Below are 71,005 nucleotides of genomic sequence, written 5' to 3'. Positions count from 1 at the left end.
TTCTGTTGAATTGTCCTACACCTCAAAACATTTATGAAAACCAGCCATTTTGTTGCACGTTTGCCATTCAACAGGATGAGCTCCGGCGTGGTCACGTGGAAAAGTGACGTCAATGCATACCCTCTATTGATTCATGCTGCGTCCGAAACCGCCTACTACATACTATATAGTACGCGAAAAGCAGTAGGCGAGGCGAGTAGTATGTCCGAATACATAGTATTCGAAAAACAGTATGCGAAAAGTACCCGGATGACCTACTACTTCCGGTTAGATTTTGCAGTGTGCATACGATGGACGCTTCACTATCCCATGATGCCCCGGACGAGGAGTTATCCAACGAAGAAGAAGAGGCACGCGGCTGTTTTCGCGCTGAAATGACATGACGTGATGACGACGTATGTCACGTGATGTAGCAACATGGCGGATGTAGTACGTCCGAATCTCATTCATACTACCCGGATTCATACTATACAGTACCTACTGTTTTAACGCCAAGTAAGTAGGTACTTCATCTAATTCAGTACCTACTATACAGTATGCGGTTTCGGACGCAGCCTCAGTTTTTTTCAGCGTTTGAAACATCAGCCATGCTGGCGACACCTGCTGGTCAAAATAGTGTAAAAGCAGTAAGATCAGTCCAAACATGTTACACTTTTTACAAAATAATAGCAAGGTTGTTCTAAAAATATGTTTTTAAGAAAAATAAATTATTTAATTTAATAAAGACATAATTAAAAGTGTATTCAGTGTTTAGTTTTATTTATTGCAAACAAATCATTAAAATGAACTCACCTTTTAATTATGCACATTTTTGTCATTAAATCTGTCTATAAACAAAAAGTAGACAAAATGGTAGTGTTATTAGTCAAAAGGATTAAATGTTTTATGAACTTTTATAATAAAACTAACCCGAGTTCACCTACACAGGTCATTTGTGATCAACTCCCCCTAGTGATGAATCATCGAATTTTCAAAACATTTCGAAACAGTTATGCCACAAAGAAGCCTCGTTTGCTTAAATCACTTGGCCAGTTTGAAACTACCTTCTGTTCAAATTTCATGCAAATATCTGATAAAATGAGAAAGCAAAAACATGTAAATACGTAGCTTTCGGTCACACACATTCCATAGACATCCATATATAAATTTTTCCTCCGATGTCAGCATTTCTGCTATAAGATAATACGTGTTTTGGTTAACATTTTGTTTATAGCTACATTTAAGCAGAGACAGTGAATGTTTTTTATGAACTGGATGACAGGGCCCACTCGCCAAGTTGCTTAGGGCCCCCAGAAGGCCAGGATCGGCTCTGACAATATGGCTAAACGTTTTGACTGTCTTGCTCAAAAAAAAACTTTCATATTTTTCCATCATTGACTTTTGAAGAACAAAAACACCATAGTAGCTCAATATTTATTAGAATTCACTAAGCTTTGCTCTTTGAAAATTTTTGCTCTACTTCTCTTTGTACCCCTATTTTTTACAGTACTGTACCCCGCATTTCACAAACTTGTCCTTTGTCTCTGTAATACTGTAATAATGTTCTTTCTTGATATGAAATAGGTGACATGTATAGGTGACATGTGCATTAGAGTACAGAATGTTTTCCTAAAAGTATCTTTGTTTTATTTAAGGGTGTCATGATTTCGAATTTAAATCAAAATTGACAAAAATCAAACTTTAAATAAAAAACTGGAATTTTAGATGCTGCCATGCCCCCATGTCACATCTGGTCGGTTTGCCAAGTGGGAAAAACACACATGTTGCGTGCTGGGAGTCAACCTCCTCTAACTTGGCTAGTTATTGCCGGTCAAAAGATAGCATGGCAGATGCAGGAGACACCACACAAGCTGCTCTTTACTCTTTACATGGGTAAAAAAAACAGCACACGCCTCCTGCCTTCAGCTGAACTCAAACAGAGCATGCACGCGTGCACAGCAGAACGGCGTCTGTGCCAGGACCGGTCGTTTATCTGAACAGAGATCTGTTTAAGTTTCACAACAACTTATTTCAGTTGCTTCAAAGTTATGAAACACTGACAGGAATGTTCATCTGACAGGAGGTTTCGTTTTATCAGGTATGTGGGTGTACCATATTTTTCCACTGGCAGCACGACTAACATGGCAGGGCATCTATGGGTTCAAGGTCAGATATATTTCATAAAAGTCTAGTCTAAAAATGGCATAGCATGTTTGGCGCTTAAAAAAATTTAAAAATCGAATCGTGACTTTACAATCGAAAATGTAATAGGATTTGGAGAATCTTGACACACTTGGTGTTATTTAAGCTTTATGCATAAAGATGTAAACCTAGAAGGATTTGTATGTTTAATGTATGTTTATTTTGTCATCCCCTTTTCCTAATATCAGTTTTAAATGTTTTTGTGGACCCCATAAACACCAGCGCTACTGTAATCTCTTTCTTTCATAGCTCTCTGTTCATTATCTGAATGCATTCAGCGCCGCTATCACCACATAAACATGAATAAGAACTGGACTGAAGCTCAGAGATACTGCAGAGAGAAATACACAGATCTGGCCACAGTCAACAACATGAACGACATGAATCAACTGATGAAGAGTGTGGATAACAGTCTGAATAACAGTGTGTATACTGGTGTCTGGATTGGACTTATGGATACAGGTGTTTATAAATGGAAGTGGTCTCTGGGTGATCCTGTGAAATATACAAACTGGGAAATTCAAGACTTGTTAAATGGTTATGGTAATTGTGTTTATATAATAAATGGATTATGGCGTGAGCAGTACTGTGGTCAGAAGTTAAACTTCATCTGCTACAATGGTGAGTGAAGCTTCATAAAATAACATCAAACCTTCACTTAACAAAACATCATCAGATGTAAACTTTATAATCATCCAAGAATTTAAAAGATCTGCACACATCCAAGACCGGTCTTTGAAGCTCTTGTAAATGTATTTTATAGAGAACTAATGTACACACAAGTGCAGCAATGCAGCAGAATGTTTTAAAATAACCAACAGAGCAAAATTTGTGGTAACCGTGGTATAAGAGGAATAATTGACTCCGGTCCTTTGAATTATACGAAAATAATGCACACTCAAGGTTGTAACCCGTTACACTGTGGGTGTCAGGGATGAGAGCGAGTCCAACGTGTAGGTGAAAATGTATTTCAATAACGCAGATTTAAAGACACAAATTCATGAAAGCACAGCAGGGCCAGACTTAGCGGGCAGCCAGGGAGCAGGATACAGACAGGGTGCCAGGTAGAGCTGCCGGAATATCAAACAACAGAGAGAAGTCTGGACTGGAGGGCAGAAGAGATGCTAAAGCAACAAACCTAGGATCTAACAGGGCAAGAAACGAAATAAAGCATAGCAAGGCTTTACGGGAGACAACTAAACTGAAAACTGAGAAATATCAAGACTATCACAAGCTAAGCTAGCAACAAGGTCTGGCACACAACAGAAAACATAAGGGCAATGTATAGAGGCGATGATGAGGGAAGGCAGCTGGGACATGGAATAATAATGAGGAAATGAAGAAGGAAATGACCGGGGCAGGGTCAAGACACCACCATGACAGCAGAATCAGGGGCATCAGACTGGGGGTAAAACCATTACTGATTACCAGGGCCCCAAGGGGAGAGAGGGTTGTCAATTATTCCTTACATAAAACATGCTTTACAAGACAACAATAAGAAAAATTACAGTTAAGAAACATAGTTCTAAGAACATTTTGCTAATATTCATGTTATGTTATGTTATGTTATGTAATTGTGTAATCTGTTTTAAATCGCATTAACATAACACAAAAAAGAATAGATGGATTTTATATAATGTATAATAATTGAATGTTTCAGCACACACACTGGAAACTCATTTTCTACTAGAAACATATTTAAAAGTGCATTTTCTAGGCTGGGGGGAGCTTTAAAAGCAGTTTTGAAACTATCATTCTGTTTCCTCAAACAGAGAGCACTAAAGAATACATCTTTGAAACTTCTTTTAAAACATGGAGAGCCGCTCAGATCTTCTGCAGACAGCATCATACTGATCTGACCAGTGTGAGGAATCAGACTGAGAATCAACAGATTCAGAAGATCATGAATGACACAAACATATCTGAAGTCTGGATTGGTCTGTTCAGTGACTCATGGGAGTGGTCAGATAAAAGTGAATCTGGATTCAGAAACTGGAGCTCTGGTGAACCTAATGGTGGTGTTAATGAACTGTGTACAGAGGTTATGATGAATCTTCAGGGTCAATGGAATGATGTGTCTTGCAGTAACTCTCTGACCTTTGTGTGTCATGAAGGTGAGTAATAAAAGTCAATGTGTGTTTGATGACAGAAGTTTCTTCATTATTAAAATGATCTCAGTATTTAAATCTTTAGAAGATGACTGTAACTTTACTCAGTATCATTTCTTACTAGTTTTTATTAAGTTACAGTTTATTTCTTTGAGTGATGCTAAGAGAAGAGGTCACATGATGGTTTATAAAAACAAATATTATTTTGTGATGTGTTAACATGCAAATACCTGAATGTGTCTTATCAATCTATCATACCATCATCATCACCATCATCACCACCACCAAGTCAGTAATACATCTAATTTATTCTCTATTATAGATAGATGTAGTTGTAATGATTGCTCTGAGGCACAAAGGGTTGAGGATCACAGTTTAATGATATTGATCAGAAAACAAATCAGAGTAAACAGAAAATAAAGCTCAGAATTGTAGTGTTACACTAACAAGACTTCACAACGAGTGTGTCTATGGACATGAGCTGCGTATGAAATCAAAGGTAGTTGACTTGTTGTCTCGCTGTCTCATGAGGCAATGACTTCAGAGGCATGAATGCAGCTCTGGGAAACACATTCAGACAAACTTCATAGTCAGCGTAATGAAATTCTGTTTGAAATATAAACAAACATCATCTTTGTGATAACATCAAATATTTGATTACTACAATACTAATTTCTCGATAGAAATGCAGTTAAAAGATGTAAAAAGTCAAAGTACAAATTTCAATCACATTCCCCACACACACATGCATAGAAATGTAGCACAATATGATGAAGGTATATCAGGAGACAGGAAGTAACACAAACATTGGATTCTGACATGCCTTCATGCCTTGGAATACTGCCTCTGAAGCCTGTAAAAATGATCTCAGTTCAGTGTTTGTTTTGATCTGATGTGTAGTTTGTGTTTGTTGTGTGTTCAGATAATCTGATATTGATCCAGATGAATCTGAGCTGGTCTGAAGCTCTGAGATACTGCAGAGAGAATCATGTGGATCTGGTTTCAGTTGATTCAGAGGAGATTCAGTTCATGGTGACTAAAGTGATTCGTCAGTCCTCTACTGACGCCGTGTGGATGGGGTTACACTATTACTGCCAAATGAACCTCTGGATCTGGATACGAGGAGAGGCCGTGTGCTATCAGAATTGGGCTCCAGGGAACGGGACAAAACTGATGGACTGCAACACTGAACACAGAGCTGGAGCAGTTCAGTCTGGAGGAGATCATCTCTGGATCAGCCGTCCTCAATCTGACAAACTCAACTTCATCTGCAGCAGAAAATAATAAAATATTTTGTGTTTATCACTTCTTCATTGTTTGTTTAGTAAAGGTGAATGGGTCTGATATATAACTTGTGTGCTCGTAACGTCACACACTATGTGAAAGTCTCTTACATTTACATTTACATTTAGTCATTTAGCAGACGCTTTTGTCCAAAGCGACTTACAAGTGAGGTAAACAATAGAAGCAATTATGGCAACATAAGAACAGCAATACATAAGTGCACTGGAAATAGTCTCATCAAGTCCAACACAATATACATAGCCAAGGGTATGTTAGTAGTTTTTTTTTTTTTTAGATAAAGAGGAAGGTAGATAGAGAAAGAGATAAAGAGAAGGGTAACTAAATAAAGATAGTAAATCTGTAATTAGGAAGTTAGGTAATGGTGGAAGAGATGGGTTTTTAGCCGAGTCTTAAAGACAGCTACAGTGTCAGCTGATCGTGTCACGACCGGCAGATCATTCCACAGTTGTGGGACAGTTCCTGAGAAGGTACGCGTTAGTGTTTTCTTCCCTTTTTGAGATGGTACCACAAGTCGTCGCTCGGTGGCAGAGCGCAGTGATCGAGAGGGTACATAAGGCTCTATAAGCAAGCGAAGATAAGGGGGTGCTGACCCAGTGGTGGTTTTAAAGGCCAGGAGCAGAGCCTTAAATTTGATGCGGGCTGCTATAGGAAGCCAGTGTAACTTGACAAAGAGAGGAGTGACGTGCGCCCTCTTTGGCTCATTGAAGACCACTCTTGCCGCTGCGTTCTGAATCATCTGTAAGGGTTTGGTCGTGCAGGCTGGAAGTCCTGCCAGTAGCGCATTGCAGTAGTCCAGCCTGGACAGGACAAGAGCTTGGACCAGGACCTGCGTAGCATGCTCATCTAGGAAAGGTCTAATTTTCCTAATATTGTAGAGGATGAATCTACAAGAGCGAGCGGTGCTGGCAACATGCTCCGTGAAGCTAAGCCGATCATCAATGACCACTCCCAGGTTTTTGGCCGTCTTGGAAGGCGTGATGGTCGAGGAACCTAGCTGAATGGAAAAGTTGTGCTGAATCTTTGGTTCGGATGATATGACAAGCAGTTCTGTCTTCGCAAGGTTAAGCTGGAGATGGTGATCCTTCATCCAGAGTGAGATGTCCCTCAGGCATGCCGAGATGCGGGCAGAAACCGTAGGATCATCAGGGTGGAACGACAAGTGGAGTTGAGTGTCGTCTGCATAGCAGTGGTAGGAAAAGCCATGTTTCCGAATGACAGAGCCCAGGGATGTCATGTATATCGAAAAGAGCAGCGGTCCAAGCACAGAGCCTTGAGGGACCCCGGTATCTAGACGTTGGGGTTCGGAGACGTCACCTCTCCAGGATACCCGAAATGACCTATCTGAGAGGTACGACTTGAACCATAAAAGCGCTGTGTCAGTGACACCCATAGACATGAGAGTCGACAGGAGGATGCGGTGATTGACGGTGTCAAAAGCTGCAGATAGATCCAGTAAGATCAGCACAGATGATTTGGAGGCTGCCCTTGCCTGCCTTAGGGCCTCAATGACTGATAGCAGCGCAGTCTCAGTGGAGTGACCACTTTTGAATCCAGACTGATTGCTATCCAGGAGGTTATTTTGTGTGAAGAAAGTGGAGAGCTGGTTGAACACAATGCGTTCAAGAGTCTTGGAAATGAAGGGAAGAAGAGAAACGGGTCTGTAGTTCTCTAGCATAGCAGGATTGAGAGTGGGTTTCTTCAGCAACGGGGTTATCCGGGCCTCTTTAAATGCTACAGGGAAGGTGCCAGTGGAAAGGGATGAATTGATAATGTGAGTGAGAGCAGGGATAACAGACGGAGAGATGGCCTGGAGGAGATGGGTGGGTATGGGATCTAGCGGGCAGGTAGTCGGATGATTAGAAGCCAAGACCTTGGAAACATCTGCTTCGGATAGGAGAGAGAAGGAGGGAAGGGAGCATGTCTCAGGGATTTGAGAATGCGCAGCCCAGTCTCACGAAATTTCGTTATATAGTCACGTATTTTTTTGATTCTTTTTTCGTGCTATTATCACGAAATTTCGTGTTTTTTCGTGATCGTATAACGAATTCCTGTTTTCGTGTGATTATCACGTATTGGTTACTCAACTGTTTTGTCCTATTTTCTTACCATTGTCGCTTCGGTTTAGGGTTAGATTTACATAAAATGACATCCCTAACCAAACCCAACTCTAACCCCAACGCCAGGCGACATATAAAAAAATAAATCAGAAAAAATAGTATAAACCAATATATAAAGTGACTTTCTATTGCAAGCACCAAATCTAACCCTAAACCGAAGCGACAATGGTTTAAAAATAGGAAAAAGCAGTTGAGTAACCAATACGTGATAATCACACGAAAACAGGAATTCGTTATACGATCACGAAAAAACACGAAATTTCGTGATAATAGCACGAAAAAAGAATCAAAAAAATACGTGACTATATCACGAAACTTTGTGAGACTGGGTAGGAATGCGCAAGAAGCGGCGGCTCGGAGAACTGACTGCTAATAGTTTTCGTTTTCTTCACAAAGAAGGAAGCAAAATCATCAGCCGTTAGGTCGGATGAGGGTGGAGGGGCAGGGGGACAAAGAAGGGTAGAGAAGGTCTTGAAGAGAGTGTGAGAGTCAGGTGAGTTGTTAATCTTTGATTAAATGTTAATCTCTTATTAAATGTTTGATACTTTAGGAGCATTGGTCTGCTGAATATATTAAATAATACTTCAATTCTATCACAAAAACTGACGTTAACTACAAACAATCACTTAAATCTCTTCTTTAGTTTATAGAAAAGACTGCAAGATGATTTTGAAAATGTATGAAATTTTATGAAATGATCGTTTATATGATAAAAACATCAAAGAGTCAGCACTGCTCATCATAATAAACTCTCATCTCATCATCATGATGTTATTAAAATATCAGCTCTTAATATTCATCATCAAAGTTAAAGTTTGTGTGTTTGTTAACTGGTTTTAGGTTTTGTACTTCTCATCTTTAGAAATGTCTGCTTCTTTAAAGTCTGAATATTCTGTATGTGTAATGAAATCTGTTGAGTTATGTTAACTAATGTAAAGTTATGACATCACTTCAAATAAACTCATCTACTACTCATTCTCCTGACATCTGTAATCATATCATCTTTAGATTTATTCTTTATTATTAAATAACACTGCTTCAGTGCTGATTTATAACACTGGATGATGTGGAGACATATAGACACACACAAGTCATCATTTAATATCATTTATATGTATTTATAGACAAACACTTTCACAAAAATATAACATTTCAGTTTTCTTACAAAGTCTCATCACATGATCACATAAACACATGAGGACACATAAAGGTAACAATCAAAACAATTTTGAATAGACGGACAAAAACAAGAAGTTTCTCATAATGATGTAGAAAAACTGACAAATAATAAAAACTTCATTATTCCTGTATTACAACTAATAAACTTTTCATAATTTACAAATGTAGGACTGCACGTCAGATATTTATTAGAAACAGCATAACCACAATGAAATAATATTACATTTAAAACATCGGAAAATACTCTTGTCCTGAAATCATGTTTCATGCTTTTGGTTTATATTTGTATTTTTTTAAAGGTGTTTATTTGTCTACTTGAACTCCAGGTTTGTTTTCCGTGTTGAAATTTGAGATCATCTTTCATTAAATGTTTTCTAAGTAAGAGGATTTTGACTCTGGTGTTTAAAACCATCTTACAAAACCCACTGCCTAAAACACAACACACATTTATATATTAGACTTTTGTTCAAACCTTATCCTCCACCTGAACAGCTCAATGATACAACAGTAAATGTGTAAGGGATAATCCACGGCCAGCCATGCATTAAAGAGTTTTAATGCACGACGTACTGTAGAGGCGAAGAACCACCCGATGCGTAGCGGAGGGTGGTTGCCTCTGCAAAGTGCATTAAAACCCTTTAATGCATGGCTAGCCGTGGATTATCCCGCTTATACCTTGGTTATTTGCCAAGTTAAAGCTGTAATTAATGTTTACAGTGTAATTTTAACCGACAGGTAAAAAATGACGGTCATCTTCTTAAGTTAAGGCTCGCACTCCGTCCGCTTTAAATAAAGTAGTGCCATTGTATTGCATTTATTTAAATGAATTATCATATTTATTTAAATTCATTAAATAATTTATGAATGACAGCCAACACTGACAGTGACAAGGCAATCTTTATTTGAACTAATCATTTATTTAAATGAATTATGTAAAGTGTGAAATAAAACCGACGTCTCTAACCACGATTACTATATAAGGACACATTACATTTATTGAAATGGATTAAATTAAATGAAAACAAAAATCAAACAGTTGGAAATCTCTCTCTCGCTCTCTCTGCAAGTGTAACTTTGTTACTATGGTTACCAATGTTTATAGTAGTGGATTAATTTCTAACTTTAATCAAACTGACTGGAACTACCTGTGCATTAAACGGTTTTAATGCACACCTTCCAGCCAATCAGAATCGAGTATTTAAACAGACCATGGTATAAATAAAAATATATAAAGATTATCTCTAGTTGTGTTAAATGTGTCAGGGAGGGCAGATATGAGACAGCAACATGGCCACCGAATTTTGGCCACTTGAGGACATAAAATGTTAACGGATGAAAAACTAGGTGGGCAAAAAATTTAAAGATGGCGACTACATGACGGCCACCGTGTATTTCATCAATGTCATTGCTGATATAATGAAGATCAGTGATTGGCATCTTATAAAATCTCAAAGGAACGCCATGTGGCCTCCAGAAAACAGTGCCAAAAACTTCAAGAATTAGCAAATAAATCTCATAACGATGACAATCAACAAATAAAGCTTCGTGCCTCAATACATGCTGGGTATCAACAAAACTCATTCATAATTCCCAGCATGCATTGCACTTGATCTGTTTCTAAAAAAGTTGTATGTTCAGCTTGACTGAGATGTTTTTCACCTGGGATGTCTCATTGTCTCTGTCTCTCATCCATGTTTTATGCAAACCAGCAAAGGAAAATTAAAGCTATCCTGGAAAGACTTTGTTCCTTTTGTTAGGCAAGAGCTTCAGGCGAACTTCATTTGAATGATGAATAGAGCTGAATGTGAGGACATTCATAAAAGACATCATGTAAATATAAATGTCATATTTGATGTTATCTCTTCTCATTTTTTTTTTTTTATAGAAACAGTGAGCATAAGAGAAACACAAAGGGTGGATTGACACAGTAATAGTGTCCTCAGATAATCCTCACTGGTGCCGTGTGCAGGGGCGGACTGGCCATCTGGCACACTGGGCAGTTTCCCGGTGGGCCGACGTACTTTTTGGGCTGATACATCTCATACTATCTTTGTCTGAGCAGCCCAGTTAGCGTCTTTTTTTCTAGACAGACCGGCCTACTGACATTTAAAGGGACACTTCACCCATTTGCATTAAGCTTTGTATAGTTAGAACCCCAGACATGTTTTTGAATGGTCATGCATAATTTTCTCAGTTGCCGCTGAGACAGGAGAAATACAGATTTCAGTCTTGCACTTCCTTCTTTCAATGATGTAAAAATCATCATTTTGCATCATTGAAACAAGGAAGTCCAATATCTTTGTAGAGGGGGTGAGACTAGAAACACCCCTTTTCTCTGTCAAATAGGCACCAAATTCTAAATGTATGTTAAATTTCACCTACAAATATAACACACTTTCAATAAAGATTCATGTTTCTACGGGTGAAAGGCTCCTTTAAGCAGCAGCCCAAAAAGTACTTTTTAGGTTATTTTTTTTGAATGACATTAAGCTGGCCCAATCACCGCTTTGGTCTCTATGTAAGCGAGCGTGCATCGTCGGTCAGTTCAGGTGTCAAAATAGAGAGAGAGAGAGATGGAGAAAAAACGCAAGGGAGGTGCAGAAAAACTGCGACAAAAAGAAGCATGCTCTTCAGGCAGATGCTGCAAAATGTGTTAAAATAACACAAATGTTTTCTGCGGCAGCAGGAACTTCAACTCGCCTTGCTGGTGATGATGATGGTGGCGGTGGTGGCATTGGCAGCACCAGCACGCATAGTGTCAGTGAGGAGAGGGAGAGAGAGAGAGAGACCCTGGTGTTGTATGGATAAAAATTCTTAAAATAAGATGCTTTTTCTTGATGAGCAGAATGACCCAAGAAAATACGTCATTTTGTTCATCAAGAAAAAGCATCTTAATTTTAGAATTTTTAGATATTTTTACTGAAAACAAGACAAAAATACTTTTTTCTTGAAAATCATTTTTTGCAGTGTATGTAGTGTGGGCCGGTTTGGGCCAAAATGCCAGGGCCGAATTTTTGTCCCAGTCCAGCCCTGGCCGTGTGTCTGACATCTACACACCTTCATCCATCCTGGATCTGTGAGGAGGACATCATTCAACATTTATAGAGAAGATGATCTTTAAACTTCAACACTTTCATTCCCTCATATCAGTCCCCACAGATCACCATAATATCTGTGATCAAATCTGACATCTTCTGAGTCCATACAACAGCGTCATGTGAAGAACAAGTTGATATTAAAAGCATTGAAACTGAAAATCTTCTCTGATCTGTTTCTTAGAGGTTTAAAGACTAAATTAAAGTCATGACAAGGTTTCGTTTAATATTGTATGCATAATAATAGTAATTAAAGGCATTTTGATATATTTGATTTGTTTGTAAGTATTCATTTATAAAGCGTACGCAGGTTCCCACACAAAGGTTGTGATTTATAAAGAAACACACTTGACAGGAGAATGGGCTTGAAGGGTGTGATCTGAGTATGATTCATGTATGCACACTTGCAGGTGATCTGTGATTTATAAAGGTGACATTGTTTTGTTGTTTTTTAAGTCTTAATATTTTTTGGCGTATGCCAATTTTGGCTTTTGTGCAAACGCAGACTTTTAGTAAGGATCTTATGCACAATTTTATAAATGAAATCCCTGCTCTCATGTGATCACGCTTCAATAATCCTGTGTACAGTTTTAATCTCCTCTTCATATAGTCTGTGTAACTTTAGCTTTATGTTTTAACATATAGATGTCACAAGGTGACGATCTTTTTAGGGCGGAACCAAAAGTTGAGGAAGTTTGGTTCCGCCCGGATGTTTCCGCCCAGACCGGAAGACGGAAACACCGGACATCCGGCAGCTTCGCGAAGGCTGTAATCAGCCGATTGAGCACAGCTGTGTATAGTTAAGGAGATCGCCGGGTGATTGGACAACTGGAGTACACAGAGGAGTACTTAAAGAGCAGTTAAATCACAGTTGGGGAGCTTTTTGTGTGTGCTGAGGAACGGAGCTGTGCTCATTGATAGACGTGGTGGCTGTCTATATTCTCTCTCTCTCTCTCATTGTAATCTGCGGTGGACCTGCTGGAGTGAAAGGAAAATCCTATGGGAAGAAGAAACCTTGGTTTAAACAGCATCTTTAAAGGAGTAAAGCAGGAAGAAAACCGACTTTGTTTTACAACGTAAACAAAGGCAAACCGCTGTGAGTATAAATTCTGGTGTGGAGCAACTTGCAAAAATTAGCCTGTGCAATCGTTGGATACCTCCAGGAGAAGGAGGGTGGCCCTACCCCTAAAACAGCGTGGTGGGTGAGCCGTTGGAAGTGTCCCTCCAAGCAGCCGCAGCAACGAAACGCTATTCAGGTCGTATTTTCCATCGCCTTTGTTTTCAGCCCAAGTGAAGTGGAGGACGCTGGGCGTTTTCCTTGTTGTGTACACGTATAGTGTGGTGAGTGAGACTTTGTAATTAATAAACTTTTCACGTTGGAGTGGTGCCGTGTATTTGCTGTGGGTTGCTGTGTGTCTTGTCAGACGAAGCCCCGCATCATCCATTCTTCTACTGGGCAGAGGACGGAGAGGCTAACGACCTCAGAATTTACAGCTATTATACGCAGTGTGCCATTTGGAGTTGAAGTGACGCGGATCAAGAGCTGACAGCGACTGTGAGTACAATATTGGAATCATTCGTAGTAACCACTTACCTGTGTCTGTCCTTGTCGCAGAGTTCGAGGCGAAAGAGTTCCGCCGCCCCGCGGTCCCTACAAAGGGGCGCCCCTGTCCAGGATTCGATCGCCCTACAGGCAGTGGGGATAGGGCAGCGCTCGACCCGGTGAGGCGGTGTGTTATCTTCGCCCCTCTGCTGGACCTAAAGAAAGTGATACCTACCCAGAGAGCTGTAAACAGCAGAGCCTGTGAGAAGTACTCCAAGTCCAAGTAACAGTGCTTTTGTGTCCTAGCGGCCACCTGTGGAGAGAAAGGAGAACGAGAGCGAATATACGGAGAACAGACTGTGTAAAGTGATACCTACCCAGAGAGCTGTAAACAGCAGAGCCGGTGAGAAGTACTCTAAGTCCAAGTAACAGTGCTTTGTGTCCTAGCGACCACCTGTGGAGAGAAAGGAGAACGAGAGTGAACATACGGAGAACAGACTTGTTAAAGTGATACCCACCCAGAGAGCTGTAAACAGCAGAGCCGGTGAGAAATACTCGAAGTCCAAGTAACAGTGTTTTTGTGTCCTAGTGGCCACCTGTGGAGAGAAAGGAGAACGAGAGTGAATATACGGAGAACAGACTGTGTAAAGTGATACCTACCCAGAGAGCTGTAAACAGCAGAGCCGGTGAGAAGTACTCTAAGTCCAAGTTACAGTGCTTTGTGTCCTAGCGGCCACCTGTGGAGAGAAAGGAGAACGAGAGTGAACATACGGAGAACAGACTTGTTAAAGTGATACCCACCCAGAGAGCTGTAAACAGCAGAGCCGGTGAGAAATACTCAAAGTCCAAGTAACAGTGTTTTTGTGTCCTAGTGGCCACCTGTGGAGAGAAAGGAGAACGAGAGTGAATATACGGAGAACAGACTTGTTAAAGTGATACCTACCCAGAGAGCTGTAAACAGCAGAGCCGGTGAGAAATACTCGAAGTCCAAGTAACGGTGTTTTTGTGTCCTAGTGGCCACCTGTGGAGAGAAAGGAGAACGAGAGTGAACATACGGAGAACAGACTGTGTGACGTGATACCTACCCAGAGAGCTGTAAACAGCAGAGCCGGGGAGAAGTACTCTAGGTCTAAGTAACAGTGCTTTTGTGTCCTAGTGGCCACCTGTGGAGAGAAAGGAGAACGAGGGTGAATGCACGACGGAGAGACGTGAAGGCACGCGGGGCGAGGACCCCCTGTCGAATAGAAGAAGGTACGCAGACAGCGGGAAAAATCTCCTTACCAGCCACACTGATTTTGTTCTGCCTCCAGGAAGGAAGACGGAGGGCGCCACGAATAGCAGGGACCAGGCCGGAGCCTGACGCTTCCCCTTCTTCCCGGCCTACGGTGGTTTGCACCCCTGTTGCCCTTGCCCCTGTCTGCCCGTGACTGCAGTCTCCCTGGAGGGAGGATTTAGAGGCCCATTAGTTTTAAATTTCCCTTTCCCCATTTCCCCAGTTCTTTTAAGTATTTAAACTCAATAAAGCTTGTTTTATATTTTACTTACCTGGTTCCGTGTTTGTCTGGTCATTGGGTTGGCTTTGGGGACCTCCTCGAGGTGGAAGTTGAGAAGGGGCGCGGCTTTAGTCTAACATAGCCAGCCCCTGGTGGTGACAGATTTTGGCGTAGTCGGCAGGATCCCACCTCGAGTTGAGTAACCAAGGTCACCCAATGACTGACAACGCGGGGCCCGCAGCCCCACCCCGTGCCACGTCCATCATCATGGGAAGCCCATGGATCCAGAAATATGGAGGAGCGGAGTCGGAGGTACGACTGGCTGAATGGAAGGCCCAATTGGAGTACTTGGCCGACTTACAGGGCCTTAGCGCCGCCCAGCGGCTCCAGTTTGTGTTAAACTCCCTAGAGGGAGAAGCACGGCGAGAGGTACAAGCCGCCCCCGAAGCAATCAGAGCCACCGCCCAGACTGTGTTCCAGTTCCTTACCGAGCAATATGGTGACCATACCCCCGTAGCTGTCCTCCGTTCACAATTTTTTAATTGTAAGCAAGGCCCCCGACAACCCATCAGAGCTTTTGCCCTCAGGCTGCGAGAACAGTTCACTCGGCTGCAGGCCCGACGAGACCATGGGCTAGGAGACGGGGAGACCTTGTTACGTGACCAGTTCCTCCTGGGGATGAAGGAGGGCCCCGTAAGACAGAGTCTGAGGGTCCAGTTTCGGAGGGACCCCGGGCTCACCTTTGAAGATCTAAAGAAAGAGGCGCTGGCCTTGGAGGGCGACGAGGTCGAAGTAAGTGAAGCCCCTGTATGTGCAGCCGTAAGTGAAAATGCAACAGCACAGCCTGAACGTGCAGATTGGAAGCAAACCCTGAAAGCAGAGTTGTTGAAGGACGTCCGAGAACAGATGTCGGAACTATCCAAGACCCTCCTGGGAGAACTTCGCCAAGGTAGGGCACGAGAGGAACCGAGGCCGGCACCCCGAGAGCGAGTCTACTCTGAGAGGGGCCGAGAGCCACCGGGACGCCCGAACCGTTTTAATCGGCCCCGCTTCGAATGGGATGACCAGGGGCGGCCAATCTGCAATCGTTGTGGAGAACCAGGGCATTATAGCCGTCAGTGTGGGCCTCGCAGGGCATCGGAAGGGGGTTTTTAGGACGACCGGCCACAGTGGGTCGTGTGGCCGGGACCCCTGGAGAAGACCCGGGAAGAAGTGACAATTCTAGAGACCAGGTGGTTGGGCATAGCCCAATGGCGGAGGTAAAGGTATGTGGCAAGACAGTACAGTGCCTGGTAGATACGGGCTCTCAAGTGACATTGTTTGCAGAAAGTCTCTCGCAGGAAGTATTCGGGAAACAGAGAGCACAAGGAGTAGAGGCCCCCTGGCTGACGTTGCGGGGCGCTAACGGCCTAGAGATCCCTTACATTGGCTACCGGCTGACGGACTTAGAAGTTCACGGGGTGTTAGTTCCCCAAAAAGGGGTGATCATTGTGGAAGACAGGTGTTTGGGTGCCCATCGAGCCCTATTAGGTATGAACGTTCTCTCCGAGTGTTGGGAGGAGTTATTTCGGGCTAGGCCCGGCCCTAGGATCTCACCTGTCGAGAGGCCCCTATGGGAGCGAGTAGTCGCCGACTGTCGTCGGGTCCAGATGACCCAGGTCCGCAGAGACCGGGAGGAGGTAGGAAGAGTGATGTGTCGCTTTGCTTTATCTATCCCTCCTAGGAGTGAGGCCATGGTGTGGGTGAGAGTGCCCCCCCGAGGAGTTGGCCCCGAGGAGTGGGTACTGGTGGAACCCCATGCCGATTGCCCCCAAGTGGAAGTAGCACGAGGCCTAGCGGCGGTCCACCGGGGGAGGGTCCCTGTAAAAGTTCGAAATGACCACCCATATCCAGTGCACTTACACCGACACCAGCGGCTGGCCCGACTAACGGGGGTCGCACCCCATCAGGTGAGGGAAGAGAGGGATGTTAGTTTCCGTCAGGTGTGCCCCACTGTCATCGAGGTGGCCCTGACACAGATGGAAGCCCCTTCGAACGACAGGGAGAGGGACGTGCCAAGGCACCTGGCAGGTGAGTCCCTACAAGGGGAAAATTTGGAACAGGCGCAGACACAAAAACTCCAAGCACTCCTTCAGAAATGGCAACATGTGTTTGCAAGACACGAGGAGGATTACGGATGCACTAAGGTGGTGGAACATCATATCCCGACTGGAGATGCAGGGCCAAGTAGGGAGAGGTACCGGCCGATCCCACCCACCTTGTATACAGAGGTACGCTCACTATTGCAGGGCATGCTGGGGCGGGGCATCATCCGGGAAAACAGCAGCCCATGGGCAGCCCCCATCGTGCTTGTACAAAAAAAGTCGGGAGCTTGGAGGTTTTGTGTGGACTATCGTAAGCTCAACCTGGTGACCAAAAAAAGACGCTTTTCCCCTACCACGGATTGAAGACTCCCTTGCCGGTCTCACGCGGTCTGCGTGGTACTCCACTCTGGATCTGGCCAGTGGGTATTGGCAGGTGCCGGTGGCCGAGGCCGATAGAGAGAAGACCGCCTTCACGACCCCGTTTGGATTATTCGAGTGGGAACGGATGCCCTTCGGGCTCTGTAACGCCCCAGCCACGTTCCAACACCTGATGCAGCGCTGTCTTGGAGGTCAGTTAATGGAGTCAGTCTTGGTATATTTAGATGATGTGATTGTGTACTCCCCAGATTTCGATTCCCACCTCCGACACCTCGAAGAGGTTTTCCAGGCGATGGAGAAATATGGGCTGAAGTTGCAACCCGATAAATGCCATCTGTTGAGGCGAGAAGTCCAGTTCCTGGGTCACGTGGTCAGTGCTGCTGGGGTGGCCGTAGACCCTGGGAAAGTCTCTGCGGTAAGGGATTGGAGTGCACCCAAGACTGTGAGGCAAGTGCGATCATTTCTAGGGTTTGTGGGATACTACAGACGGTTTATAAAAGATTTCTCAAAGATTGCTAAGCCACTTAACCAGTTGCTGGTCGGTACAGGGCGAAACCGGGGACGGGGGTCACCCCCTATTAACTGGGATGAGTCCTGTGAGGCGGCCTTTCAGAGATTGAAGCAGGAATTGTTACAGGCTCCTATCTTGGCCTATGCAGACTTTACTCAACCATTTATCTTGTATACAGACGCTAGCAACTTGGGGTTGGGAGCGGTCTTGGCCCAACGACAAGAAGGAGCAGAACGGGTGATTGCCTACGCAAGCCGAAGCCTCCACCCAGCTGAGAGGAACGATGCAAACTACAGCTCATTCAAACTGGAACTGCTGGCCCTGAAGTGGGCCCTGAGTGAGAAGTTTAAAGACTACCTCTGGGGTGCTAAGGTAACGGTGATTACGGACAATAATCCTCTAGTGCATTTACACACAGCAAAGTTGGGAGCTGTGGAGCAGCGCTGGGTGGCCCAGCTCGCAAATTTTGATTACCAACTGCAGTATCGGCCTGGGCGAGAGCACACGAACGCAGATGTCTTGTCCCGACTACCAGAGGTGGACAACCCCGGGTGCCGGGGGAGCCAGGAAGAAGATAGCCAGAGGGAAGGCTATCTGATAGGGGCCGTGGAAGCACCAGGAGGCCAGCAGGAGGCGGTGCTGGGAAACTGGGGCTGGGACACCTGTCGGTGGAAAGCGAGACAGGCCCAGGATCAGGATGTGTGTCAGGTGAAGATGTGGTTGGAGCAGGGCCGACGGCCAACGTCGTCTGAGAGACTGACCCAGACAGAGACGGGAAAAAGACTGCTGGGACAGTGGGACAAGCTGGAACTGCAAGAAGGGGTGCTTTGCCGAAAGGTTAGTGACCCGAAGCTGGGCGAGGAGGTACGCCAGATCGTGGTGCCCGCCGATCAAGCAACAGCCTTGGTGTCCGCCTACCATGATCAGCTGGGGCACCAGGGACAAGAACGAACAGTATCTCTGCTGCGCAGGTTCTTCTACTGGCCGGGGCTGGAAGCATCAGTACGTAGATTGATACAAGCTTGCCCCAGGTGTATGTTGTTCAAATCTCGACGAGAGGCTCGAGCGCCGATGGTGCCCATCCATGCCAAAGCCCCCCTCCACATCATGGCGATGGATTTCCTGACACTGGGCCGGCCACAGGACCGCTATCCGAACATCTTAGTGATCACTGACCTGTTCACAAAATACGCATGGGCAGTTCCCACCCTTGATCAGACGGCAAACACCACCGCAACGGCTCTATGGCGGCACGTCTTCCAAACGTTTGGATGTCCGGAGTTCTTGCATTCAGATCAAGGGGCCAATTTCGAATCGAAGGTGATCCGAGAATTATGCCAGCTGTATGGCTGCACTAAGACCCATACGACGTCGTATCACCCTCAAGGAAACAGCTGCTGTGAGAGGTTTAATCAGACCCTGTTGGGGCTCCTAGGGACCCTGGATCAACGGAAGCAGAGCGATTGGGTGAGTGCTCTACCGAACCTTTTACAAGCCTATAATAACAGCATCCATAGTACGACGGGGTATGCCCCCACTTATCTGATGTTCGGCAGACATGTGCGGATGCCCACGGACCTGGTCTTGGGAGTAGCAGCTGGTCAGGAGGAAGGGAGTGTGACGGAATGGGTGGGGCGCCACCACCAACGGCTGCACTTTGCCTACGAACAGGTATCCCAGAAGATACGGGCCACAGGGGAAAAGAACAAGCGGTTGTACGACCGGACGGCCCGGGACGCCCCCTTGTTGCCAGGAGAGAGAGTCTTGGTACGAGACAACCGGCGGCAAGGCAAAGGAAAGTTGAGTGACCGTTGGGAGACCACCCCGTACGTAGTCTGCAGGCAACAGAGACCGGGACAGCCGGTGTATACCATCCGGCCGGAAGGAAAGGCCGGCCCTGAACGTGTGGTACACCGAAACATGATTCGCCCTTGCCCAAATTATCCCGAGGCCACGAAAGAGGTAGTTATGGAGCCGGCACCGGCGGCCCCCTGGATGGAAGGATGGGCTGTGGTACCAGGCCTACCCGTGGTGGCACCACCCCCGGCTGCCCCAGGAGAGCCAGAGCTAGCACCCGAGCCAGCTGAACCCCCGGCCGCCCAGAGACAACCAGGGTCAGCACCAGAGTCAGCTGAACCCCCGGCTGCCCAGAGACAACCAGAGGTAGTGCTCGAGCCAGCTGAACCTGACTCCCCTGTGAGGCGCTCCCAACGGGAGAACCGAGGCCGACCCCCTTCCCGTTACAGTGAGTGTATGACTCGAAGGCATTCCAGGGACTAGAATGCATTGGCGGGGGAGGATGTCACAAGGTGACGATCTTTTTAGGGCAGAACCAAAAGTTGAGGAAGTTTGGTTCCGCCCGGATGTTTCCGCCCAGACCGGAAGACGGAAACACTGGACATCCGGCAGCTTCGCGAAGGCTGTAATCAGCCGATTGAGCACAGCTGTGTATAGTTAAGGAGATCGCCGGGTGATTGGACAACTGGAGTACACAGAGGAGTACTTAAAGAGCAGTTAAATCACAGTTGGGGAGCTTTTTGTGTGTGCTGAGGAACGGAGCTGTGCTCATTGATAGACGTGGTGGCTGTCTATATTCTCTCTCTCTCTCTCGTTGTAATCTGCGGTGGACCTGCTGGAGTGAAAGGAAAATCCTATGGGAAGAAGAAACCTTGGTTTAAACAGCATCTTTAAAGGAGTAAAGCAGGAAGAAAACCGACTTTGTTTTACAACGTAAACAAAGGCAAACCGCTGTGAGTATAAATTCTGGTGTGGAGCAACTTGCAAAAATTAGCCTGTGCAATCGTTGGATACCTCCAGGAGAAGGAGGGTGGCCCTACCCCTAAAACAGCGTGGTGGGTGAGCCGTTGGTATGGAAGAAAAATAATGACAAAAGTTTTTGAATTAAAATAGCCTGTTGAATTGTACTACCTGAAAAAAAATGCATTGTATTAACCGTACTTGAATTTTAATGCATTGTATTTTTATGTTTTTGAATTAAAACAGACTGTTGAATTGTACTACCTGAAAAAAAATGCATTGTATTAACCGTGCTTGAATTTTAATGCATTGTATTTTTAGGTTTTGCATTTTTAAGGGCTGAAATTCAACATGCGTGTATATTTTCTGTATTAAAAATTCAATAGTCCACATTCACCTTTTAGATTTCACTTTAAAATATTCGGTCTGTTTAAAAATACAACGTAAAATATTCAGCAGGCAAGTTTCAGTCCATTTAAATTCGCGTCCAAAAATTCAAGTCCAAAAATTCAGTCGTACAGATTTCAACATTTAACATCCGGGAACTGCAGGAAAAGCAGTAGAGTACCGAGTATAATTTCATCTGCTGTTAATCGATCTGGCCAGCAGGTGATGCACGTGTTCGCCAAAACTTTGTACATGTAAGATGATTTATCCACTGCAGTGATGAATGTTGGCTTTTATGTTCAGTTTTAGTAGAACAACTGTAATACACTCATACAGAGAGTGTATTGTTTGGTTATGTTATTGACAGGATACTAAACGGTTTTTAAATGCCATATAAATTAAATAGGGCCTTTCTGCCTGCTATTGGCTTCGTTTCTCAAAAGCTAAGTTGATTGTAGATTTTATTGGTGGCAATCTACCATCTTCTTATGCCTACGAGAAACGGACACGTTTTTGTAATTCGTCACCTCAGTTTATAAACCATACTCGGATTATTGAACTGTTCAAGTTACAAATTGTGCGCGCGGATTAATAAACCATACGCACAATTAAACAATCAGTGCTCTCAGATTTTCAATCCATATCCACAAATTCATAAACAATAAATAAACAGTGCACACGCTTTCGCAATGGTTTTGCAAACTGAGTCCACTACCACAGAGGTCCCCAACCACCGGGTCGTGGACAAGTTGCCACCGGTCGCAAGAACATCCTGAAAAAATGTGTATAATAGCTACGTTATAGTTTAATCAGGTGTTTTGTCCTTTACGAGCCGACTTCAAATAACATATCAATCCACTTCTATACAGGGCCGTGCTCACTCTTTTTCTTTGTCTCTCTCTCTCTCTCTCTCTCTCTCTCTCTCTCTCTCTCTCTCTCTCTCTCTCTCTCTCTCTCTACCAGCGCATCGGCGATCACATTGCTGTCATATTAAGGCCGTAGCCAGGATTTTTCAAATACCGAGGACAACCCCTACATTTTTTTTTATTATTTATATTTTTTCCATATTACAGAATAATAATAAACACGTCCAAACTACAATAGCACAAATGTAACTGTGTCTGTGAGAATTTTTGTTGGTGACTAAAAGCATCCAAAAAAATCAATGGTTACATTTCATCATCTGAAGTCACCCTTTCAGTGGCGGATGCAGAACGTGACATATGGGTGGGCATGGATTAAGTCCGGGTGGACCTGAATCTATGGGTGTCACATTGAATAAGAAACTATAACAAGTCTATAAAATTCGTCAAAACTTCAGGAATCACAAGCGTATTGGTGAGAACACCCGAACTGCACGTCACATTTTTGACATTATTGATATACTTTAAATTGTAATGCAACATGACATTAATTAAGCCTTTTTGGTTAAAAAAATTATTGGGCTGTCATATAGCCTACAAAAAAGAACCTGCACACAGTGACAAGAAATATAAATGAACACAAAAAACCTAATACTTTTTAAAATAGCCTATTAAAACTGTTTAAATAAGCTACTAAATGCTTAAAATGAAGCTTCACTCTGAGCGAACACATACCTTGACGAAGGCTATTTGCCGATACGTTGGTTATAATAAATAATTTTTGCAAGTGAGTGTGCAGTCACTATTTTGTGTTATAAAATAAAGCTTCTAACATCATATTCTTTTCATACAAATCACTAAAAATATATTTTCGTTCTCACATAGCCTATTTAAGTTAACTTACTAAATAAAGAAAGAAAAAGGGAATTGCTAGAATAATGTTTGACTCTGAGGTTAAACGAAATGACAAATAAATAAACATTTAATATACTTTTTGATGACCATAAGAAGCGGGTACTCGTAAAGAGCGGAGCCGAGGAGCGCGCATTTCAGACGTGAACACGAAAGGAATTATGGGTTTAGTTATGCTTTCACTTCATTTCCTGACAGTTTCACTTGTTAGTGGGGATAGTAATAACTAACAAGATGACACCGAATTACATACAATATAATTACCTAACTAAATCTGAGAGAATGCAAACCCATTACAATATTTTTTCCTCCGACGGGCAGGGCGCAGATACATCTTTGTAGCCCGACAGGAATTCGCCATAGCCCCGGGACAGTTAGACATGGATACAACTTCATATGGTGTATTTTACCTATTGCATGTTATGTTAAAAACAGTAAAATTATAAGTAAGCCTGATAACTATTTAAAAACTATTATAAAGAAGTTGAATGTTGCGTTATATGGTTCTAATGAAAAAAATATTCCCGAGCAGCTTTCAGCCATGATCACTTTGAGAACTTTTTTTGCAAGCAAGTGGAAAACGTATTTTGAATAACAATACGTTATAAATATGTGCTGCGCGCTTTCCTCTCAATAACATAAACACACAACAAATATGACAGCGGGGTAAAAAATAGAAAGGAAACATCTGATCACAGTGATGTTGTTTGATAGCCTACCAGCTCTCTAACTCAGCACTAAGTCACGCCATGTTTATTGCTACACTTTATACAATATAGTCTATTGCTTTAAGCAACAAATAGCCTATCATAACAACCTATAAGCCTACTGTGTAATTGAGACATTCATTTAAGAAATGCATTAAAAGCAGAAAGAATAGGCTGCGGAAATATACCCAGATAGCACACGTACGTCTCAGATACGTATCTGCGAGGTAATCACTCAGATTTCCATTCCGTCTGGAAAACGTATTAGAAAGGTCGTTTGCCCATATGAATTACGTATCTGAGACGTACGAGCCCAGCCGTTTTGAAGACGCTTTTAAGATCTTTTCAAGACGCTTGATATTTAGAATGATGGTTAGCAGATGTTTCTAAGATATTTCCAAGATGTTTCTTAGATCTTTAAAAGATCTTTATAAGAGCTTTAATCGAGCTCTTTCTAAGATGTTTCTGAGAGCTTTAAAAGACGATTAAAAGATCATTAAAAATAAATTGCTCTAAACTACATCTTCTACACAGTTATACACATTATTACAATATATCAACATTGACAACAATTAAAACAGTATTTTCAATAAAACAGGCAGTTGATTGCGTAAAATTTATTAAAATTAGACAAAGGAAAACATTCATAAGATGCATATTTACACGAGTGTATGCAAAAAAGCAACGTTTTTCTATAACATACAAAGAAACACAATATCTTTAAATTAATCAAATGCTTCCTCTGGCAAAGAACATCTTTTCCCGATTTTCCGCGTCTCCTTCAGTGGTAGACGGACGGATTCTTCATCTGCAGCAGCTGCATTCTAAAAGAAACCATTACAAAAATAAGGAAAAATGAATTTTACAAACTATGTCATATGTTTTCTTTGTTTCCTAAATATAACTCTGATTAGAATGTCAAACAAAGAGAAAATCATCCGTATTAATCGTCAATATCGTTTATATTGTTAATATGAGCGTCTTTGCGTTAAATTCGTGCTACACCACACCATGCACTTATATCGACGTCGCAATGCAAAAGAAGAAGGGCAAGAAAGAAACCTGTCCTGGTCTGGCGATTTAAGGGGACATTTGTTTAAGGTATGTAGTAATAATACATTTTAATAATGCTGGGTGTGGGATCAGTTAACTAGAAATTTCGTTGATAATAAGCAATGTACAGTATGTACAGTAACTAGCTAGTTGACGTTAGATATTTTATTCACGTGTCTGTGGTTATTTTAGGTTTTTGATAGTTAATTTCACTGATAGTTTGAGCCCGTGTAAATTTCTTAAAAAGCTGTAATTATTATTTTATTTAACATTATTATGTTTGCTGTCAAGACTGATATTTATTTATATATATTTATTGACGTTGATATGTAAACTTAACCTACTCAGTTGTACTTGACTAATGCAATAATGACAGGTCCACCTGTTTAAGTATATTGTAAAACATTTGAACATAACAACATTTGGACATAACATACACACATTGTTTCCGCCTGCATCACTTTAGTTGTATAGCTGCATTGCTGGTTAACACCTCTGGGCAGATTCTCCATGTTCTTCTTTTATGTGTAGCTGCTCACCTTAAACAGATACAGTACATTGAAGTAATGTTTAAAACAAATTAAGCCCTATAATATTGTTTATGTTTACAATAATTGGTAAAAAGTTTGACGGATAAAATGGTTCTTACCATTCTCTATATAAGCCCCTCTGTTAACTTTTGGTCAAGCCTGTCTCGATCTTTTATCAGTCTAGAAAGATGTTGGAGAAAAGACATCATCCTCTTCTATAATCTCCATCTGTAATTGGACTAACAACTGGACCAGTGAATGCAGGTGACTCCAAGATTGTCTCGCTTACAGCTGCAATATCAAAAAAATAATTGAATTGAGGCTTTTTATATACATTTAGTATTTTTTATTAAAATTCATAATGAGCATATGTATACATTGATTTAAAACAGTACTCAAGACTGTAGATTTACTGTGAGGTTTTGAATGTTGGACAGATTATCAGACCTGCATCTGCCTCAGACATGTTGATGTTTAGCTAATGACGATTTTAAATACATTTATTATAATTTTTTTTTTAGGCAACTTACTCTCCATTCGACCTTGCAGGTCACACCATGGTCTCAAGAGGGAAAATGAGTGGATTGAACAGAAAAAGGTAGTATTAAACAGTGTTATGTTGTATTTAAATGCCATGAACAATGCGTTTATGTTTTCTTCCTAATTATGTCAACAAATGCTCTCTTACCTTGCATGGTACTTTAGGTGAATCAAAACTCCAACCATCTGTATGAGGGTCTGGATGGATAAAGGATGCCCACTGGAGCTGGAAATGATGGATCAGGTCATTTTCATTTGTCACATTTACAAAGAAGCACACTCTAAGGATTGCGTTACCCTGTCTGTGGCAAATACACTAGACAAAAGTATTGGGAGGCCTCATTCTAATAAACATGTTTATTTATTCCAGTATGTCCAATCAAAACAAATAAAAATGCTATACCATATAATACCACTACAAAGAATTTTGATTTTTGTTGCAACAGTTTTGTAAGTGCCTTTTTCTGTTCCGAAATGACTACAGCTTCTTGTACAAGTCATTGATAGGTTTAGGTGATGAGTTTTTGGCTAAAAACATTTGAGTCATATCAAAGGTGTTAGCTGAGTTAAGGTCTATTCAGACCAGTCAAAGTTCTTCCACACCAGACTGAATCACTAATTTTCTGTTTGAACCTTACTTTGTTTGTAGGGTCATTCTTAAGTTGGTATTGAAAAGGGCCCTGCCAAAACTCTTGCTATAAATTTAGCATCAAACGGTTTTTCTAGAATATCATATGCTGTAGCATTAAGATTTGTGCTCATGGAAATAAGTAAAGTATTTAAACCTGTTTATTAGAAGGAGGTGTCGCAATTGTTATGTCTATATAGTTTATGTTTAACAAGCCAAAATAACTAGGGCTGCTTCTTTTTAAGAACTTTTGGGTATTTTTAAATCAGCCAGAGGAATAACAGTCCTTAAATGTGTAATGTACTGCCATAATTTTGTAATGATCAAACGTGAGGTCAGATTCTTGTTAACCTACTGTGTTCTTTCTTGATGGTTAGCCGAGTGTCCCAGGACAGAAAATCTGTTTCGTATGGATCAGAGTCAGACATTAACATCTAATATGTAATATCTAGTGATATGTTTTCTTAGATAATGCTGTGAACAAATGCTCTTTTACCTTGAATATTAGGTGGATCCACACTTGAACCATCTGTATGATGATCTGCACCCACTGGATCTGTAAATGGTGGTGCAGGTAAGTTTCACAAGTAAACAAACTCAAATCCTATTCAGACCATTCATGATTCCAGCAATAACCAAGTTTTTTCGTAACAATAAGACTGCATTTACAATGCAAATCTTAATGCACAGATCATATTTTTTTGACTATATTCATTTTTTGTTCTGATCTTTTTATATTTACATAAGACACTATTCATATCTGATATCGGTGTTACAATAATTTGCAAAACTACAGTTAATATGAGTGTCATGATTTGCACTTGAGTTTTGTATCGACTTAAGCCAGGGTCACTGCCAATTTAGGCATGTTTTAATTATGACACTTAAACAATTGTATATGTACTTCGATAAAGGTTTTTGCAATCATGGAAACATAAGTGAATCGCAGACAGCATTCTTCTTTTATGAATGTAAAATGGCTGGAGTAGTGATGTCACTAGCTAAATTAATTTTCATTTGACCTCCCCCACAGAAAGACACAGCACATCATTATATCGTTGGCTCCGCCCACTGGTGTTCAGTCTAAAGTAGTAGTTGTTGACAATCAAAAAGTTTTAATAACAGTAAGATTGTGATGTCAGACAAACATTGTGCTGTTGCTGGCTGTGGGAAATTAGTGTCTTTGTAAGGGTCGCAGATAATTTGAAAATATTTATGTTTCTAAATATGCCCCCCTACCATGAACTAAACTGGACTGTTGCAGAGACCAAGTGTAGTAGGGTACACTACTATGCAGGTGACATTCTTTTGTTTATTGAAGCTATGACAAATAATTTGTCTGTTTAGTTAATGTTTTATACAGTGTAACTGTACCTAAAAATTGTTCCTTGAGGTCCTCTGCTATTTACATTTTGTATGTCTTCCTTATTTGACACCTTATTCAAATCATCAGCTCATTAGTAGAGATCTTCATGAACTGAACTGAGGCTGTGTCCAAATGTTCACACTTGTTGTCTTTGCACTAGACTACTTACATTACGTTTTTTTTTTGTATTTGGCCTAAGTATTCTAGTGGGCGTGAAGATCCCAAGCGTGCATGTAGAATTATTCATCCGATGGGACACACTTAGCATGGGTAAAAATTTCAATCCAGGTAGTGCCAGCAATTTGCACCAAAACGTATTTGTGTTTTATTTACTACTTTTAATTTATATTTAACATTTTTTAAGTTTTTCTGTAAATAAAATGAACACTCTGAAATGAACATTTGCTTATATCAAACTTTTAGATGCAGAATTCTTTGCTCCTGTAAAAAAGCTCTTTGTTTTGAGTATGTAGCTTTATTAAAGTATATTATTTATTCAGTAGTCCCTAAATAAACGACACAATGTTGCAGATGTTTCACAAAATGCATAACAATAATGCAGTGAACACCATAGAAATGTTAACATACAATTAAAAGTCTCATGCTTTACATCCAGAACATGATGCACGATAGGATGCACAAAGTGATATTTGGACGCAGCCTCAGTCTGTCAAATCAAAGAGACATACAGAATGCACAGAGCAGTGGGACTCCATGAACAGAATTGAGAACCACTGCTGTAACTCATTATGCTTACCTGACTCATGCAGAATTCTGGCCTGGTGTTTGGTCCCCCCTTTCTCTGGCTTGTGTCTCCATCATCATTACACTCTTGTCAGTGTAATAGTATCGTCGTCTGCATACCAGGACTTTGTTACTCAGCTGTCCCTTCTCCTTCAAGCTACATTTTTGTCAAGCTGCAACAAGTTGGAATACATAATTATTAACGTTTAATGATTTTGATGTATGAAATATGTAACAAAAGCAAAAAATGTATAGACATTCTATTAAGAAATTACCTTTTTGTTGTTTGTTTACTGACCTTTCAACCATATTGCATTTATAATTGATCATCATACCTTTGGTCTACTGTTAACAGGCTACTGTAGAAAACAAAGTCAAACAAAAAAGAGAGAAAAAATTATAAATGCTGAATGTGTCTCATCTTAAATACATTGTTGTTGTTTTTGTTTCATTGAATTTGGATGTTTTGATGATTTAAGGAAAATTTACGTAGCATATATATTGATGTTTTAAATCAGAGTTTGTTAATGACACTTAATCATTAACAAACATTTAAAAAGCTTTATTACAATACTAATTGATAATATTCATGTAATAATCTTGTTTTGTAACACCCTAAATCACTGAGCGCACAAACGCTACCCCTGTTACAAGCATGAGTGATTGACTTCAGGCACACATGCGCAGACATTGAAGTACCGCGAGAGTGATTCAAAAGCCCACGAAACAGTGTAATCACGCGGTACTGTGATGTCATACTGGTTAAGGCTAAGCCACGTGAAGCCGGACACAAGGGCTACACTAATCTTTGGGCTGGAGTAGCCTGGGCTTCGTGTCTCATCGCGTTAAACGATCGCAGAACGATTTATTTCTCTTTTTCACCTCGATCTTTGGCCTCGTGTGATTTACCAAAACCAACATGTGAAGTTACAACGCTGACGAAGGAGTTTCATCAGTAGAGGTAAGTAACCAACATGTTATGCATGTAGTGGATCTAAAGATTGATTGTCGTATATGATCATTCTTTTTTTGGTTTGTTTGTTTGTTTGTAACGTTTATCAATGCAAGCCAAAATCGAGCTGCAAATCCTGAAGGCAAGGCACGTTGAACATGTAACCGTTTTCTCAGCGGTGGTGGGGTAAACATTTGCTAAGTTAGCCTAGACCAGCCCCTGTTTAACTTAAAGTTACTTGAGTTATAAAATGTATCAATCTTCCCGTCCGACTTGCTTGGAGTAAGTTAACGTTATGTAAACGACCGGTAAGTTATTCACAAGAAGCCTTAAAGTTTTATAGCGAAGTGGTTTGATAATTAAGTTAATATATTTTATCAGTTGTATTAGCTATAAAGTTATTTATATCTGTGAATTAATTCGTATTTTTATCAGTTTCTAACAACACATACATGACAAAAGGCTAGCGTAACGTTAATAACGTACGTTAAGTTACTTACCAACACGAACAAACTGAGTCTGACAGACAAATGAACTTAAAGCCAACAATAATAATAAAAAAAACATATTATAAATTAACATAAACGTTATCTTTACGAATTATATTATTTACATGTTAATAATGATGTTAAATGCGAAGAAAATGTTGAAGTGTGCCTGAGGAAAAACGGTCATATCATGAAAATGGCGCTCACGTGACGTACGAATGGCCTCGCGACCACTGTCTATGCTCGCGCTTGCGCGACAGAAGGGTTAACTTCCTGCTCCAACCTGCAACCATTTGAATGCAGGGATAATAACAAATAACCAAAGTTTAATCATATTGCTGGATTTTTTTATAATGCTTAATAAATGATGCGTGTAAATTTACACATATTTATTACGTCACTGACATTGTTTTTTATTGCGTTTATTTCTTTTATATTGATTGAAAATGAAAACCTTATTTAATTTACCTAAAATTTGTTTGTGTTTAACACTGATTTATGTTGTTTTTCTGTTTAATATTAGTGTGTCCTGGAAAACGTGTGCTCGGAAACATGCAGAATACAGTATTTACAGAGCCGACCTTGAGGCACCCACTGATGGATAATCTGTTTACCTAAAAACAGGTAATGTATAAACATTGCAAATATAATGTATTCACAAGTATATAATTTTACAAATATTAAATATTATTAACAATTATTATTAATAATGTACATATTAAATTATATTATACATCAGTTATTCTGTTAAGTTATTTGAAGGATATGCATGGTAGATCAATTAGATTATCTTTCTCACTAGCTATAAGCAGCATGCTATAGAAATGTTCCACTTAAAGGTGTAGCGGAGGATTTTCTCGAATTTTAGAAAAGAAACGCCGTCTCCGCTTTTTTAAAAAAATGCAATTGCCCAACACTCCAGATTGACAACTAGGAGGACCAATAGTCTTGATGATCCACCCGGAAAACCTAAATTCTCCGCAATACCTTTAATGTTTAATGCTCTTTTACCTTGATTGTTAGGGTGGTGTTAGCAACTTATTGCTCATCTGCTTGAGAGAAAGTTACTGCTGGGGCTCTCCTGCTAAGGTTGTCTTAATTCTAAAAAGAAATTAAGTCATTTAGGCTTAGGTCATAGCAAGTTTTGAATGAATGACTTCACAATCTGTTTTAATAATGTTTATTTACAATGTATTTTATTCCACTTACCTGAATCGTGCAGAGGCTTGATGTTTAGTCCACCGGTTGTCTTCTCCAACCTCTGAGTGAAGCCACCACGAGTGGTCGTGTTAACCAATTTTTTTAATTTTAGTGCACAGTGAGTGTGTCTACATAGTCTAAACGCTTAATAAACTGATAACGTGTAAGGTCATTTAAATGCATAAAATGGTTTTCTTTTATAGGGTAAAGCCCATAAATGGCAAAAACTGATTGGCACAGGTAGTTTTTTTGCTCTTAAACCAGATTTTAACGTCTTTTTTGCCGTTTCGTATGTGCGTATGTCTCCACCTGTGATAGATAAACTTCACAAATAAAAGTAAATTAAAACGCTTGAAACATGTTAATGTTATAAGCTGATTTTTATAATATCATAATAAGATAATTGTCCTCTTATTATGTGCATGTAAACATACTCAATGTCTTTGTTTATCCTTTGTCTCAAGTCACACTGAGTGTGAGAAGTCATTTGTCCAGTGCTGTCGGGAAATCTAATGATAACTGCAATTCCTTCAGTCTAACATGATGGTTGAATTACACACAGATAAACTCCCACTTTATAGACCACAAGATTTGAGTTCAGGCAGATTAAGATAGTTGATTGAGTTTAGTTGTTATTGTTTGGCTGTTGGCTCATATTATTATTGATTTTGACAATTTTCTTACAGCCCTTGTCTGTCAAAATAATGCAACCTCTGGTTGTAAAGCACATTTTAAACTGATCTTCTTCATTCTGTCACTAGCCCACCACAATCCATGTTTACCAGCTGTGGAAGTGCAGGCCAAAAATCTTCCTTCACCTGTGGGCCTCTACCCACATGTAGATAAGGTAATGAATTATTTGATTACTGTCGCTGTTTCTGTCACTGGGGCAAAATAACTGCCCTAGAGAACATGAAGAATAGACAAAACTGTGGTATTGCGCTAGCCCTAAAAATTTGAGAATCTTGATGTTTCTAACACATGGTACAACCGCTTAGTAGGCATGGGCCAGTATAAGATTCTGGCGGTATGATTACCTTTAGCAAAAATACCACGGTTTCACAGTGTTGCGGTATTCCCATTGCTACACTAATTTTTTTTTATTTTTAAATGGCAGGTAAAAATAAAGCCTTTAAATTATATTATATATAATATTTTCGAAATGTATATTACATGTAAACATCAAATCAATCACATGACTTAATGAATTTTGTATAAATACAGTTCATACCTTGGAGACGGTTTCACAGACCATTTTAGTGGTTTTGTAACCTTGACTGTTTAAAACCACGGTGTACCTTAAAACTGGTAACCAGCCCATGCCTACCGCGTAGTATCTATTATTAAGGTGGTTGACAGGTCTGTTTGCATGTTATTGCATTGGTAATAATTTATTGTTTATAGTCCAATATTGATTGTGAGAATTATTTAAATTTCCTTAAAAATGTTCTAACATCTTTTCCTTTCTTTTCTTAATGCAGCATTTCAGGAGAAACCTGCCTGTGATCTGCTAAGATGCACAGATTCAACTCTGGCCCATTGTCATCCCAACACCTCATCTGCCATCAGTTTCGTTTAGTGTCGGTCTATTGCAAAAGTTCTTATAAACTTTAAATGAGACTTTGTGTTAAGCAGGGGTTTCCAAACTTTTCATTCCACAACATATTAAGCCCAGGATACACAGCAGGATTTTTGCAATCCAATAAGACCTTATCACACTGTGTGACAAGGATTGTTTAAACTTCAGCAGTAGACTGTCGATGAAGACACCTATTGCATCTGAAGCTGCGACATCTGTCATCAACATGCGCTAGTGGTAAACAAATACAGGTATGCAGGTCGTAGAAGCAAACACATTGTTGATGTGCGTTGATCATGCTGAACTTCTTACACTGTCATAAAACTATCGTAGGTGTCTTTGGTCCCAGGACTGGGAAAACAGACGTCTTTAAACCTCTCACACTGTATGAGATAGGACCACCAATTAAGAGCCACGATCACAGAAATCTCCACAATTGTTTCACGATTGGTAATCTTTCATCTGGGACAGCCAAAAATCGTGCCGTGTATTATGGGCTTTAGACAGGTGTAATCTTATAGTATATCAAAACCATTGCTAATAATTAATTGGACAAACCATCACTACAATGCAACACTCACTATCTTACGGTGCGACCCACAAGTGGGTCTTCACCCACAGTTTAAAAACCCTGAGTATGAGAAAGAGTATGTTGTATTGTAATTAAAGTCACATCTAAGTGTTATGGAACAGTTTGTCATTATATTCAAAGTATTACATGGTTCTTTCAGCAGTTACTACGTTACAGTGCTCTTAAAGTGTCCTGATCAGCTTTGGGTCTTGTGAAGTAATATAATGAGAACGTGATCAATAGCTTTGCAGTATTTTGTTACACTGTGGCTGTAATCATATTAACACATAGGTTAAACATTTTATTCAAATTTGGTAAACAAACTAGTCAATATAATTCATGCTGTGATGCTGGATTAAACCTGGTCAAATGATTGTGTATTGTGTTTTCAATTTTTTATGAGGTTTCTTCATCTATATAAACATTCTCAATATCACCTTTGGTTTGCTCAGAGTTTGTTCAGATGATTTTTAAAACTAAATGTTGTGAAAATGCAAGGTGTGTTACACAATTTCAATGGATGGCGTGGGGTCAAAAACTATCAAAAGTTTCAACCTTAGATATATAACTGTTGACAAACACACTTAATGTGAGTCACACCCAGTAATTATAATAAGCAGGAATTGCAGTAAGCAGGGTCACCTTAAGATAATCAGCTTGTTGGCAATTGTTTTATTTAATTAAATGTATAACTTTTTTCATTTCAGACTGATAAAACAGTCAGAGGGGCAGTGGCTGTTGGCAATGATGTTCTTGTGTGTTTTGTATTTGTTAATATTTTGTAGTCAGAAAGAGTATGAGATCACCTTTTCTTGTGCATGGTGCTTTATCTACGGTAAGTGCCTTTTTAACGTTTTGGATTAAACGCAAAATGTCTACATTGTTTTTTATTATACGTGATATGGGATTTTATCAATTATATTTAATTATATTTTTGCTTCAAAATTAATGCCAACCCTTAAAAACATGTTGACTATATTTTTAAAACAATTAAACAAGACATTTATTTAAAAAATGAAATGAGTTGGAGGTCTTTGCTGATTCGTCTGCGTTTGATCGGATTCAAGACCAAACGGAGATGCATGCAGGCAGGTAGGATTTAGAATTTTTTAAGATCTTAAATACGTCTTGTAGAGATATGGAAGACGTATTATTCAAAGACGATCGTCAGCAGATGTAAAGATCTTTACAAGACGTATCTGAGACGTACGTGTGCTATCTGGGTAGTGGGTTCACTATAATCCACACCACAGACGTTCTTGGTTTGCTTCTTATTTATTAAATCGAGGCAATTGTTTGATTAAACATTGATTAATATTAAGATACAATTTATACAAAACGAAATTCACTTTAAAGAAAGTCTTTCTACAAAACAAACCTATGCAGGGCTCGCAAAATCGCTACCCCGACGTCCCGAGTATTATTTTTTTTTCATTTCTGATTGGGCGGGCCAGCTGTCAATCTCCGCGCCTGCCTGCAATTAGTTTCATTTGCGATATCAAATGAATGTCTTCATTTTATTCATAAAGTCATACCTTTGCAATTCTTTGATCGATTGTGTTTTAGAAGTAGGCTACTGTATGCTTGAACTCTAATGACAGCAATGTGATCGCCGATGCGCTGGTAGAGAGAGAGAGAGAGAGAGAGAGAGAGAGAGAGAGAGAGAGAGAGAGAGAGAGAGAGAGAGAGAAAGAAAGAAAAAGAGAGAGCGCGGCCCTGTATAGAAGTGGATTGATATGTTATTTGAAGTCGGCTCGTAAAGGACAAAACACCTGATTAAACTATAACGTAGCTATTATACACATTTTTTCAGGATGTTCTTGCGACCGGTGGCAACTTGTCCACGACCCGGTGGTTGGGGACCTCTGTGGTAGTGGACTCAGTTTGCAAAACCATTGCGAAAGCGTGTGCACTGTTTATTTATTGTTTATGAATTTGTGGATATGGATTGAAAATCTGAGAGCACTGATTGTTTAATTGTGCTTATGGTTTATTAATCCGCGCGCACAATTTGTAACTTGAACAGTTCAATAATCCGAGTATGGTTTATAAACTGAGGTGACGAATTACAAAAACGTGTCCGTTTCTCGTAGGCATAAGAAGATGGTAGATTGCCACCAATAAAATCTACAATCAACTTAGCTTTTGAGAAACGAAGCCAATAGCAGGCAGAAAGGCGCTATTTAATTTATATGGCATTTAAAAACCGTTTAGTATCCTGTCAATAACATAACCAAACAATACACTCTCTGTATGAGTGTATTACAGTTGTTCTACTAAAACTGAACATAAAAGCCAACATTCATCACTGCAGTGGATAAATCATCTTACATGTACAAAGTTTTGGCGAACACGTGCATCACCTGCTGGCCAGATCGATTAACAGCAGATGAAATTATACTCGGTACTCTACTGCTTTTCCTGCAGTTCCCGGATGTTAAATGTTGAAATCTGTACGACTGAATTTTTGGACTTGAATTTTTGGACGCGAATTTAAATGGACTGAAACTTGCCTGCTGAATATTTTACGTTGTATTTTTAAACAGACCGAATATTTTAAAGTGAAATCTAAAAGGTGAATGTGGACTATTGAATTTTTAATACAGAAAATATACACGCATGTTGAATTTCAGCCCTTAAAAATGCAAAACCTAAAAATACAATGCATTAAAATTCAAGCACGGTTAATACAATGCATTTTTTTTCAGGTAGTACAATTCAACAGTCTGTTTTAATTCAAAAACATAAAAATACAATGCATTAAAATTCAAGTACGGTTAATACAATGCATTTTTTTTCAGGTAGTACAATTCAACAGGCTATTTTAATTCAAAAACTTTTGTCATCATTTTTCTTCCATACGTTGGAAGTGTCCCTCCAAGCAGCCGCAGCAACGAAACGCTATTCAGGTCGTATTTTCCATCGCCTTTGTTTTCAGCCCAAGTGAAGTGGAGGACGCTGGGCGTTTTCCTTGTTGTGTACACGTATAGTGTGGTGAGTGAGACTTTGTAATTAATAAACTTTTCACGTTGGAGTGGTGCCGTGTATTTGCTGTGGGTTGCTGTGTGTCTTGTCAGACGAAGCCCCGCATCATCCATTCTTCTACTGGGCAGAGGACGGAGAGGCTAACGACCTCAGAATTTACAGCTATTATACGCAATGTGCCATTTGGAGTTGAAGTGACGCGGATCAAGAGCTGACAGCGACTGTGAGTACAATATTGGAATCATTCGTAGTAACCACTTACCTGTGTCTGTCCTTGTCGCAGAGTTCGAGGCGAAAGAGTTCCGCCGCCCTGCGGTCCCTACAAAGGGGCGCCCCTGTCCAGGATTCGATCGCCCTACAGGCAGTGGGGATAGGGCAGCGCTCGACCCGGTGAGGCGGTGTGTTATCTTCGCCCCTCTGCTGGACCTACGGAAAGAAAGTGATACCTACCCAGAGAGCTGTAAACAGCAGAGCCGGTGAGAAGTACTCTAAGTCCAAGTAACAGTGCTTTGTGTCCTAGCGGCCACCTGTGGAGAGAAAGGAGAACGAGAGTGAACATACGGAGAACAGACTTGTTAAAGTGATACCCACCCAGAGAGCTGTAAACAGCAGAGCCGGTGAGAAATACTCGAAGTCCAAGTAACAGTGTTTTTGTGTCCTAGTGGCCACCTGTGGAGAGAAAGGAGAACGAGAGTGAATATACGGAGAACAGACTGTGTAAAGTGATACCTACCCAGAGAGCTGTAAACAGCAGAGCCGGTGAGAAGTACTCTAAGTCCATGTAACAGTGCTTTGTGTCCTAGCGGCCACCTGTGGAGAGAAAGGAGAACGAGAGTGAACATACGGAGAACAGACTTGTTAAAGTGATACCTACCCAGAGAGCTGTAAACAGCAGAGCCGGTGAGAAATACTCGAAGTCCAAGTAACGGTGTTTTTGTGTCCTAGTGGCCACCTGTGGAGAGAAAGGAGAACGAGAGTGAACATACAGAGAACAGACTGTGTGACGTGATACCTACCCAGAGAGCTGTAAACAGCAGAGCCGGGGAGAAGTACTCTAGGTCTAAGTAACAGTGCTTTTGTGTCCTAGTGGCCACCTGTGGAGAGAAAGGAGAACGAGGGTGAATGCACGACGGAGAGACGTGAAGGCACGCGGGGCGAGGACCCCCTGTCGAATAGAAGAAGGTACGCAGACAGCGGGAAAAATCTCCTTACCAGCCACACTGATTTTGTTCTGCCTCCAGGAAGGAAGACGGAGGGCGCCACGAATAGCAGGGACCAGGCCGGAGCCTGACGCTTCCCCTTCTTCCCGGCCTACGGTGGTTTGCACCCCTGTTGCCCTTGCCCCTGTCTGCCCGTGACTGCAGTCTCCCTGGAGGGAGGATTTAGAGGCCCATTAGTTTTAAATTTCCCTTTCCCCATTTCCCCAGTTCTTTTAAGTATTTAAACTCAATAAAGCTTGTTTTATATTTTACTTACCTGGTTCCGTGTTTGTCTGGTCATTGGGTTGGCTTTGGGGACCTCCTCGAGGTGGAAGTTGAGAAGGGGCGCGGCTTTAGTCTAACATAGCCAGCCCCTGGTGGTGACATAAACATGATCACAACAATAATGAGACTGCATACAGTACTCGGATGAGGTAGATAAACTAAAGATATGGTGTCAGGACAATTGTCTCTCTCTGAATGTGAGCAAAACTAAAGAGTTGATTGATTGACTTTAGGAAGAGACAGCAGCAGCCCTACATGTATATATATTCCTCTTATGATCAGCGTGAGCTCCGTGGAGAGGGTGAGCAGCTTTAAGTACCTTGGTTTAAACATCTCTGAGGAACTGATTGGACTGCACACATTTAAACACAGGTTAATAAAGCCAGGCAAAGACTGTACCATCTGTGACAGCTGAGGAAATTCAGGGTCTCATCAGCTATCCTTAAACTTTATATTCTGGGGCCATAGAAAGTGTATTGACTCAGTGTATCTCAGTGTGGTATGGAAACAGCACCAGTCAAGACTGCAAAGCCCTACAGAGAGTTGTGCACTTAGCTGAGCTCATCTCAGGGTCTGCTCTCCCCTCTCTACAGGACATCTACCTCAAACACAAAACTGTAAAAATCATCAATGACTCCATCCACCCCAGTAACCATCTTTCACTTTGCTGCCATCTGGTAAACGCTTCTGGAACCTGATGACAAAGACTGATAGACAGGAGGAGTTTCTTCCTCCAGGCCATCAGGCTCTTTAACTCAAAACCAGCCTCTTAATATTCACTTGTCTAAACTTATATTCACTTAATCAGTAAGATATTCATCATTCTTTACCTCATATAGACAGGGATTACCTGTATGCACATTCTCCTTTTGTACAATTCTGTGTATCTTTATTTATAAGATTAGAGTTTACTTCCATGCACATTATGTCCTATTCTATATTTAATTCTACATAATACATCTTTTTTATATTTTATTTTATAATTTTATTGTTGACTCTTCATTCTTTTATACCTTTATTTATGTATATTTTAGCTAAACCAGCACATCAAACCTAAGGTAAACATCAGGATAATCTGCAAAATTCTGGTATGTTGAAGCACTTCATTTCACATAGTCTCTAAAAAGTCTACTATAGGATTTTCCGATAAGGATGAACTCTCATAAGGAAAATTATGGAATCAAATGATATGGATTTTGCATACTCACAATATGATTAACAGAACACTGAGATTGACATCGACCCTGAAAATAACTTCTTTATGAGATCTGTTAATGACTGTCAATATTATACAGAGGATCATTACAAAAGCAAATTAAAAAATGTTCATACATTTTCTATAATCCACTTCATTAGTAGAAGCTTTTATGCAAACGTTGACCATATTAAGAGCTATTTAAAACAGTTTTCAAATTCATTTAGTGTGATTTTAATAACAGAAACATGGATACATAATGATAGAGAAATGGATTTTAATATTGAAGGTTATGAGTTTATAAGACAGAACAGAAGAAATAAGCATGCTGGAGGCGTAGCTATGTTTGTAGACTTAAATTATGGTTATAAAATGATTGAAAATATGACGATGGTGGTGGATGATATACTTCAATGTCTTACTATTGAAATTGTACTATAATAATTGTACGTTGTATCCATACAACACCAGGGTCTAATATAGATCTTTTTAATAAGTGGATGTAAGAACACTTTTCACACTTAAATCACAAACTGATTTTTGTTGGGGGGATTTTAACATCCTTAACCCAACAGCTTAACCCAAATAAACATTAAAAACTGATGAGTTTATTAAAACTTTATTTAGTATAGGTTTGTTTTCTCGAGTAGAATTACAAACCATAAAGCTACTTTAATTGATAATATTTTCCCATTGAAAACGAAAGTAACACAGTCAGCGGACTAACGGTAAATGATATCACTGCACTGATCAACTTCCAGTTTTTGTATTAAATAAAAATGAATATCAAAAAAATGAAGAGGATACCATGTATTGGTTTAGAAGGGTAAAAACAGATAAAACTATTGAAGGATTTTAAAAAGAAATACTAATGCAAGATTGGAGTATTATACATATAGAGAGAGTGTGACACTGCCACAAAAGACTCATGATTTAACCACTCAATATATATCATTTATGATTTTATGTATATTTGAGTTTTAAACAGGTTTTACATGTAGTCTTAGCCATTTTATTCCATTTTATCTCTTACTTTTAATTTGTGTGTATGTCTTTTATTTTGATATGGTCTACCTGTCATGTGAGTGATCTGTACTTACCTTTCCAGAGTTTGGATTAACACTATCATTGGGTTGTATATTCATTGGGTTGTATATACACTGGAGAACACTTTACACATTTGGACTTTTAACACGCTTGAACTTTTAGATTGTTTAAGGTTTGGTTTTCTTGTATTGCTTTCTTTTAACAGTCTCAAGTTTTAATGTGTTGTTTTAAGTTTATCGTGATACTTGTAAATACACTTATTTAATTTAATTTCACTTGTTTGTCAACCTTTTAACATTGTTTTAACCTCACACAGTTAGATCTGACCCCTTTTAACTATTTGTAACTCAGCTGATAGGGCTGATCGTTACAAGAGAATGATACTAACAAGGCATATGATGAGTTTTTAGGCATATGCGAGTATTTAAAAATATATATGATAAAAATTGCCCATAAAAAACATTGTAAACAAAGAAAGTGCAAAGAAAATAAATGGATGTCTAAAGGATTGCTGAATGCTTGTAAGAAAAAAAAATCACTTTACAAAAAAATTATAAAAGAAAGAACAAAAGAAGCGGAAGATAAATATAAGAAAAATAAAAAAGTGATATTTACCCATCAGTTATGTATGTAAGCTTATGTGGTATTTCTGTGGACAATTTATGCTAACAGCTGTTTATAACTCTCTTACAGATCTGCATCCCTCTCATCAGTACAAAAATATGAGGTGGAAAAACATATTCACACTTTTTGGACATTAAGTTATATGGTAACATGAGCCACATGAGCTGCTCTGTTGTGTATCAGTGTCTTAGTTTTTACAAGTTAAGTTCCCTTTCAGCGGGACCAATCTACTTCGAGAACTACTAACACGCCAATGAACTTGGCATGCAGATATTTGCATCTGCCGGCGCCGCCCCACCGCTCGGGTATTTAAACGAGAGGCAGGTGCAATATCATTAGCACTTTCGCTTCGAAGGCTGGCAGTAATCTGCTCACAAGAAGCTACACTCTCTGCTCTTTGGAGAACTCTGCGTGTTCGAGTTGGTCAGGCAAAGGCACTTCAACGGAGGCTCGCGGGGGTTCCACCTCTCTTTTTAACTTTTTAGATTTTTTTCTCACTCTTAATTGAGTGTGTGCGTAGCCGTTTCCCTGTGTACAGTCTGCGTTTGTGGAAGGTTCATACTCCTAAGAGAGCGTGACCCTCTTGGATGGCAGAGAAGGGTTTCGTAACTCCGGGAACTTCACCCTCCCCTTTTCTGTAGCGGATCCCTGTTAATGGTGCGGTGGCAAAACTCCGGAAGTCTTATCTCTGTATAAAGGGTGCTGAATCCGTTAGCTGGTAACTCCAGTGACTCTCAGCACTCTCAACCAAAGCCAGAGGTGCCGTTAGAGAAGGGTGGCGCGTGTTCTCATCCTCTTTCGGTCCTCACGAGGATTCTATGTCTGTCACAGCATCGGAGAGGGGGAAGTCTTTTTGGTCGCCAACTCTGACCCACTCCCGCCTCCGGGTAGGGTAGGGGCTCCCGTGCTCGACCCCGAGTGGTGGCCATGTACCCTCAGGTCGCAGAGACGGTCTGTGTGCAGTGGAGAACTCCTCCCCCACCCGCACTGTCCCGCCTAGAGGATTGGTACTTTGGGACTGCAAGAACAGCCCCAACCTTCTGTGCCTTTCTTTCCCGAGGTGCATGTTGGTTGACGCGGTCGTGGAAAACTCGTTTTCCTCCCGGAACTGACGGTTCAGCCATCATCTCTCACTTCTCCTGATGGCGGGCCGCTAAGGGTTACGCTGGTCCAAGAGACCAGCCACCCTTTCCTCACAAGCCCACGGGCTTGTGGGAGATGGCCTCTGCCATGCGCACCATGGTGTTGCTGCAGGTCCGCCAGGCTAAGGCACTGAATGATCTGCACAGGCGAGGTCACGGTCCGGCAGCCAAAGAACCCTGTGTAGTTTGACCTGGCGCTACGAGCGACTTACCCACTTAACACAGGACGTCGGATAGACGTGCAGATCATGTCTATATTGGGTCCGTCGGTCCATGACCAATTCTGGACATCTATTCGACGTCCAAACTAGGTCCACTATTTGGACGTCCAACCATGTCCCTACTTGGACGTCATATTTACGGGCAACATTTGACGTTTGAACTGGGTAATTCTTTGGACGTCATTTGGACATCATATTTACGGGCAACATTTGACATTTGAACTGGGTAATTCTTTGGACGTCATTTGGACATCATATTTACGGGCAACATTTGACATTTGAACTGGGTAATTCTTTGGACGTCATTTGGACATCATATTTACGGGCAACATTTGACATTTGAACTGGGTAATTCTTTGGACGTCATTTGGACATCATATTTACGGGCAACATTTGACGTTTGAACTGGGTAATTCTTTGGACGTCATTTGGACATCATATTTACGGGCAACATTTGACGTTTGAACTGGGTAATTCTTTGGACGTCATTTGGACATCATATTTACGGGCAACATTTGACATTTGAACTGGGTAATTCTTTGGACGTCATTTGGACATCATATTTACGGGCAACATTTGACATTTGAACTGGGTAATTCTTTGGACGTCATTTGGACATCATATTTACGGGCAACATTTGACATTTGAACTGGGTAATTCTTTGGACGTCATTTGGACATCATATTTACGGGCAACATTTGACGTTTGAACTGGGTAATTCTTTGGACGTCATTTGGACATCATATTTACGGGAAACATTTGACGTTTGAACTGGTCTTTGGACGTCATTTGGACATCATATTTACGGGCAACATTTGACATTTGAACTGGGTAATTCTTTGGACGTCATTTGGACATCATATTTACGGGCAACATTTGACATTTGAACTGGGTAATTCTTTGGACGTCATTTGGACATCATATTTACGGGCAACATTTGGCATTTGAACTGGGTAATTCTTTGGACGTCATTTGGACATCATATTTACGGGCAACATTTGACGTTTGAACTGGGTAATTCTTTGGACGTCATTTGGACATCATATTTACGGGCAACATTTGACGTTTGAACTGGGTAATTCTTTGGACGTCATTTGGACATCATATTTACGGGCAACATTTGACGTTTGAACTGGGTAATTCTTTGGACGTCATTTGGACATCATATTTACGGGCAACATTTGACGTTTGAACTGGGTAATTCTTTGGACGTCATTTGGACATCATATTTACGGGAAACATTTGACGTTTGAACTGGGTAATTCTTTGGACGTCATTTGGACATCATATTTACGGGCAACATTTGACATTTGAACTGGGTAATTCTTTGGACGTCATTTGGACATCATATTTACGGGCAACATTTGACATTTGAACTGGGTAATTCTTTGGACGTCATTTGGACATCATATTTACGGGCAACATTTGACATTTGAACTGGGTAATTCTTTGGACGTCATTTGGACATCATATTTAAGGGAAACATTTGACATTTGAACTGGGTAATTCTTTGGACGTCATTTGGACATCATATTTACGGGAAACATTTGACATTTGAACTGGGTAATTCTTTGGACGTCATTTGGACGTCTATGACAGGCCTATGTCTATATTACATAATTAGGCCTATAAAAATGTGTTTATTTACAAATATCAGAATTATTGTACCAACATGATTAATACTTACGAATCGTCTATATTATTTATGCAGTACTGTTTTTTCTGCTTTCTTGAAGTACATATAAATTCATCTAAATGTACAATTAAAAATCTGTAATTTAATGTTTAGTTTGTTAGATTAAAAGTATATGACCTTACTAATAATTTAACATGGCCATGTGGCCGAGTGGTTAGCGAGACTCTGTAACCCAGAGGTCGATAGTTCGAATCCCACGGCCGACAGGAAATGTCTGAAGTGTTTCGTGTTGCGATGGGTGAAGTGCAGAGACAATCATCTCTTTTCGCTTTTTTCATGTCTCTTTTCCTTACACGGAGGTCCTACTGATGTCAACATTTTGACGTGCAGAAGACGTCGAAAAAAAGACGTCGCCTGGCGTTACAAAACAACCCCTTTTATGGACCGGATTCGGACATCCAAAAATTAGATGAAAAAGACGTCATTCCGACGTCACTTTGCGCAGTGGCTAGGTTCATCGCACTAGCTGTCGGATGTGCTATGCCAACCCCGGTGGTCCAGGAATGCCATCTCTGGTTGTGTCTTGCGGGCATTAAGTAGGTCGTCAAGAATCGTCTCCTAATGCTCCGTTTTAGACCAGCCATTTCGGCGACGCGGCTGAGAGCATCCAACAATTCTCGGCCTCCCTAGAGCAGACTGAGGCATTGTGCCACGTCGGAGCCTAGCTGCCCCCTCCGTTACGTCAGTATGTTGGTCTGCTTCTCGATAAGGGTGTTCTGCTACGGCTTTTTTGTTCCTCCATCCCGGCAACTCTGAGGAACCTGTCGTTAGCAGTTCACTTCCCCACTCAGCCCGCTACAGATGTGGAAAACAAAACCTAGTGGCCCTGAGTCGGGGGACCTGGAGATGGAGGGGATCGCCATTCAGGAGTTGGTGAAAGCACCACTCCTCCCCCCGGAGGAGGGCCGGTGGGGAATCCTTGGTTTCGTTTTGTTTGTTTTGTTCCGCTGGCTTCAGTCGGCACCCACTAAATTTCAAGAGCGAACTCCTCTTCCTTCTCCAGGTCTCCGGAGGCATGTAGGAGTTTCGGACGGGCTCAAAACCCTACGTTCTCTGCTTCCTTGTTCGCCAGCGGATGTGTCAAGCTTCCCGGGACATCTACAAAAGAGCCCCCTTTGCTCAGCCATCCATCAGCGGGGTTGGGTGAGTCTTTCATTACACACAACGTCTCACAATGCGGCCAAAGCACAACCGTTGATTTGCAGTCATCGACCTGAAGGACGCGTACTTTCATGTACTCCGCCGACACAGGAGGGCATATCAGTACAAAGTCTTACCATTCAGGTTCTCTCTCCCCTTGTATTCAGAAAAGTTGCGGAGGGCGCACTGAAGCCCCTGAGAGATAGCAGTGTTCGCGGTATCGCGTTTGGCTCTCAGCGAAGGCGGTCGCATTTTATCTCCTCCCCGTAACCTTCCCTGCTTTGCTCCTATCGTGTTGTATAGTCTTGTGTCTTAACTTGAGAGACTCTCTCCACACTGCTCTCGAAAGTAAAAATCATGGATTTGATCAACTGGTCTCTCAACACAATTGACACCATATTCTCGATGAAAAGCTTGGGTTCGGGGGAACCTGTCTGCCCTGCCGGAACGTTCGCAGCTGGCTACACGATGGATGTATGAGAAGCGCATTGTATTAGTTGCGCCGTTCTAGACAACCAGAAATTGGTTTCCAGAGCTCACTCTCCTCATGACAGCGCCTCCCTGGCGGATTCCCCTGATGAAAGACCTTCTTTCTCAAGGAGGGGGCATATTATGGCACCCACGTCCTGATCTTTTGAACCCGAACGTGTGGTCCTTGGATGGGACGAGGAGGTTCTAGGTGATTTACAGCAGCCGGTATCTAACATCATCTGCAGTAAGAGCGCTGCCCACGAGACAAGCGTACACGCTAAAATGGAACCTGTTCTTTGTTTGGTGTTCTTTTCAACAAGAAGATCCCCAAAAATGCCCAATCAGAGCTTATTTTCCAGCATCATTTGGATAAAGGCTGTCACCATCTACCATTTAAGTAGATATCGCAGCGATATCCGCACACCACAAACAGTGGGTAAGCGCTACCTGGTCATGAAGTTTTTAAGAGGCGCATGAAGGCTGAATCCTTCTCGTCCTCCCTCTGTCCTCCCTTTGGACCTGTCCGTGGTGCTGAAATCCTTACAGGACTCGCCCTTAAGCCTCTGCATGCTGTGAGTGTAAAGTTTTTAACCACGAAAACTTAACGCACCTTGCTTTTGCTTCAGTGAAGAGGATAGGGGACCCTCACGCATTTTTGATCAACGATTCGTGCCTTCAGTTCAGGCCTGCTGAATACAGCGTAACACTGAGACCCCGGCCAGGCTACGTGCCCAAAGTTCCCACTACTTCCTGTGTGTATGTAACTGGGACTCAAAGCTTTAGGACCTCAGAATAGCTCTTTGTCTGTTACGGTGGTCAGCAGGAAGGGAATGCTGTCACCAAGCAGAGGATGTCCCATTGGATTGTGGACACTATTACCCTTACGTACGAAAAGCAGGGTATTCCTTGCCCTTTAAATTGAGAACACACTCTACGACAGTGCAGCATCATCTTGGGCATTGGCTCGTGGTTCCTTGCTGACAGACATAGATATCTGTAGAGCTGCAGGTTGGGCGACACCTACACATTTACTAGGTTCTACAGTGTTCGTGTTGAGCCGGTGTCCTCTCTGGGGTGCCTTCTTCTAATCAGTACAGAACACCGGGGAACGGCTCGTGTCGGCTTGCAGCCTCTATTGTGGTGCTGCACGACCGCACCACTATTGAAGGCCGTTTAGCAAGAAAGTCACAAAATAGCGTTTTTTCATTCCTCCACTGCCTTCACTGCTGATGTTGCGGAGGTTCCGATGTCAGTCTCTCACGTGATGTTTCCATGTGAACCTGTGAGTGCTCTATGCATGTATTTCCCATGGAAGTCTCTTACCACATTCCCTTAGCGTTCCCCTAGTATGAGACATTACTAAGAGGGTTTCACGTTATGACCTTAAGTTCTCAAGATGTCACCCATGTGGTAGACCCTCCTAGAGGGTAGTTCCGCAGCGTTCTTAATCCCGCCTGACGAGTTCGCTTTCCAGTTTGCTAAGTCACTATTGTGGGTTAAGGAACAGGTAGTGAGTGGCCTTCTGCAGTAAGCCTTAGTATCCGCCCACTACGTAGAGGGCGGAGGGCTTTTGCAGGCACTGGAAGGGTTCAGCTTCTGTGGCACTTTGGTTTTCCCAATTCGTCGTTCACGGGAATGAGGGTTACATACGTAACCGAGACGTTCCCTTTCAGTCGGTCATTACGACGTCACGTCCCGTCGCCACAGTCTTTGTTCCATTGCTGACTTAGGCCATGCACTGTTGCCTGCTTTCTCGGCAAAAAGTAAGCTAATGATATTGCACCTGCCTCTAGTTTAAATACCCGAGCGGCAGGGTGGAGCCGGCAGATGCAAATATTTAGTAGTTCTCGAAGTAGATTGGTCCCGCGAGGCGCGTTCCCGATTCGGCGGTCACAACGTGACATCTCCGTTCCCTTCCTTCAGGGAACGAGGGTTACATACGTAACCAAGACGTTTTTGAAAAGGCTTTGTTTTCAAATAAACTGAAAATGTCTCACTGATTTCTATTTTGATTATATTGTTAACTTCTTAATAAACCACAAACAAACATGTACACATTTATTTTGTCCTCACTTTCTTTACTGTAGTTCCCTCACACATTCCTGCCTAAAGGCTCATTATGCAGCTCATTATGCAAGTCTTTTGTTTCCAAAGATGTCAATCAATGCTTCTCGCATACAGCCCCTCTAAACAAAGTGTCATACAATTTCTAAATCAATATATTTTTTTATGTGAATGAGAATGATTTTCACATCATTTTGAAGAAAAAACTCTAGACTACTAGATTCTGTTTAGAAAAGTCTTGGAAAAACATGTTTAGTATGTGTTTTATGGACTTATATCAGTGACTTAAAAATTTAGCTTTTTTTAAAAACCATGCATAAACATTTTTCTCTCAAAAATACTAACATGTACCAACATGTAGCTCATATAATATTGTAGCCCAGTTTTCTGTTGAATGCAGTGTTATGAGACACTTGCCATTTATTATGTTTTAAAGCAACTGAAAAAAGACTAAATGTAAGAGCATGTCACAACCACAAAAAATGAAGATAAAAGGGGCGGGGCTTAAATTAAGCACAGGTGAATGAAATCCTCACTAACGAATTCAGTCACCCTGCTACATAACCAAATACGTGAAATTGACATGGAAAATAAAGTCTGTGGTACGGGCATGGAAGAATCTGCAGAGATCCATGACAATGGCACGGATAAATGAGCCAAATATTTTGTGACTATAACATGGAACTTTTTGAGATCATGTTGCGTATTCACATATACTTGTATGATAATATGCAAATAAAGAGAATTAACTTTTCCACTGTGAATTCTGTTTATCATCACATGGACAATAACAAACAAGAAGGAAATGAAATATGAAAATGAGTCTTTATAATTAAATAAACAAATGATGGGAGGTGTTGAAGATGAGATATAATATTATAACATCTAAACAACACAGACAGAGAAACAGAAGATTCAGGAGAGAAACACACAAACTCAAAAGTAAGAACTTGATTTACTTTCTCATTCCTATTAAAATAATATTTATGATATCACTGTGTTTTATAAGGATTGAGTATTAATGTTCAATGACTATTAATGAAACTTTATAAAGAATTGATGAAGAGTTACTGAAGAGATGTTCACTTTTAGCTTCAGTGACATTTAACAGCTTTAATATCAGATTCTCATCTTTATTTACTACACATTAAAATAGTTTAGACATTTAAATTAATGAATTTATTGTGATGATCAGAATTATGAACAAACAGAATAAATCAACATCTGATGTTTTCAATTTGTTTGTTTTTCAGAAATGGCTCAAACTTTATATTTCAGCGTTCTTCTCATCGGTGAGTTTGTGTTTGTGGTTTTATGTTTGTTTTATAATCTCATGAGATTTGACTCAAACTCTTTCTTTCATAGCTCTCTGTTCATTATCTGAATGCATTCAGCGCCGCTATCACCACATAAACATGAAGAAGACCTGGACTGAAGCTCAGAGATACTGCAGAGAAAACTACAGAGATCTGGCCACAGTCAACAACATGAATGACATCAATCAGCTGATGATGAGTGTGAATGACAAACTGACTACATTTGGCTGGATTGGACTGAAGAGATCAAGTGTTTTTAAATGGAAGTGGTCTCTGGGTGATCCTGTTAAATATACAAACTGGTCTAATAGAGACACAAATGGTCCAGGTCATTGTGTTTATATGAGAGATGGATCATGGCGTCATCAGGACTGTATTGTGACCATGAGATTCATCTGCTACAATGGTGAGTGAAGCTTCATAAAATAACATCAAACCTTCACTTAACAAAACATCAGCAGATGTAAACTTTACAAGACAACAATAATAAACATCACAGAAACACAAATATCATCTGAGTTTTTGCTTGACACATTCACTGTTCTTTGAACTACAGCAAACTAAAAAACACTCAGATCAGTTTATTAACTCAACTTCATTATAAAACATTGATAGATGATGATAAACATGATCACCACATAGAGTTTGACTCCAACCAACAACAAGAAACTAAACCCTTTGTATAGCATGTGTGTTCAACTTTTCTGTAATGAAGGAAATACAAAAAGATAAAGAGAGAGAGAGAAAACACTGCAGTAACTGAAGAGTTTAATAAGTAAAGAGCTTCTGTAGATTGACATCTATACTGTAAATGTAGTAAGAGTCAAAGTAAATCATGACACAATCTTTATTTTCTTAAACAGAGAGCAGTAAAGGATTCATCATTGATGATTCTTCAGTATCATGGAGAGACGCTCAGAGTTTCTGTAGACAGCATCATACTGATCTGACCAGTGTGAGGAATCAGACTGAGAATCAACAGATTCAGAAGATCATGAATGACACAAACATATCTGAAGTCTGGATTGGTCTGTTCAGTGACTCATGGGAGTGGTCAGATAAAAGTGAATCTGGATTCAGAAACTGGAGGTTTGATGAACCAAATAATCCTTTTACTGAAAACTGTACAGAGATCAATCCAACACTGCAGGGTCAATGGAATAATTTGGCCTGCAGTGACTCTCGCACCTTTGTGTGTCATGAAGGTGAGTAATAAAAGTCAATGTGTGTTTGATGACAGAAGTTTCTTTATTATTAAAATGATCTCAGTTCAGTGTTTGTGGTGTATGTTTGTTTTGATCTGATGTGTAGTTTGTGTTTGTTGTGTGTTCAGATAATCTGATATTGATCCAGATGAATCTGAGCTGGTCTGAAGCTCTGTGATACTGCAGAGAGAATCATGTGGATCTGGTTTCAGTTGATTCAGAGGAGATTCAGTTCATGGTGACTAAAGTGATTCATCAGTCCTCTACTGACGCCGTGTGGATGGGGTTACACTATTACTGCCAAATGAACCTCTGGATCTGGATACGAGGAGAGGCCGTGTGCTATCAGAATTGGGCTCCTGGGAACCGAGCAGGACTGATGGACTGCAACACTGAACACAGAGCTGGAGCAGTTCAGTCTGGAGGAGATCATCTCTGGATCAGCCTTCCTCGATCTCAACAACTCAACTTCATCTGCATCAAAAAATAATCTAATAATTTGTGTCTATCACTTCTTCATTGATTGTTTAGTAAAGGTGAATGGGTCTGATATATAACTTGTGTGCTCGTAACGTCACACACTATGTGAAAGTCTCTTTTTAAATGATATTTTAGGAGCTTTGGTCTGCTGACTTTACATCTTTATCTTTTCTTTAGTAATAGACAGAGTTAATATATTAAATAATACTTCAACTCGATCACAGAAACTCTCATTAACTACAAACAATAACTTATATCTCTTCTTTAGTTTATAGAAAAGATTGCAAAATTATTTTGAAAATGTTTGAAATTTTATGAAATGATCGTTTATATGATAAAAACATCAAAGAGTCATCAGCGCTCATCATAATAAACTCTCATCTCATCATCATGATGTTATTAAAATATCAGCTCTTAAAGGAACAGTATGTAAGAAATTTATATCAATTAATCATAAAATGATTATGTCACTAGACATTAAGAAATCATTTTCATTTCAAATACTTATATCACTGACAACAGCGGTCCAGCCAGGATATTGTCATTTAAAAAGTAGAGTTGCAGCCCTGAACTGATGTTTATGTTGTCATGTTGTGTATTGGCCAACAGCTGTGTAATTGCAGTACCAGTTTTAGCCACAAGTTTTGTTATTGCAATACCAGTTTTGGCCACAATCCTACATACTGTTCCTTTAACTCTTTCACCGCCAGCGTTTTTAAAAAAAGTTGCCAGCCAGCGCCAGCGTTTTTCATGATTTTCACAAAAGTTTAATGTCTTCCAGAAAATGTTCTTCTTCAAATATATAAACATACAATATACCAAATGAAAGAACAGACCCTCTGTTTTCTTTCACAAAAAAAAAAAAAAAACGTTTCATCCTACCTTCAGTAGTAGCTTTTGTAATCAGCTTTTGAATATGGGTAGGTTTCTGCAAAAACACCACATTTTGAGCAAAAAGCAGAGATAATTCCATTTTTGTGACGGACTTTTCATAGAGTTCCCATTCAGAGCGATCTTTAAAACAGACACGGACATGCAGCAGCTTGCCATAGGGCAATACTTCCGGGTTTAAAAAGTTGCGGAAGGGCGCCACCTAGTGGATAATAGCGGTATTGCGGAAAGACGGAAATACTCGTCATTGGCGGGGAAGCGTTTTCTCTTGATTGACGAGATATCTCGTCAATGGCGGGGAAAGAGTTAATATTCATCATCAAAGTTAACGTTTGTGTGTTTGTTAACTGGTTTTAGGTTTTGTACTTCTTATCTTTAGAAATGTCTGCTTCTTTAAGGTCTGAATATTCTGTATGTGTAATGAAATCTGTTGAGTTATGTTGACTAATGTAAAGTTAAAGCAACACTATGTAGTTTCGATGTAAAAATGACTTACAGCTCCCCCATGTGGTTGAAAAGCGCAACAGTGCCTGGTATCAGACACTCTTCTGCAGGCAGGGGGAGGGGCGGGGCTGTGTTTCCTACCCTCCACCGCCACTTTCAGAGTGTGCTTGTAGCTGCTAGGAGGCTGCTCAGGTTGCAGCAACAGTACAATTTGTCCAGTTAAAAGTTGTTCTATCTCTGAAATAATTTTAGAGACATTATTTAAAGGTAAAAAAACTACATAGTGTTGCTTTAAGACATCACTTCAAATAAACTCATCTACTACTCATTCTCCTGACATCTGTAATCATATCATCTTTAGATTTATTCTTTATTATTAAATAACACTGCTTCAGTGCTGATTTATAACACTGGATGATGTGGAGACATACAGTATAGACACACACAAGTCATCATTTAATATCATTTATATGTATTTATAGACAAACACTTTCACAAAAATATAACATTTGAGTTTTTTTAAAAGTATCATCACAAATTTCATGCTTTTGGTTAATATTTGTATTTTTTTAAAGGTATTTATTTGTCTACTTGAACTCCAGGTTTGTTTTCCGTGTTGAAATTTAAGATCATCTTTCATTAAATGTTTTCTAAGTAAGAGGATTTTGACTCTGGTGTTTAAAACCATCTTACAAAACCCACTGCCTAAAACACAACACACATTTATATATTAGACTTTTGTTCAAACATTATCCTCCACCTGAACAGCTCAATGATACAACAGTAAATGTATAAAATGATATAAAGATGATCTCTAGTTGTGTTAAATGTGTCAGTGAGGGCAGATATGAGACAGCAACATGGCCACCTCATTAGCAATCACAACAGGACCTGAATGAATGTCTTCAGGTAGATAGTGACATGATGTCATCTGCCAGACATCAAGGTAGATCACTCCATCAATATGACTGAACATCTCTCTCATCACTGTGTTCAACTGCTTTACAAACCAGTCACTCTGAAAAATAGTCTGAAACGACAAAAAACAGAAACGAATAATAATCCAGAAGTCCACAAACCAAATATTAAAATGCTGTCATTCTTTACTTCAACATGATTTCTGGAGCTGATTTGTGTCATTTATTTGTGAAACATGTCGTCCAGAAAACAAGCAATCATTGAAACAGTGTTCTTAGTATATTACTGTAATAAAAGTCTGGTAAAGCCTAAGAGTTCATATTTCTATAAACAACTTTACCTTTAAGCCTCCCGTGTTCCCAGACTTAATAATGACGGTCGTCTCAGGTGAACGTCTCAGAAGTGCAACAACAGATTGACGATTTTTGGCCACTTGATGGACATAAAATGTTAACGGATGAAAAACTAGGTGGGCAAAAAATGTAAAGACGACGACTACATGACGGCCGCCGTGTATTTCATCAATGTCATTGCTGATATAATGAAGATCAGTGATTGGCATCTTATAAAATCTCAAAGGAACGCCGTGTGGCCTCCAGTAAACAATGATATTGTTTTTCACTTCTAACATCATCAGGGGTCCACCAAGGCGAGGGGTGTGGAGATTTACTCTTTTAATGCCTAAACAATTAAAAAAATAAACATTAGCATGCGTCTCAAGAAGCTTTAAATTACTTGTTAATGTAACTGCTTTAGAAATGCAAATACAAAGAAATACTCCAATCCAGGTGTGCAAACATGTTGCCGAAATATAAAGTCAAAAAGACCCCAGGCTGGAATTCTTGCCAAACCTGCTTCAACTATGTACTGAGTAAAGGGTCTGAATACTTATGCAAATGGCATTTGTAAACAGGTTTTTTTACTGTATGAATTTTTTTACTTTGTGAATATAAATAGTTTCTTAATAATTAGAATCTACTGTCATTCTGTCAAAGTAGACAAAAACATGAAGAAGCCTATATATTAAATGACATCTTAAAGCCAGTACCAAATCTAACCTCAAACCTAAGCAAAAATGGTTTAAAAACAGAAAATAAATGAGAAAACAATAAATAAATAAATACTTTAATTACTGGGTCTCTAGTGCCTCTATCAACCTAGAAAATGTGAAAAGATCAACCCAGTAACTTAGTTTTGGTAAACAATTCTCTGCAAGCATTTGAAAAATAGGTCATTGAAATTTGGTTTCTCTTGTGATGTCAGAAGGGGATCTTTATTTTAATAATACTGCCCCTTAATCTGCACTATCCGACCACGACACTGCCATTTAGTGCAGATATCAACTCATTTGGATTTTAAAGGACTCACACAAAAACAGCACACTTTTGCTCACACCTACAAAGTGTCAATTTTAACATGCTATAATAAATTAAATTTACCATTTACCATAATAAATTATCTATATGGTATTTTGATCTAAAACTTCACATGCGCACTCTGAGGACCCCAAAGATTTATTTGGCGTCTTAAAAAAATATTGTGAAATGTCCCCTTTAAGAATTTTTCGATATATATACAGGAAGAAGATAAAAATAAATATATATAAATAAAACTATTAAGAAAGAAAGAATGTTTCCCATGCAGTTTGTTGCTTGGTTCATTTCAATCCTAACCCGTTATTATTAAATAAAGTTGTCATAAGTGTGACTTACCAGGCACTTTTTTATCCAAATACTCAAACCACTGCCTTGTTGTAGAGTCTCCCATTATATAAACAATCTTATCCTTAAGACATTTTCCCATTTCAGAAGGAGTGAATACCTGCGTGTTACATACAAAAGACTTCCAGACGTCTTTAAAATAAAATCCTGCAGGAACTGGTGTTTCCATACCAGACGTGCATCTTTCTGTTTTAACTGAAGCAAAGGAAAGCAATGGCATATTTACTTCTAGTGTTTATATGATTTATTTACATGATGTTTGTCTCTTGACATATATGACCATACCAATGTCTGCAGTGTTGGGAAGAACAGTTATGAGTTTATTGTCTCCAGTAATACCAACATTTGTTAATCCGCTGTGGAGAATAAAATAATTTAAAAAAGTGAATCAACTTTTATAGATTTCATTGGGAATTCTTTCTTACCTACCTTGTAAAGAGTTGCTGTTCAAACTCATTTAATGGGCTTTCCAAAGAAGATGCTTTATGATGCACCCAGTGGTCACAGGAGAGTTTCTGCGGTCGCTCACACTGCCACACCGTTCCTGTTTTTACATCTTTATACTCACAACAACAGTTTGCTTTCCTCCAACTTCCATCAGAGCCCCATTTAAGATTGCATTCAACTTTTTCTTGAATCCTGACTCCTTTGGGTCCTGGTCCTTCATAGAAACCCTCATAGTGGCTGCGTGGGAAAGAGGTCTCCCTGTACTTTTTAAGAATCTGCACAACCTCACTGGAGTGGACTAGACGCACAGAAACTTGTGCCTGACCGTCCCAGGGCAGCAGAAGATCAACGGTGTAAGTCCCATTACGATGATCCACAACTTTCCCATAAACACTTGCCTTAAAAACACACAAAGAGAGGGGGGGGGCTTTTCTTTTCTCTGTAAGCAAGTGACTACATGATCACTGACAGTAGAAATGTGAACTATGAGACAATATATTTCAAAATAACTTTATAGTATTCAAACATACCTTTAAGTTTGAACTGAAAATCTTTGCTTGGAAAAATCCCCTCCATATGATTTAAAGTTGTTGTTGTGGTCTTTGGCTGTGATGATAACCTGGATCTTATCTCCCACTCTGTAAGTGTCATTGAGCGTCACAATAGTGAATGTTGTGTGAAGTGGACTTGTGCTCAGATTCAGCTGAAGGATTTCTTGATCTGGACCGGGCCAGTCAAGAGCCCTCTGTAGTCCATCCCATTCCTCTTGACTGATTCCCATGTCAAGCACTGATATTATGGATTTGTTATTTGGTGGAGCAGATTTAGGTGTGGGTGGCTGAAATTTCCTCTCATTTGACCATCTCAATAAAAGCTATGGAGAGATAGCAGAGATAGCAGATGTAAGGGTGGATTCACTACAGTGGTTCAGACTGTAACACCAAAATGACTGAGAAATGTTCACAGCAAGATGGTGTAAAACTGTATTTCTTGTCAATTACCACCCTTCTGCAACTAATACCAACAACTGAAATGAGCGCAGTCATGATGGCAAATGATAGCATTGCTAGAATACAAATATATTGTATTTCAATGTGTAGCGTTTAAGTATTAGCATTAAATCAAAACTAAACAACAGATTTGTAAATGAAAAGGTTTAATAACAGTACTGACTTAAAGTTACAATTGAAATGGTTAAACAATAAATGCATGAAATGGTAAATAATATATGTACAAATATGAGACATCACCTTATAGTATAAAGACAGAAAGTTCAGAAGAAAGAGAGTCTCCATTGAGAACTGATGGCCTGAACCCCAGAGCTCAGGTAAAGTAGGGTGACCGGACGCGTCCTGGCCAGGATTTCGGGTGCGTCTTCCGGAAGTCGTATTTGTCGACCGCATACGTCATAGAGGATTATTCTTATTATTACAGAAAAGCAAATTTTAAGGTCAGAATGAAACTACGATTGTATGTCTTATGTTTTTAAGTGAATGGCGTATGCGGTCAACAAATCCTGGCCAGGACGAGTCCGGGAAGAATGGCATGTATGGTCATCATAGGTAAAGAAGAAGAGCAAAGAGAGTCTAAGAGCAGAGCTCAAGAAGATTAGCCCAAAGAAGGATGAGCACAAGAACAAGAAGAAAGTGGAGACCCCTCTAAACAGTTTTTTATCCACTTTCCTTGACCATGTGACTCAACCCGTACATTCAAACTGACCAATCAGAAGACCACCTTTAAGCAAGCATGAAACCGATTGCTTTGATAAAAACAAGTAAAGTGAAATATAAGAATAGTATGTTGTACTAAGAAATTCTTATTTAGTGTACACTGTAAAAACACCAATTAATGAAATGTTGATTAAAATATATAAAAAATATATAAGTAAAACCAATATTCTTGTTTGGACTTAGTTGAGAAGACATATTATGTTAAGTCTGCATAAATCTATTTTTAAAACATTAAATGAATGGTTATTTTCAAATCCAGTCAACATTAGAATGTCTAGTGTTGACTGAACTAATTAAGACAAATCTGGTCCCCGTGTGAACTTATGACAGATGTTTCCCAACAGCAAAATGCTCATAATATTACAGTTACTTGGTCGCAAAATGTAATTGTAAGAGTTGTTAATTTGTATGTGCTTAAAGTTCAAATATGCGGTTGCTTAATAAAGATAGCGTCTATTTAAAAATGTGCTCGGACACTTTCGTAGATGAGCTCCAGAGGATCACCGGGTGCTCAAGCGCTCACACCCTGCCCAACGCAGCCTCAGCTCGGCAAGCCCATCAGAAATCAACCGCTGTCTCTGATATCTCTGTGGCGTTTAAATATGGGATTTAATTCATTTTCATTTCTTATACTTAATAATGAAAGGATTATGTTTTATATCATATTTTAGAATTGCACTTACATGATACATCACTCAACTGCGATATCGATTAAGTTACTCTGCTGTCCCATTTGTTATAACCAGACTAATGCGTCTTGCTCACAAGTTTAAACTCTGGAGCTAGGAGCGGGTGGAGAAATATTCCCAATACCATAACAATTTTAAATAAAACTTCTAAATATACCTGTGTGTGTGTCTGTCACCACCGGGGGCTGGCTGTTTAAAACTAAAGCCACGCCCCTTTGCAACTCCCACCTCGAGGAGGTCCCCAAAGCCAACCCAATGACCAGACAAACACGGGAACAGGTAAGTAAAATTTAAAACAAGCTTTATTTAGTTTAAATATTTAAAAGAATTGGGAATTTGGGGAAAGGGGAAATTAAAACTAATAGGCCTCTTCTTCTCCCTCCAGGGAGACTGCAGCCACGGCAGACAGGCCCAGGGCAGCAAGGGTGCCAACCACCATAAGCTGGGGGAGAACGGGAAACGTCAGGCTCCAGCCTGGACCCTACTAACCGTGGCGCCCTCCTTCTTCCGTCCTGGAGGCAGAATAATTTTGGTGTGACTGGTAAGGAAGATCTCCACTGTCGGTGTACCTTTCCTCGGGCCGGCAGGGGGTCCTCGCCCCACGTGCCTTTACGTTCCCTGTCGTACGTCCGTCCACGTTCTCCTTATGCCCCACAGATAGTCACTGCTACACAAAAGCACTGTTAGCTTGCACTTGAGGTGTCTCTCACCGGCTCTGCTGCTTGCAGCTCTCTGGGTGGGTATCACGTTACACAGTCTGTTCTCCAATTATTTCTCCCTGCTCTCCACAGGCGGCCACTAGGACACAAATGACACTGTTACTTGGACTTCGGGTATTGCTCACCGGTTCTGCTGCTTACAGCTCTCTGGGTAAGTATCACGTTCACAGTCTGTTCTTCAGTGATTCACTCTCGTTTCTGCTCTCTCTCCACAGGTGGCCGCTAGAACACAAAGACACTGTTACTGGGACTTCGAGTAATTCTCACCGGCTCTGCTGTTTACAGCTCTCTGGGTAGGTATGGTTCTCAGTTTGCTCTTCAATGATTCACTCTCGTTCTGCTCTCTCTCCACAGGTGGCCGCTAGAACACAAAGACACTGTTGCTGAGACTTCGAGTAATTCTCACCGGCTCTGCTGTTTACAGCTTTCTGGGTAGGTATCACGTTCACAGTTTGCTCTTCAATGATTCACTCTCGTTCTGCTCTCTCTCCACAGGTGGCCGCTAGAACACAAAGACACTGTTACTGAGACTTCGAGTATTTCTCACCGGCTCTGCTGTTTACAGCTTTCTGGGTAGGTATCACGTTCACAGTTTGCTCTTCAATGATTCACTCTCGTTCTGCTCTCTCTCTCCACAGGTGGCCGCTAGAACACAAAGACACTGTTACTGAGACTTCGAGTATTTCTCACCGGCTCTGCTGTTTACAGCTTTCTGGGTAGGTATCACGTTCACAGTTTGCTCTTCAATGATTCACTCTCGTTCTGCTCTCTCTCCACAGGTGGCCGCTAGAACACAAAGACACTGTTGCTGAGACTTCGAGTATTTCTCACCGGCTCTGCTGTTTACAGCTTTCTGGGTAGGTATCACGTTCACAGTTTGCTCTTCAATGATTCACTCTCGTTCTGCTCTTTCTCCACAGGTGGCCGCTAGAACACAAAGACACTGTTGCTGAGACTTCGAGTAATTCTCACCGGCTCTGCTGTTTACAGCTTTCTGGGTAGGTATGGTTCTCCTCCGTAGGTCAACAGAGGGGCGAAGGTCACACACCACCTCACCGGGTCGAGCGCTGCCCTATCTCCAATGCCCATAGGCCGATCGTTTCCTAGACGGGGGCGCCCTTTTCGTAGAGACCACGGGGCGGCGGACCCTTTCGCCTCTAACTCTGCGACGAAAACAGACACAGGTAAGTTCACACCACGAAATGTTTTCCAATGGTTTACTCACGGTCACGGACAGCTCTTAGTCTGCGTCCCTTCGCACTCCAACAGCACACTACTTATAGTAACAGTGATTTCTGTAGTCGTTGGCCTCTCCGTCCTCTGCCCAGTGGAAGAAAATGGATGATGCGGGGCTTCGTCTACAAGACACACAGCAACCCACAGCAATATACACAGCACCACTCCAAACGTGAAAAAGATTTAATACACAGTCTCACTCACCACACTATAAGTGCACCACAACAAGGGAAGCGCCCGGTGTCCTCCACTGCGCTTGGGCTACGATAAGGCGGTGGGAAATACGACCACAATAAGTCTCGTTGCGGTGGCTGTTTGAAGTTATACTTCTAACGGCTCGCCCACCACACTCTTATAGGGGTAGGGCCGCCCTCCTTCTCCTGGAGGTTTCCAATAGTTACACAAGTTAACTTTTGCCAGTTACTCCACACAAAAAGGGTATACTCACGGCGAATAGCCTTTGTTTACGTTGTACCAGAAGGTCAATTTTCTTCCTGCTTTACTCCTTCAATATTGATTAGAACAAGTTCCTTTTTACCCATAGAATTTTCCTGTTTACTCCAGCAGATCCACAATCAAGACTGCAACGAGAGAGAGAGAGAACCACAGACAGCCACCACGTCCAACAATGAGCACAGCTCCGTTTCCCAGCACACACTAACTCCTCTAACTGTGTTCTAACTGTGCTTTATATACTCCTCTCTGTACTATAATCATCCAATTGCCAGGCGATCTCTTCAACTAGGCACAGCTGTGCCCAATCGGCTGATTACAGCCTCCGTGAATCTGCCGGATGTCCGGTGTTTCCGTTTTCCGGTCTGGACGGAAACATCCGGGCGGAACCAAAACTTCCTCAACTTTTGGTTCCGCCCTGAAAGATCGTCACCCCGTGACATCCTCCCCCGCCAATGCATTCCAGTCCCTGGAATGTCCTTGAGTAGTCCACTCACCGTAACGGGAAGGGGGTCGGCCTCGATTCTCCCGTTGGGAGCGCCTCACAGGGGAGTCAGGTCCGGCGGGCTCGGGCACAACCTCAGGTTGTCTTTGGGCGGCCGGGGGTTCAGCTGGCGCTGGTACTGGCTCTGGTTGTCTCTGGGCGGCCGGGGGTTGAACTGGCTCAGGTGCTAGCTCTGGCTCTCCTGGGGCGGCCGGGGGTGGTGCTGCCACGGGTAGGCCTGGTACCACAGCCCATCCTTCCATCCAGGGGGCCGTCGGTGTCGGTTCTGCCACTACCTCCTTCGCGACCTCGGGATAATTTGGGCAAGGGCGAATCATGTTTCGGTGCACCACACGTTCCGGGCCGGCCTTTCCTTCCGGCCGGATGGTATACACCGGCTGTCCCGGCCTCTGTTGCCTGCAGACTACGTACGGGGTGGGCTCCCAACGGTCACTCAGCTTTCCTTTGCCTTGCCGCCGATTGTCTCGTACCAAGACTCTCTCTCCTGGTAACAAGGGGGCGTCCCGGGCCGTCTGGTCGTACAGCCGCTTGTTCTTTTCCCCTGTAGCCCGTATCTTCTGGGATACCTGCTCGTAAGCAAAGTGTAGCCGTTGGTGGTGGCGCCCCGCCCATTCCGTCACGCTCCCTTCCTCTTGGCCAGCGGCCACTCCCAAGACCAGGTCCGTGGGCATCCGCACATGTCTGCCGAACATCAGATAAGTGGGGGCATACCCCGTCGTACTATGAACGCTGTTATTATAAGCTTGCAAAAGATTCGGTAGAGCACTCACCCAATCGCTCTGCTTCCGTTGGTCCAGGGTCCCTAGGAGCCCCAACAGGGTCTGATTAAACCTCTCACAACAGCCATTTCCTTGAGGGTGATACGACGTCGTATGGGTCTTCGTGCACCCATACAGCTGGCATAATTCTCGGATCACCTTTGATTCGAAATTTGCCCCTTGGTCTGAGTGCAGGAACTCGGGACATCCGAACGTTTGGAAGACGTGCCGCCATAGAGCCGTTGCGGTGGTGTTTGCCGTCTGATCAAGGGTGGGAACTGCCCATGCGTATTTTGTAAACAGGTCGGTGATTACTAAGATGTTCGGATAGCGGTCCTGTGGCCGGCCCAGTGTCAGGAAATCCATCGCCATGATGTGGAGGGGGGCTTTGGCATGTATGGGCACCATCGGTGCTCGAGCCTCTCGTCGAGATTTAAATAACATGCACCTGGGGCAAGCTTGGACCAAGCTACGTACTGACGCTTCCAGCCCCGGCCAGTAGAAAAACCTGCGCAGCAACGATACTGTCCGTTCCTGTCCCTGGTGCCCCAGCTGATCATGGTAGGCGGACACCAAGGCTGCCGCTTGATCGGCGGGCACCACGATCTGGCGCACCTCTTCGTCCAGCTTCGGGTCACTAACCTTCCGGCAAAGCACCCCTTCCTGTAGTTCCAGCTTGTCCCACTGTCCCAGCAGTCTTTTTCCCGTCTCTGTTTGAGTCAGCCTCTCAGACGCTGTTGGCCGTCGGCCCTGCTCCACCCACATCTTTACCTGACACACATCCTGATCCTGGGCCTGCCTTGTTTTCCACCGACAGGGGTCCCAGCCCCAATTCTCCGGTACCGCCTCCTGCTGGCCTCCGGGGGCCTCCACGGCCCCTATCAGATAGCCCTCCCTCTGGCTTACTTCTTCCTTGCCTCCCCGGCAACCGGGGTTGTCCGCCTCTGGCAATCGGGACAAGGCGTCCGCGTTCGTGTGTTCTCGCCCAGGCCGATATTGCAGTTGATACTCGAAATTGGCAAGTTGTGCCACCCAGCGCTGCTCCACAGCTCCCAACTTCGCTGTCTGTAAATGTACCAAAGGATTATTGTCTGTAATCACCGTTACCTTAGCACCCCAGAGGTAGTCCTTAAACTTCTCGCTCAGGGCCCACTTCAGGGCCAGCAGTTCCAGTTTAATTGAGCTGTAGTTTGCATCGTTCTTCTCAGCTGGGTGGAGGCTTCGGCTTGCGTAGGCAATCACCCGTTCTGTTCCCGCTTGTCGTTGGGCCAAGACCGCCCCCAACCCCAGGTTGCTAGCGTCTGTATACAAGATAAATGGTTGAGTAAAGTCTGCATAGGCTAAGATAGGAGCCTGTAACAATTCCTGTTTCAATCTCTGAAATGCCCCCTCACAGGACTCATCCCAGTCAATCGGGGGTGATCCCCGTCCCCGGTTCCGCCCTGTACCGACCAGCAGCTGGTTAAGTGGCTTAGCGATCTTGGAAAAATCTTTTATGAACCGTCTGTAGTATCCCACAAACCCCAGAAATGAACGTACTTGCCTCACAGTCTTGGGCGCACTCCAATCTCTTACTGCAGAGACTTTCCCAGGGTCTACAGCCACCCCAGCAGCGCTGACCACGTGACCCAGGAACTGGACCTCTCGCCTCAACAGATGGCATTTATCGGGTTGCAACTTCAGCCCATATTTCTCCATTGCCTGGAAAACCTCTTCGAGGTGCCGGAGGTGGGAATCGAAATCTGGGGAGTACACAATTACATCATCTAGATATACCAAGACTGACTCCATTAACTGACCTCCCAAACAGCGCTGCATCAGACGTTGGAACGTGGCTGGGGCGTTGCAGAGCCCGAAGGGCATCCGTTCCCACTCGAATAGTCCAAACGGGGTCGTGAAAGCGGTCTTCTCCCTATCGGCCTCGGCCACTGGCACCTGCCAATACCCACTGGCCAGATCCAGAGTGGAGTACCATGCAGACCGCGTGAGACCCGCAAGGGAGTCTTCGATCCGGGGTAGGGGAAAAGCGTCTTTCTTAGTCACCAGGTTGAGCTTACGATAGTCCACACAAAACCTCCAAGCTCCCGACTTCTTCTGCACCAGTACGATGGGGGCTGCCCATGGGCTACTGCTTTCTCGGACGATGCCCCGCCCCAGCATGCCCTGCAATAGAGAGCGTACCTCTGTATATAAAGTGGGTGGGATCGGCCGGTACCTCTCCCTGCTGGGTCCTGCATCTCCAGTCGGAATATGATGTTCTACCACCTTAGTGCATCCGTAATCCTCCTCATGTCTTGCAAACACATGTTGCCATTTCTGAAGGAGGGCTTGAAGTCGTTGTGCCTGCGCCTGTTCCAGCTTTTCCCCTTGCAGGGACTCACCTGCCAGGTGTCTCGGCATGTCCCTCTCCCCGTTGTTTGAGGGGGCTTCCATCTGCGTCAGGGCCACCTCGATGACAGTGGGGCACACCTGGCGGAAACTAACATCTCTCTCTTCCCTCACCTGATGGGGTGCAACCCCCGTGAGTCGGGCCAGCCGCTGGTGTCGGTGTAAGTGCACTGGGTAGGGGTGGTCATTTCGAACCTTTACAGGGACCCTCCCCCGGTGGACCGCCGCTAGGCCTCGTGCTACTTCCACTTGGGGGCAATCAGCGTGGGGTTCAACCAATACCCACTCTTCGGGGCCAACTCCTCGGGGGGCCACTCTCACCCACACCATGGCCTCACTCCTAGGGGGGATCGATAAAGCATAGCGACACATCACTCTTCCTACCTCTTCCCGGCTTCTACGGACCTGGGTCATCTGGACCCGACGACAGTCGGCGACCACTCGCTCCCATAGGGGCCTCTCAACAGGGGAGATCCTAGGGCCGGGCCTAGCCCGAAATAACTCCTCCCAACACTCGGAGAGCACATTCATCCCTAGTAGGGCTCGGTGGACTCCCAAACACCTATCTTCCACGATGATCACCCCTTTTTGGGGAACTAACACCCCGTGCACTTCTAAGTCCGTCAGCCGATAGCCAATGTAAGGAATCTCTAAGCCGTTGGCGCCCCGCAACGTCAGCCAGGGGGCCTCTCCTCCTTGGGTTCTCTGCTTCCCGAATACTTCCTGCGAGAGACTTTCGGCAAACAATGTCACTTGAGAGCCTGTATCTACCAGGCACTGTACCGTCTTGCCACATACCTTCACCTCCGCCATTGGGCTATGCCCCACCATCTGGCCTCTTGAATTATCACGTCTTTCCGGGTCTCCTCGAGGGGTCCCGGCCACACGACCCACTGTGGCCGGTCGTCCTAAAAACCCCCCTCCGATGCCCTGCGAGGCCCACACTGACGGCTATAATGCCCTGGTTCTCCACAACGATTGCAGATTGGCCGCCCTTGGTCATCCCACTCAAAGCGGGGCCGGTTAAAACGGTTTGGGCGCCCTGGTGGCTCTCGGCCCCTCTCAGAGTAGACTCGCTCTCGGGGTGCCGGCCTCGGTTCCTCTTGCGCCCTACCTTGACGAAGTTCTCCCAGAAGAGTCTTAGATAGTTCCGACATCTGCTCTCGGACATCTTTCAACAATTCTACTCTGAGGGCTTGCTTCCAATCTGCGTGTTCAGGTGGTGCTGCGGTGTTCCCACTTACGGCTGCACATACAGGGGTTTCACTTACTTCGACCTCATCACCTTCCAAGGCCAGTGCCTCCTTCTTTAGGTCCTCAAAGGTAAGCCCGGAGTCCCGTCGAAACTGGACCCTCAGACTTTGTCTCACGGGGCCCTCTTTCATCCCCAGGAGGAACTGGTCGCGTAACAAGGTCTCTCCGTCTCCTAGCCCATGGTCTCGTCGGGCCTGCAGGCGAGTGAACTGCTCTCGCAGCCTGAGGGCAAAAGCTCTAATAGGTTGTCGGGGGCCTTGCTTACAATTAAAAAATTGTGAACGGAGGACAGCTACGGGGGTATGGTCGCCATATTGTTCAGTAAGGAACTGGAACACAGTCTGGGCGGTGGCTCGGATTGCTTCGGGGGCGGCTTGTACCTCTCGCCGTGCTTCTCCCTCTAGGGAGTTCAACACAAACTGGAGCCGCTGAGCGGCGCTAAGGCCCTGCAAGTCGGCCAAGTACTCTAATTGGGCCTTCCATTCGGTCAGTCGTACCTCCGACTCTGCTCCTCCATATTTCTGGATCCATGGGCTTCCCATGATAATAGATGTGGCACGGGGTGGGGCTGCAGGCCCCGCGTTGTCAGTCATTGGGTGACCTTGGTTACTCAACTCGAGGTGGGGCCCTGCCGACTACGCCAAAATCTGTCACCACCGGGGGCTGGCTGTTTAAAACTAAAGCCACGCCCCTTTGCAACTCCCACCTCGAGGAGGTCCCCAAAGCCAACCCAATGACCAGACAAACACGGGAACAGGTAAGTAAAATTTAAAACAAGCTTTATTTAGTTTAAATATTTAAAAGAATTGGGAATTTGGGGAAAGGGGAAATTAAAACTAATAGGCCTCTTCTTCTCCCTCCAGGGAGACTGCAGCCACGGCAGACAGGCCCAGGGCAGCAAGGGTGCCAACCACCATAAGCTGGGGGAGAACGGGAAACGTCAGGCTCCAGCCTGGACCCTACTAACCGTGGCGCCCTCCTTCTTCCGTCCTGGAGGCAGAATAATTTTGGTGTGACTGGTAAGGAAGATCTCCACTGTCGGTGTACCTTTCCTCGGGCCGGCAGGGGGTCCTCGCCCCACGTGCCTTTACGTTCCCTGTCGTACGTCCGTCCACGTTCTCCTTATGCCCCACAGATAGTCACTGCTACACAAAAGCACTGTTAGCTTGCACTTGAGGTGTCTCTCACCGGCTCTGCTGCTTGCAGCTCTCTGGGTGGGTATCACGTTACACAGTCTGTTCTCCAATTATTTCTCCCTGCTCTCCACAGGCGGCCACTAGGACACAAATGACACTGTTACTTGGACTTCGGGTATTGCTCACCGGTTCTGCTGCTTACAGCTCTCTGGGTAAGTATCACGTTCACAGTCTGTTCTTCAGTGATTCACTCTCGTTTCTGCTCTCTCTCCACAGGTGGCCGCTAGAACACAAAGACACTGTTACTGGGACTTCGAGTAATTCTCACCGGCTCTGCTGTTTACAGCTCTCTGGGTAGGTATGGTTCTCAGTTTGCTCTTCAATGATTCACTCTCGTTCTGCTCTCTCTCCACAGGTGGCCGCTAGAACACAAAGACACTGTTGCTGAGACTTCGAGTAATTCTCACCGGCTCTGCTGTTTACAGCTTTCTGGGTAGGTATCACGTTCACAGTTTGCTCTTCAATGATTCACTCTCGTTCTGCTCTCTCTCCACAGGTGGCCGCTAGAACACAAAGACACTGTTACTGAGACTTCGAGTATTTCTCACCGGCTCTGCTGTTTACAGCTTTCTGGGTAGGTATCACGTTCACAGTTTGCTCTTCAATGATTCACTCTCGTTCTGCTCTCTCTCTCCACAGGTGGCCGCTAGAACACAAAGACACTGTTACTGAGACTTCGAGTATTTCTCACCGGCTCTGCTGTTTACAGCTTTCTGGGTAGGTATCACGTTCACAGTTTGCTCTTCAATGATTCACTCTCGTTCTGCTCTCTCTCCACAGGTGGCCGCTAGAACACAAAGACACTGTTGCTGAGACTTCGAGTATTTCTCACCGGCTCTGCTGTTTACAGCTTTCTGGGTAGGTATCACGTTCACAGTTTGCTCTTCAATGATTCACTCTCGTTCTGCTCTTTCTCCACAGGTGGCCGCTAGAACACAAAGACACTGTTGCTGAGACTTCGAGTAATTCTCACCGGCTCTGCTGTTTACAGCTTTCTGGGTAGGTATGGTTCTCCTCCGTAGGTCAACAGAGGGGCGAAGGTCACACACCACCTCACCGGGTCGAGCGCTGCCCTATCTCCAATGCCCATAGGCCGATCGTTTCCTAGACGGGGGCGCCCTTTTCGTAGAGACCACGGGGCGGCGGACCCTTTCGCCTCTAACTCTGCGACGAAAACAGACACAGGTAAGTTCACACCACGAAATGTTTTCCAATGGTTTACTCACGGTCACGGACAGCTCTTAGTCTGCGTCCCTTCGCACTCCAACAGCACACTACTTATAGTAACAGTGATTTCTGTAGTCGTTGGCCTCTCCGTCCTCTGCCCAGTGGAAGAAAATGGATGATGCGGGGCTTCGTCTACAAGACACACAGCAACCCACAGCAATATACACAGCACCACTCCAAACGTGAAAAAGATTTAATACACAGTCTCACTCACCACACTATAAGTGCACCACAACAAGGGAAGCGCCCGGTGTCCTCCACTGCGCTTGGGCTACGATAAGGCGGTGGGAAATACGACCACAATAAGTCTCGTTGCGGTGGCTGTTTGAAGTTATACTTCTAACGGCTCGCCCACCACACTCTTATAGGGGTAGGGCCGCCCTCCTTCTCCTGGAGGTTTCCAATAGTTACACAAGTTAACTTTTGCCAGTTACTCCACACAAAAAGGGTATACTCACGGCGAATAGCCTTTGTTTACGTTGTACCAGAAGGTCAATTTTCTTCCTGCTTTACTCCTTCAATATTGATTAGAACAAGTTCCTTTTTACCCATAGAATTTTCCTGTTTACTCCAGCAGATCCACAATCAAGACTGCAACGAGAGAGAGAGAGAACCACAGACAGCCACCACGTCCAACAATGAGCACAGCTCCGTTTCCCAGCACACACTAACTCCTCTAACTGTGTTCTAACTGTGCTTTATATACTCCTCTCTGTACTATAATCATCCAATTGCCAGGCGATCTCTTCAACTAGGCACAGCTGTGCCCAATCGGCTGATTACAGCCTCCGTGAATCTGCCGGATGTCCGGTGTTTCCGTTTTCCGGTCTGGACGGAAACATCCGGGCGGAACCAAAACTTCCTCAACTTTTGGTTCCGCCCTGAAAGATCGTCACCCCGTGACATGTGTGTGTGTGTGTGTGTGTGTGTGTGTGTGTGTGTGTGTGTGTGTGTGTGTGTGTGCATGTTTTGAATTTAAAATGTCTTTAGTCGAAAGGATCTGAAAGGATCACAGCTCATTTAATCTGAGATCAATCCGCACGTAGCTTCCAGTCATCAGCCGTTTTCTAAAGTTCACGTCAGGTAAGTGGTTGTAAATAATTGTTAATTTTAGACTATATTAATTAACTAAGACGCAAATACTCAACGTTTTTGTAAAGATATATATATATATATATATATATATATATATATATATATATATATATATATATATAAATAAAGGTGTGTTATATGTTATGTGTCTGAGGTAAAGTGGAGCTATTTTTGTTAAGATAGCCTTGGCAAATAGGGGAGGTTTACCGGACAGGGTTTAGACTAGGGCTTTTTCTCTTGCGTTCTCATGGAGATCGGTCTTGCAAGGCAACCTTGGAAGAGTGAACTCATAAGGTCGCGAGAACACAGAACGCACTTGTAAGAATTGAGATCAAGGTTCAAGTTTATATATAAAAAAGCCCAAGGGGCAATTTTTTATGCAACATGAAAGATTTGTAAGCATCACACAGCATCATACTAGGGGTGGAACGGTACATGTATTCGTTTCGAACCGAATCGGTACGGGGGTCACGGTTCGGTGCATGAATTTAAAGGGAGAATAGACGGTATGAAAATTTAAAAAAACTTGCGTGCAAAATAATTAATGTAATGCGGAACTACTGTTAGATACACGGGTTCTTTACGGACATCTAATCTGTAGCCCCGCTTTAGCTCTGAAGCTCTGATTGGGGCCGATGCAGCCGATCTTCGCCTATGTATGCACTCTATCAGAGCCCGTCTACATTCTCTGGTCAGGTTGACGGTAGTGAGTGAATGAGTGAGTGAGTCAGATAGCAGCGACAGCGAGTATGGCAAATGGTGGTGAGGAACCGCCGGCCTCTTTAAGAACGCAAGTTTGGGAAAACTTCACTTTTCCAATCAGTTACAGTAGTACAGGTGAGAGAGTGGTGGAAAAGACGAGGACTGTGTGTCGGCGTTTTCAGCATTTGTTGGGTATGTGAGTAGAAGTACATCTAATCAGGGCTCTCAAGTCTCACGCATTCACAATGAGACACACGCATTTCAGTCAGTTCACATGCCACACCTTGTATTTCTCACGCTGAGAAGTAGGAGATAAATTGTCCTGCTATATACAATTAATGGACGAAGCGCATGCATACGCAGGGCAGTTCTGTCGAGTTCAGTTGCTTTAAGTTTTTTAAGTGTGCTCAACTTTACACAGCGCCTCAGCGTCAGAGTACCACGAGAAATCTTGCGGAGGAGGCTGATCTGAGCTCTCGCGTCATGAAGTCGCACACACCTATTAATGCATCCTACAAGCCTACATTTTTTTTGTTCTTTAGTACATTAATATTGTAATACTGGATTATAATTAATCAACTTTAAGTTTATTTATGAAAAGACACTGTAAAACAATTAAACCTCAGGGGGTGTTGTTAACCCAAATTTGACCCGTAGATGAAAGAGGTCTTCAGAGATACAACTCTTTGATGTGTTAATCTATTCATCACAAAGGTTTTTGAACTGTTAGCCTTTAGGCTCACATCACTGAGTATCTGCTGAAATGTAATGTATACATATTATGTGGTTCTAAGATTGTGTTTTACATACATATTCATGTGTAATATTATTTTAAAGGTCATGGTGCGATGAGTAAAAAGGTCTCATTTCTATAAGTTTAAGATACACTTAACACAGATGCATTTCTTGTAGAGGTGGGGTTTGGCCAGAGTACTTCTGGCTAGTTTGACCAGGTGTTCTTAAGTATCACTTGCCACAGGTCAAACTGGACTTTGTAGTTTTACGATGTCTTTGTCTCACGCTGTGTATAAAAGGTGGCCTGGCTAAATGTTCTGGGAGCCATTCTGTACCCAGAAGCTCCCACACTCTGTGTGTATTCAAACCTTATGGAAGCATTCTGTAGTCAGATCTTCCCACACTGCTGTGTGTCTTGAATTGCCAGGTATGATTTTTATTTTATGTTTACTGTTTATTTTTCTATGCTGATCTTTTAGTGAATGTTTTGATATATTTGTAATTGGTTGATTTGAATAACCAAATGATTGATTTAAGTATAACCTGCCTGGCAAAATAAATTGTTAATCTTTATTCATTCCAAAACTTGTCAAATCTTTATTATATTTTCAGGGTTTAAGTTAAATGTATTGAAGGGGGCATAGATTAGGAGAATTGCCTCTATTGAAAATATTACTGGAGTAATTGCCTCCCCGTTTTAAGGTTAGATGGAGTAACCTCAACCTAAAACATAGATGGATCCTCTTATTTTCAATGTGTTTGGAGAAACCTCTAACTTTAACTTAAGTTAGAAGGAGAATGCCTCTATGCCCAGCTGTATGGAACTGCCTTAGCACCTTCAGAATTACACCTTATCCCCTATGTGAATATAATTCATTCTAAATAAATATAATAATAATTTTATAAATTATGATCAGCATCAGAATAGTATTGGTAACTAAGAAATTGGAGTCAGATTATAATTTAACCGCAGAGGTCAAAGAAACAAAATAAATTAAATGGATTTATTCTTCTAGAAGCGCTACGGACGGAAAGAACACGTGATTCCTTCACCACGCCATTGGACTTCGATATTGGGCCAATTGGGTGGCATCTTACAATATGAAATAAATGTGCTAAAATGTAATTAAAAATGTATTTAGGTAATTGTAATACATTTGAAACCCATCTTTGTATTAAAAGTTGTAAAGGTACAAGTTTACCTCAAGTGGTATACATTTTTGTTATACGAGATAGTATGTTAAATGCATTTCAGTTCATATTCATGACATCTCACAATAACAGCAATATGGACACCTATGTTTTTAAGATTATCTTAAGTATTAAAAAATTTGCCTTCTGCATTTTTGTTTTGCTTTCCCCTCCATTGTAGCGAAATTGAACCGAATCGTGACGCCTGAACCGAGGTACGAATCGAACCGTGACTTCTGTGTACCATTCCACCCCTATATCATACTAAACAAACAAACAGTCCATAAACAAAACACACAACACTCTGAATGAATGAATTACTTTATTGTCAAAGTAAAATGAAATTGAGTGCAATCCTTTGGATG

At 42.2% G+C, this 71,005-nt stretch overlaps 2 protein-coding genes, 3 long non-coding RNA genes and 1 pseudogene across 8 annotated transcripts; 4 read left to right on the top strand and 2 right to left on the bottom strand.

Moving 5' to 3' along the window:
* Positions 1-2,029: 2,029 nt before the first annotated feature.
* Positions 2,030-5,676, top strand: LOC135779024 (C-type mannose receptor 2-like). Its single transcript, XM_065289656.2, has 4 exons — positions 2,030-2,145; positions 2,431-2,802; positions 3,954-4,295; positions 5,212-5,676. The coding sequence occupies exons 1-4, from the start codon at positions 2,121-2,123 to the stop codon at positions 5,571-5,573; spliced, it is 1,101 nt and encodes a 366-aa protein (XP_065145728.1). The 5' UTR covers positions 2,030-2,120; the 3' UTR covers positions 5,574-5,676.
* An 18,905-nt stretch (positions 5,677-24,581) lies between these two features.
* On the top strand, positions 24,582-25,784 carry LOC141281943 (uncharacterized). Its single transcript, XR_012336400.1, has 3 exons — positions 24,582-24,721; positions 25,383-25,467; positions 25,725-25,784. It is a non-coding gene; the product is annotated as an uncharacterized lncRNA (long non-coding RNA).
* A 107-nt stretch (positions 25,785-25,891) lies between these two features.
* LOC135772904 (uncharacterized) lies at positions 25,892-31,876 on the bottom strand. Of its 3 annotated transcripts, XR_012336388.1 has the most exons (6): positions 31,131-31,876; positions 30,933-31,022; positions 28,495-28,840; positions 26,868-26,927; positions 26,727-26,771; positions 25,892-25,969 (listed from the first exon to the last, which is right to left on the bottom strand). It is a non-coding gene; the product is annotated as an uncharacterized lncRNA (long non-coding RNA). The 3 variants fall into 3 exon arrangements; XR_012336387.1 differs by having other exon boundaries at positions 30,933-31,876; XR_012336389.1 differs by lacking the exons at positions 30,933-31,022; positions 31,131-31,876 and adding an exon at positions 29,934-30,433.
* On the top strand, positions 25,907-34,039 carry LOC135779347 (uncharacterized). 2 transcript variants are annotated; one of them, XR_010544771.2, is made up of 7 exons: positions 25,907-25,987; positions 26,880-26,945; positions 27,636-27,668; positions 28,508-29,442; positions 30,445-30,545; positions 31,883-31,968; positions 32,603-34,039. It is a non-coding gene; the product is annotated as an uncharacterized lncRNA (long non-coding RNA). The 2 variants fall into 2 exon arrangements; XR_012336390.1 differs by lacking the exon at positions 27,636-27,668 and having other exon boundaries at positions 25,912-25,987.
* Positions 34,040-48,237: 14,198 nt separating this feature from the next.
* LOC135779346 (C-type mannose receptor 2-like) lies at positions 48,238-52,054 on the top strand. The gene is made up of 5 exons (XM_065290063.2): positions 48,238-48,282; positions 48,594-48,632; positions 48,706-49,062; positions 49,520-49,861; positions 49,990-52,054. Exons 2-5 carry the CDS (start codon positions 48,596-48,598, stop codon positions 50,037-50,039), a joined length of 786 nt encoding a protein of 261 aa, XP_065146135.1. The 5' UTR covers positions 48,238-48,282; positions 48,594-48,595; the 3' UTR covers positions 50,040-52,054.
* Positions 52,055-52,192: 138 nt separating this feature from the next.
* Positions 52,193-55,808, bottom strand: LOC135752647 (NXPE family member 3-like; annotated as a pseudogene).
* Between the last annotated feature and the right edge of the window lie 15,197 nt (positions 55,809-71,005).

This window comes from Paramisgurnus dabryanus, chromosome 1 (assembly GCF_030506205.2).
Source record: "Paramisgurnus dabryanus chromosome 1, PD_genome_1.1, whole genome shotgun sequence".
Lineage (NCBI taxonomy): Eukaryota > Metazoa > Chordata > Actinopteri > Cypriniformes > Cobitidae > Paramisgurnus > Paramisgurnus dabryanus.
The sequence above is the reverse complement of the archived record's forward strand: the minus strand, read 5'-3'. Positions and strand labels throughout refer to the sequence as shown.

Coding starts and splice junctions, on each gene's coding strand:
- LOC135779024 (XM_065289656.2), top strand. CDS start 2,121: ATGGCAGGGCATCTATGGGTTCAAG. Junction 2,803..3,953: donor AAACTTCATCTGCTACAATG/GTGAGTGAAGCT, acceptor TTCCTCAAACAG/AGAGCACTAAAGAATACATC. Junction 4,296..5,211: donor GACCTTTGTGTGTCATGAAG/GTGAGTAATAAA, acceptor TTGTGTGTTCAG/ATAATCTGATATTGATCCAG.
- LOC135779346 (XM_065290063.2), top strand. CDS start 48,596: ATGGCTCAAACTTTATATTTCAGCGTTCTTCTCATCG. Junction 48,633..48,705: donor TTTCAGCGTTCTTCTCATCG/GTGAGTTTGTGT, acceptor TTTCTTTCATAG/CTCTCTGTTCATTATCTGAA. Junction 49,063..49,519: donor GAGATTCATCTGCTACAATG/GTGAGTGAAGCT, acceptor TTTCTTAAACAG/AGAGCAGTAAAGGATTCATC.